Source organism: Sus scrofa, chromosome 6 (assembly GCF_000003025.6).
Source record: "Sus scrofa isolate TJ Tabasco breed Duroc chromosome 6, Sscrofa11.1, whole genome shotgun sequence".
In the NCBI taxonomy this organism is placed as follows: Eukaryota; Metazoa; Chordata; class Mammalia; order Artiodactyla; family Suidae; genus Sus; species Sus scrofa.
Window position 1 is genome coordinate 96,099,528 of NC_010448.4, and position 72,089 is coordinate 96,171,616.

The 72,089-nt window shown below is 43.8% G+C and overlaps 1 long non-coding RNA gene across 9 annotated transcripts; it reads right to left on the bottom strand.

Annotated features, from left to right (window-relative positions):
- LOC106510655 lies at positions 19,076–49,451 on the bottom strand. Of its 9 annotated transcripts, XR_002344983.1 has the most exons (7): positions 49,310–49,450; positions 39,639–39,676; positions 39,463–39,558; positions 38,683–38,851; positions 35,286–35,456; positions 25,088–25,208; positions 19,076–20,258 (listed from the first exon to the last, which is right to left on the bottom strand). It is a non-coding gene; the product is annotated as an uncharacterized LOC106510655 (long non-coding RNA). The 9 variants fall into 9 exon arrangements; XR_002344980.1 differs by having other exon boundaries at positions 39,463–39,676; positions 49,310–49,451; XR_002344979.1 differs by lacking the exon at positions 49,310–49,450 and having other exon boundaries at positions 38,683–38,831; positions 39,463–39,989.

Consider the following 72,089-nt stretch of genomic DNA (forward strand, 5'->3'; position numbering starts at 1 on the left):
GTGTGTGTGTGTGGGGAGGGGTGGTGTTGCTGCAGCTCATGAAGTGCTGCGATGCTCTTTAGGAGATACAAGATTGAAATGTCTTTCTCCTGGCCCTTGATTTTGATTGCTAAATATCTTTTTTGAATTACTGAAGTATAGTTGATTTACAATGTTGTGTTAGTTTCTGGCGTCCAGAAAGTGATTCAGTTATACAGATATATATATATATATACACAGATATATATATATGGTTTATTACAAGATATTGGATATAATTCCTGTGCTATGCAGTAAATTCTTGTTTCTTTAGTCTATTTTATATATGGTGGTGTTATCTGTTAATCTCATACTCCTAATTTATCCCTCCTACTCCCCCCCCCCCCGCGGGGAATCATAGGTTTGTTCTCTATGTTAGTGAATCTGTTTCTGTTTTGTAAATAAGTTCATTTGTATTTTGATTATTTATTTATTTATTTTTGCTCTTTAGGGCTGCACCTGCAGCATGTGAAGGTTCCCAGGCTAGGGGTCGAATTGGAGCTGTAGCTGCTGGCCTACACCACAGCCACAGCAATGCCGGATCCTTAACCTATTGAGCAAGGACGGGGATCGAACCCATAAGCTCATGGCTACTAGTTGGGTTCGTTACTGCTGAGCCACAAGGGGAACTCCCAAATATGCATCTTAAGAGGCTCTTGCTATTATTTTGGTAGGATCCATCTCCAGAAGAGCAGTCCCTTGTTCAGTAGCATATGCATTTAAATACTGCTCTAAAAATGGATCAAACCACTTGCTCAAAAATTTGTAACCCCTTTTGAGTTCTCACCTCTGTTTGTGAGCCTGGCCACTTTTCTACGTGTCACCAGCACCAGGCCTCATCCATCTTTCATCTGTTTGCTACTGTGATAGGAAAAGCACGCACCAGCCCAGTAGCTCCTTTTCTTTTTATTACTAGGGATGTTGTGCCAGACATTTTGATGACACTGCTTTGATCTAGTTTGTGTGTTCACTTTATTTTTATGATTATAAATATATATATATATTTTTTGTCTTTTTGCCTTTTCTAGGGCCGCTCCCGCGGCATATGGAGGTTCCCAGGCAGGGATCGAATCGGAGCTGTAGCCGCCGGCCTACGCCAGAGCCACAGCAACGCGGGATCCGAGCCGCGTCTGCGACCTACACCACAGCTCACAGGCAACGCCGGATCGTTAACCCACTGAGCAAGGGCAGGGACCGAACCCGCAACCTCATGGTTCCTAGTTGGATTCGTTAACCACTGCGCCACGATGGGAACTCCTGATTATAAATATTTTAATCAGAATTGTACCAAATGTTTTACAGACTTAATACTTTCAATACTTCTAGTGTTCCAATGAGTTACCCAAAGCCGTACCACAAGCAGCAGAACTAGGTTTAGAAATCAGCTCTATTAAACTCTAATTTAAAAAGCTACATGCACCCCATGGTCATATATATGTATATATATATATGGGTTTTTTACTCAGGCACGAAAAAAGAATGAAATAATGCCATTTGCAGCAACATGGATGGACCTTGAGATTATCATACTAAGTAAGTCAGGAATAGCAAGACAAATACCATATAATATATAATATCAATTACATAGTGGAATCTAAATTATGATACCAACAAACTTATTTACAAACAGAAATGGATTCATAAACATAGAAAACAAAATTTGGAGTTACCTGGTGGCTCAGTGGGTTAAGGATCTGGTATGGTCACTGCTCTGGCTGTGGCACAAGTTCAATCCCTGGCCCAGGAACATGCTTTGGGTGTGGCCAAAAAAAAAAAAGAAAAGAAAAAAGGAAAAAACTTACGGTTACCAAAAGGAAAGAGGGTGGGGGGAGGGATAAATTAGAAGTTTGGGTTTAACAGATACAAACTGCTATATATAAAAATAATAAACACAAAGTCCTAATATATAGCACAGGGAACTATAGTCAATATCCTGTAAAACCATAACAAAAAAGAATATGACAGAGTATATGTATATCGGGAGTCGTGGCTCAGTAGTAACAAACCTGACAAGTATCCATAAGGACATAAGTTGCAGCCCTAGCCCCATTCAGTGGGTTAAGGATCTGGCATTGCTGTGAGCTGTGGTGTAGGTCAAAGACACGGTTCGGATCCTGTGTTCCTGTGACTGTGGTATAGGCTGGCAGCTGCAGCTCTGAATTGACCCCTAGCCTGGGAACCTTAGTATGCCAAGGGTGTGGCCCTAAAAAATATATATGTGTGTGTGTGTGTGTGTGTGTGTGTGTGTATCTGAATCACTTTGCTGTACACCAACTAATATAACATTGTAAATCAGCTATACTTCAATAAAAAAGAAAGAAAGGAAGGAAGGAAGAAACCAGCTCTCTTGAATCCCATTTCCTCTATGCCACGCCCACCCATCATGGCAGGAAGCAGCTAAGTGAGAACAGAAAGCCCCAGGTCATAAACATGGGCTTATTTCACGGTCTTCTTTCTCAGGTTCAGTTTCCTATTACGCCTCTCCGAAAGAAGCAGTCATGTCACCATTCTAATCCATCACATGCTTTATTCATTTGACAATTTTTTTTTTTTTTTGAGTGCTCAGTCCTGAGACTGCAATGATGAAAGGGATGTTTAGGTAACAAACTGCAGATGAGCAGAAACACCCTAGATGCTCCCTTGAGTGTTTCGGTCAGGACACTACTTTGGCACCCACTTAAGCCAAGAGTCTTTATTTTTATTTTATGGCATATGGAATATTTTATTTTATTTGAAGCATATGGAAGTTCCTGGGCCAGGGACTGAATCTGAGCTGTGGCTACGACCAACATTATGGTTGCAGTAACACTGAATCCTTTAATCCACTGCGCCAGGCCAGGCATTGAACCTGTGCCGCTACAGTGACGCAGGCTGCTGCAGTCAGGTTCTTAACTCACTGCACTACAGCGGGAACTCCCAACAGTCTTTAAATATTTTTTCAAAATGTTTATTTAGCAGAGTGCCGAATACTGCATAGGGAGACCTAATGGAGGAAGGGTTCTCTTACTCTACCATTATCCTAAGCAATTCAGTTCTGGCCCAAACCTGCAAAACAAAAGTCCTACTATTAACCAGATTCAACCAAACTCTCTAAAGGCAGTAGCTGGAGCAAACCCTTGTAGGTTTCAAGCCCTATCTTACCTGACAGTCATACATATCATTCTTGAGAGGAGTTTGGTTTTTTCCTGTTTTTTTTTTTTTTTTTTTTTTTTCTTTTTTCTTTTTAGGGCTGCACCTCCAGCATATGGAAGTTCCCAAGTGAGGGGTTGAATCAGAGCTGCAGCTGCCAGCCTATACCACTGCCACAGCAATACCAGATCCAAGTCACAGCATCTGTGACCTATGCCACAGCTTGCAGCAGCCCCAGATCCTTAACCCACTGAGGGAGGCCAGGGATCAAACCTGCATCCTCATGGATACTAGTCAGTTTCTTAACCCATTGAGCCAGAACAGGGATTCCTTCTTTTGTTGTTTAAATAAGGTAACCAGTCTTTATGTTTCCAGGGTTTCCTCTCATGATTTGAGGTCTGGATCTGTGAGATCAAGCCAAGTGAAGAGGAGGGATGACGTGGGGATGGGGAATGGGGGGTAAGGTGTAGTCTTCCCAGTGTGGAGAATAGCCAGTGGAGGCCCAGAGCAGGGGTCCTGACCTAGAAAAATTAAAATTCCATCAGACTAGAGGGGAAAGGGGTTGGGGGATTCTGCTGTTAGAGTTTTTCCCTTCTCTTTTACCTATTACGTTAGAAAAACATCTTCAGACTGGAGTTTCCGTCATGGTGCAGCGGAAACGAATCCGACTGGGAACCATGAGGTTGCAGGTTTGATCCCTGGCCTCGCTCTGCTTAAGGATCCGGTGTTGCCATGAGCTGTGGTGTAGGTAACAGATGCGGCATTGCTGTGGCTGTGGTGCAGGCCGGTGGCTACAGCTCTGATTAGACCCCTAGCCTGGGAACCTCCATATGCCACGGGTGCAGCCCTCAAAAGACAAAAGACAAAAAAAGGAAAAATATCTTCAGACCTATTATTTCTACCACACGTCATATTGTTCAACTCACTCTCCCAATACACACTGGGTAGCATTTTATTTATTTATCTATTTTTAAATTTTTTTTGTCTTTTTAGGGCTGCACTTTTGGCATATGGAAGTTCCCAGGCTAGGGGTAGAATCAGAGCTGTAACCACCAGCCTCCCCACAGCCAAAGTAACAGCAGATCCAAGCCAGGACTGCGACCTTCACCATAGCTCACGGCAACGCTGGAGCCTTAACCCATGGAGCGATGCCAGGAAACGAACCTGCGTCCTCATGGATACTAGTCAGATTCGTTTCTGCTGAGCCACAATGGGAACTCCTAACATTTTATTTTCTTAGTTCAATGAATTTTATTATATTTATAGTTGTACAATGATCATCACAACCAAATTTTACATTTCTATCACAAACCCCCAGCCCATTCCCCCACCCTCCCAACCTGTCTCCTTTGGTAACCATAAGTATTTCAAAATCTATGAGTCAGTTTCTGTTCTGCAAATAAGTTCATTGTATCCTTTTTTTAGATTCCACATATAAGTGATAGCATATAATGTTTATGTCTCACTGTCTGTCTAACTTCACTTAGCATGATAATTTCTAGGTCCATCCACATCGCTGCAAATGCCATTATTTAATTCTTTTTTATGGATGAGTAATATTCCATTGTGTATATGTACCATATCTTCTTTATCCATTCCTCTATCAATGGACATTTAGGTTGCTTCCATGTCTTGGCTACTGTATACAGTGTTGCAATGAACTTTGGGGTGTACATGTATTTTTCAAGTCATGGTTTTCTCTGGATAGATGCCCAGGAGTGGGATTGCTGGATCAAATGGTAGTTCTATTTTTAGTTTTCTGAGGAAGCTCCATACTGTTTTCCATAGTGGTTGCACCAATTTACAATCCCACCAACAGCGTAAGAGGTTTCCCTCTTCTATACATTCTCTCCAGCATTTACTGTTTGTAGACTTTTTTTTTTTTTTTTTTGTCTTTTTGTCTTTTTGTTGTTGTTGTTGTTGTTGCTATTTCTTGGGCCGCTCCCTCGGCATATGGAGGTTCCCAGGCTAGGGGTCCAATCGGAGCTGCAGCCACCGGCCTACGCCAGAGCCACAGCAACGTGGGATCCGAGCCGCGTCTGCAACCTACACCACAGCTCACGGCAACTCCGGATCGTTAACCCACTGAGCAAGGGCAGGGACCGAACCCGCAACCTCATGGTTCCTAGTCGGATTCGTTAACCACTGCGCCACGACGGGAACTCCCTCTTTGTAGACTTTTTGATGATGGCCATTCTGGCTGATGTAAGCTGGTACATCATAATAGTTTTGATTTGTGTTTCTCTAATATTTAGCGATGTTGAACATCTTTTTATGTGTTTTTTGGCCATCTCTGTGTCTTCTCTGGAGAACTGTCTGTTTAGATCTTCTGCCCATTTTTTGATGGGATTGTTTGTTTTTTTGGTATTGAGCTGCTGCAGGAGGTGTTTATATATTTTAGAGATTAATCCTCTGTCCGTCGCTTCATTTGCACTGCTCCATTCACTCTAATGTTAGTAAATTTTTATATCTATTGTATCATTTCTCTATCAGATCATTTGTATAACTCTCATATCTGCGCTGTCCACTAGAATAGGCATTGGAGCTAGATAATGAGATCAATGCCATTGGTGTCCTTGCCCTCACCCTCTGCCCCTACAGGAATGTGTCACTTGAGCAGTCTCTATATTTTGAGCTGAACTGATAAAGAAGACAATGAATATACATATATATATAAATATAAATATTTGTGTTATATATGTATATTTATTTATTCATACAAAAAACTAAGGAAATGGTTCGGTGAAGTAATCATAAAGGCTCCCTGACCCAATATCTCGGGTGACAGAGGATTTTAAGTGCGAGCCTGGTGATATCCAGCATAGGAATAGATTCATCTCCTGGGCAGAGTGTATCTGCATGCCACACATGGGAGCAGGAAAATAACTGGGGAAGTTACAAAAGAAATAAATAAAAATATTTTTGTAGAAATAAATGCATACATTCCAGGTAAATTGCTCTGGTCTGATGTCGCTAGGCGAGGATATCTGACAGATTCAGTGGTGTCAGTATGTCTGTCTCTTTTCCAACAGGCAGCAGTCTTGACCCTGACACCTTCTCTGGTGAAACATGAACGCATAGTAATTTTTTTTAATCATTTATTATTTGAGATTCTTGCAGATTCTTGGGGCTCAATTTCACTTTAGCGGCAAAGCGATCCAGTCCTCCATGTATATACATGTATCTTTTCTCACACTATCCTCCATTTGCTTCCAAAAAGAATGACTAGATATAAATCCCTGTGTTAAACTGCAGGATCTCTGTGCTTACCCTCTCCATGGGCTTGAGTTTGGATATATTAGCCTGTGCTTTTTTCGCTCAAAGGGCTGAGGGAAATTTCTTTCTTGCCGTTGGAGATGAGCTTCACTTTTCTGGTAAGCGCCAGGGTATGGAGGCCTGCCCAAAACCAGAATTGACGAATTAAGCTGCGTTGATTGGTATCATCCGGCAAGCTGTCAGGGAGTTCCCTCCTGGTCGGCTGGCTTAAGAGTCTCTCTGTGTCACTGCTGTGGCTGTGGCAAGAACTGCATTGGCAGATCAAACTTTGGCCAGATGTCATCCCAGTGTCACCGGGGGTATGCAATAAATTGATAAATACAAACAGATATTTAAAACAATGAGCTTTGTTGATAAAGATGTCAATGAATACATAAATATGTATGAATATAAATGTGTGTATGTGGATATATATATATTTCTACAAAAAACAAAGGAAATATTTCTGGAAAGCAATCAGAAATGCTCCCCTGACCAAATACCTCTGGTGGCATAGGGTTTAATTGCAAGCCTGGGGATGTCCAGAATAGGACAACCCCAATTCATTTAATGGGCAGTGTGTGTCTGCATGCCACACAGGGTGCAGGAAAATAACTGCGGAAGTAAAATATAAATTAAAAAATTTTTAATAGAAATAAATCATACACACTAGGCAATTTGGTCTGGTCCGATGTCGCTAAGCTAGGAAACCTTGACAGGTTCAATGGTGTTAGTGTGCCTGTCTCTTTTCCCAAGAGGCAGCAGATTCAACCATGATACCTTCTTTGGAGGACCTGAGCCACTTGTAATGTTTGTTTTTTTTTTTTAATCATTTATTATTTGTGATTTTCTCTAATTCAGAGGGCTCAATTTCACTTTGCAACAAAGCGATCCATTCCTACCTGTGTATACAGATACTTTTTCTCACACTATCCTCCATTCGCTTCCAAAAAAATGACTAGATATAGATCCCTGTGTTAAACTGCAGGATCTCTTTGCTTACCCCTCCATGGGCTCAAGTTTGGATGTATTACCCTCCAAATCCCAGTCCAATCCAGAGCTTATCCCTCCAATCTGGCAACCCCAAATCTGTTTTCCTGTCCATGTATTTCTTTCCTGTCTGAAGGATCATTGGTGTCCTTTGTCAGATTCCAGATTAAAGGAGTTTCCAGTGTTGATTGTCTTTCCTTTTTGGACATATTTCGTTTAGTATGAGCATTTTTCTAATCATCTCTTTGGCTGCCAATGGCACTTTCTTCACTCTGTTTTATGGCTGAGTGCTCTTCCATTGTGTATGTGGACATCCTCTTCCTAATCCAATCATCTGTCCACGGACATCAAATGTGATTCCATGTGTTGCTATTGTGAATAGGGCTGCATGAACAGTGCGGGGCATTTCACTTTTTGAAAAGAATATTTTCAGGATATATGCCCAAGAGTGGGATTGCTGGGTCAATAGGTCATACTATGTGGTCTCAGATGACCTAGTTCCTGTGTTCTTTAGTTGTCGTACAAATTTACCTACACACCCACACTGTAGGAGGGCACCTACATTTCCACACCCAGTCCAGGAGTTTTTAATTCAAGACATACAAATGATGGCCATTCAGAGAGGGCTGAGGGGGTACCTCAGCTTCGCTTTTTCAGTTCACTCTTAATGAGCGATTTTGTTCATGTCCCCGGTTCTTGTTGCCCTCTGGATATCTGGTTCAGGGAAAGGGCTACTCAGGTCTTTTCCCCATTTTCCAATTGGGTTGTTGGGTTTGCTTTGTTTTTGGGTGGCCTCGGTGGTTGAGCTGTTTATTTTGGAAGGCTAGCCTGACCTGGGTATTGGGATCTGGACACATTGCTTGCACGTTGTGCATGGCAAGTTCATATAGTGTGAGATTATGGAGAGCAGCTGTGCCAGTTGTTGGGCATTGTCTCTCAAGAGGTCCCGAGATACTCTATCCTTTTCTTTTCATGCGAGGCTCTTATTGTCTTTCTATGCACCTGATATGGAGACATGACCTAAAGCCAGTTCAGGCATTTAAGGCTGGTAGATTGATTGATAAAAAGCAATGTCTCACTGAGATCCCTCCTGGCACCCCGGGTCAAAGATCTGCCTTTTCTCTGGGGTGGGTTTGGTAAACACTGTGGCTTGAAAAATATCGATGGGCAAACCACTCATGCACTCTCCAGGTGGGGCCAATAAATTTAGAAGGAAAGAGAGAATGAGAAGAAAAAATAAATAAAACCAAAGAAAGAAACGAGGCCAGACATTATAAAGGAAGGACTCCCAGGTGGAAAATCAAGAAAAAAAATCAATAATTCCATCACTACACACGTATCTTCATAAATACATAAGTGCAGTCTTCTATAATAAAGGAATAAGGCTGGCATGTCATGATGGGTTGAGAGCTGAGGGTTTAAAAAGCAAGGCATGGCCTACGTTGGCCTCAGGGCTCTGAAAGCCTTTGAGAGTGAAATAGTCCACTTGGAAGGGCACTTCTTGGTATTTCATGAAAGCGGGGGAAGGAGACCTAACCCGCATATGGCTCCGTGGCCAGTGCAGCACCTGGGGCTGCTGTGTCAGAGAGAGGAGGAAAAACTGAGAGTGGCTCTTCTAGCACATGTCCACACGAGGGCGCCAGAGTACATTCTGGCTCCAGGTGCAGCTCTGAGGCTCTAACAGGTGAGAGTTTCAAGGTTCTAAAGTGCAGGCTCAGCGTTGGGGGCTGATGGTGTCTTGAGCGGATCCCACGGTAAGCACCCAGAGGATTATAGGTTGTTTCCTGGGCGCCAGGGACTCTGCCCCAAGAAGGCTCCTTTCAGGCAGTGGGCACATGTGTCCCTTGAGCATTTGGAGGTGAATGCTAGCCTGGTTGGGGGGCAGTGTGTTTAGAAGGCTTGAAGCATTTACTGGGTTTTGGCATTCATTGTGTTTCTCAGAGGCAGGAGCCGAGACTTACACAGCATCGCTGTTGTATCGTGAGCTGGCCATTTTCAAGCCCCTGACCTTCTGGCGTTTAGGTAGGTGGAGAAAGAGGGTGGTTCTGATGCATAAATGGGGGACTTCAGTGGCATTAGTGTGCAAAGTTGTCTAATCCCTGTGGTTTTTTTTCGCTCAAGGGGCTGAGGGAAATTTATTTCTTGCCGTTGGAGATGAGTCTCCCTTTTCAGGTCGGCGCCAAGGTATGCAGCCTGCCTGAAACCAGGATTGATGAATTAAGCTGGGTTGATTGGTATCACCCAGCAAGCTGTCAGGGAGTTCCCTCATGGCTGCCTGGCTTAAGAGTCTCTCTGTTACTGCTGTGGCTATGGCAAGAGTGGCGTTGGCAGATCAGACTTTGGCCAGACATCATCCCAATGTCGCAGGGGGCACCCAATAAATTGATAACTACAAACAGATATTTAAAACAATTTGCTGAATTGATAAAGAAGTCAATGAATATATACAAACACATATAAATAAAAATATTTCTTCATATATACATCTATATATCCCTACAGAAAGCTAAGGGAATGCACAGGTTTAGCAATCTTAAAGGCTCCTCTGACCCCGTATCTTGGGTGGCAGAGGGTTTTATGTGCTAGCCTGGGGAGGCCCAGCATAGGAGTGGATTCATTTCCCGGGCAGAGTGTATCTGCATGCCACACATGGGTGCAGGAAAAGAACTGAGGAAGTGAAAAAAAAAGATAAAAATGTTTTTACAGAAATAAATTCATACATGCTAGGTAATTTGGTCTGTCTGATGTCACCAGGCTAGGAATTCTTTCCAGGTTCAACGGAGGCAGTGTGCCTGTCTCTTTCCCTGAGAGGCAGCAGTCTCGACCCTGACACCTTCTCTGATGAACCCTGAGCCACTAATATTGTTGGTTTTTTTTTCATGATTTTTATTTGCAATTATCGCTAAGTCATGGGTCTCAATTTCACTTTATTGACAAAGCGATCCAATTGTACACGGATATACATACACCTTTTCTCACATTATCCTCCTTTTGCTTCCACCAAAGTGACTAGATATAGGTCCCAATGCCAAACAGCAGGATTTCTCTGCTTACCCTCTCCACGGGCTAGAGTTTGGATGTATGACTCTCCAAATCCCAGTCCTCCCCACAGCCTATCCCTCCAACCTGGCAACCCCAAATCTGTCATCTAGTGCATGCATTTCTTTCGTGTAGAAAGGCTCATTGGTGTCATTTGTCAGAGTGCAGGGGGAAGGGGATTCCCATGGTATGTGTCTTACCCTTTTGCACAGATTTTGTTTAGTTTGAAAGTTTTTCTTACCATCTATGTGGCTGCCAATGGGATCTTCTTCTCCCTTTTTTTGTGTATATGGACATCCTCTTCCTAATCCAATCATTCGTCCTTGGACAGCGACTGTGTTTCCATGTGTTGCTAGGGTGAATAGTGCTGCATGACCATAGCGGGGCATAAAACATTTTGAAAAGGACATTTTCAAGATATATACCCAAGAGTGGGATTGCTGGGCCATTCGGTCATACTATGGTTATGTTTTGGATGACCTACTTCCTGGGTTCCTTAATCGTTGTACAAATTTACCTAAACACCCTCACTATAGGAGGGCACCTTCATTCCCACATCCGGTCCAGGATTTTTTATTTGAAGACATCCTAATGATGGCCAATCAGCTTGTTTTGATTTGCAGTTTACTCTTAATGAGTGATGGTGTTCCTTTTCACATTGCTGTTGCCCTCTTTATATCTGGCTTAGGGAAAGGTGTATTCAGGTCTTCTCCCCATTTTTCAATTGGGTCGTTGGTTTGTCTTGCTGTTGGGTGGTATCAGTGGTGGGCTGTTTATTTTGGAAGGCTATCCTGACCTGAGTATTGGGACCCAGATACAGTTCCTTCGTGTTGTGTGTGGCAGGTACATAAATGGTGATATTTTGGGGAGCAGCCGTGCCAATCGCTGGGCATTGTCTCTCACGAGAGGTCTCAGGAAACTCCATCCTTTTCTTTCCATATGAGCCTCTTCTCTTCTTTCTATGCACCTGATATGGAGGCATGACCTAAAGCCAGGTCGGTAATTTAAGGCCAGTCGATTGATGGATATAAAGAAAGCTCTCACTGAGAGCCCTCCCAGGACCATGGGTCAAAGATCTGCCTTTGTCGCTGGGGTGGGTTTGGTAAACACTGTGGATTGAAAATCATCGATGGGCAAACCACTCACACATGCTCCAGGTGAGGTCAATAAATTTAGAAAGAATGAGGGAATGAGAGAAAGAGAAGAAGATGAAGGAAAAAAAAAAAAAAAAAGATAACGAGTCCAGACTTAACGGAGGAAGGAATCCCAGGTGGAAAATTAAGAAAAACATCCATTGTTCCATACCTACACACCTATCTTCATAAATACGTAAGTGCAGTGTTGTATAAAAAAGGCAGAAGGTTGGCATGCCTTGATGGGTAGGGAGCTGAGGGTTTAAACAGCGAGCATTGCACAGGTTGGCCTCAGGGCTCTGAAAGCCTTTGAAGAGTGAAAAATCCGGGAGAGGAGGAAAGTCTGAACGTGGCTTTTAGGGCAGATGTCCACACGAGGGCGCCAGAGTACCTTCCTGCCCCAGGTGCAGCTCTGAGGCTCTAACGGGTTAGAGATCCAAGGCTCTAAGTATGCAGGCTCAGCATTTGGGGTGATGGTGTTATGAGCAGATCCCACAGCAAGCACCCAGAGGTTTATCAGTTGTTTCCAGGGAGACAGGGACTCTCTGCTCCCAGAAGGCTCATGTGAGGCAGTGGGCACAGGTGTCCCTTGAGCATTTGGAGGTGGATGGGTAGCCTGGTTGTGTGGCAGTGTGCTGAGAATGCTTGAAGCATTCACCGGGTTTTGGCATGCCTTGTGTTCCTCAGAGGCAGGAGCCGAGACCCACACAGCATCAGTGTTGTATCCTGATCTGGCCATATCCAAGCCCCTGACTTTCTGGCTTTTAGGTAGGTGGAGAAAGAGGGTGGTGATGATGAATAAATGGGGCACATCAATGGCATTAATGTTGGCTGTTGGATAATGCCTGTGCTTATTTTGCTCAAATGGCTCTGGGAAATTTCTTTCTTGCCTTTCGAGAGGAGCCTCACTTTTCAGGTCGATGCCAGGTTATGGAGTCCTGCCTGAAACCAGGATTGATTAATTACGCTGGGTTGATTGGGCTTATCCAGCAAGTTGTCAGGGAGTTCCCAAGTGGCTGCCTGGCTTATGAGTCTCTCTTTATAAATGTAATAAATTCATTGAGTAATAAAAAATAAATAAAAATTAATTTAAAAAAAGTCTCTCTTTGTCACTGTTGTGGCTGTGGCAAGAACTGTGTTGGCAGATCAGACTTTGGCCAGACATCATCCCAATGCCACAGGGGCACCCAATATAATGATAAATATGAACAGATATTTTAAAAAATGAGCTTAATTCATAAAGAAGGCAATGAATACATACATACATATATAAATGTAAATATATATATTTATTCTTAAATAAACAAAGGAAATTGTTTGTTAAATCAATCATAAAGGCTCCCCTTACCCAATATATCGTGTGGCAGAGGGTTTTAAGTACAAGCCTGGGGATGCCAGCTTAGGAGTGTATTCATCTCCCAGGTAGTGTGTATCTGCATGCCACACATGGGTGCAGGAAAATAAATGGGGAAGTAAAAGAATAAATGAATAAAAATGTTTTTATAGAAATAACACGCGCTATATAATTTGGTCTGGGCCCATTTCACTAGGTAGGCAATCCTGAAAGCTTCAACCGTGTCAGTGTGCCTGTCTCTTCTCCCAAGAGGCAGCAGTCTAGAACCTGACAACCTCTCTAGTGAACCCTGGCCCCCAGTATTTTTGGGTTTTTTTGGAAATCATTTATTATTTGCAATTATCACTAATTCATGGGGTTCAATTTCACTTTAGCAACAAAGCGATCCATTCCTACATGTACATACATATATGTTTTCTCACGTTATCCCCCGCTTACTTCCAAAATGAATGATGAGATATAGGTCCCCTTGCTAAACACAGGATCTCTGTGCTTACCTTCTTCAAGGGCTAGAGTTTGGATGTATTACCCTCTAAATCCCAGGCCTACCCACAGCTTCTCCCTCCAATCTGGCAACCCAAAAACTGTTTTCCAGTCCCTGAGATTCTTTCCTGTCTCAAGGTTCTTTGGTGTCCTTTGTCAGATTATAGGCTGAAGGGTTTCCAATGGGATTTGTCTTTCCCTTTGGACATACTTCGTATTTATAACCAACTCTTTGGCTGCCAATGGCACTATCTTCGCTCTGTTTTATGGCTGAGTACTCTTCCATTGCGTATATGGACATTCTCTTCCTAATCCAATCTTCTGTCCATGGACATCGAATGTGTTTCCATATGTTACTATGGTGAATAGTGCTGCAGGAACATAGTGGGGCATTTCACTATTTGAAAAGAACATTTTCTGGATGTAAGCCCAACAGTATCTATATCTATATCTATATCTATATCTATATCTATATCTATATCTATATCTATATATGCCTACACACCTATCTTCATAAATACATAAGCGCAGGTTTATCTAAAAACGGAAGAAGCCTGGTATGCCATGATGGGTAGTGAGCTGAGGGTTTAAACAGTGACACATGTTGTAGGATGGCCTCAGGGCTCTGAAAGTCGTTGAGAGTGAAATAGCCCACTTCAAAAGGCACTTCTTGGTATTTCCTGAAAGTGGGGAAGGAGTCCTAACCCGCATCTGGTCCCTCCCCCTGCCAGTGCAGCCCCAGGACTGCTGAGCCAGAAAAGAGGAGGAAAGCCTGAGAATGGCATTTAGAGCTGATGTCCACACGAGGGCGCCAGAGTACCTTCTGGCGCCAGGTGCCGCTGCAAAGCTCTACAAGTTAGAGCTCCAAGGCTCTAGAAGTACAGGCTCAGCGTTGGGACTCAGCGTGTCTTGAGCGGATCCCACAGCAAGCACCCAAATATTTATCAGTTGTTTCCTGGAACTAGGGACTCTCTGCTCCCAGAAGGCTCATGTCAGGCAGTGGGCACTGATGTCCCTTGAGCATTTGGATGGGGATGGGTAACCTGGTTGGGTGGCAGAGTATTTAGAATGTTTGAAGCACGCACTGGGTTTTGCCATGCCTTGTGTTCCTCAGAGGCAGGAGCTGAAAATCATATAGCATCAGTGTTGCATCGTTAGCTGGCCATTTCTAAGCCCCTGACCTTTTGGCCTTTAGGTAGGTGGAGAAAGAGGGTGGTGCTGATGAATAAAGGGGGACTTCTGTGGCATTCGTGTGGGCAGTTGGCTAATCCCTGTCTTTTTTCGCGAAAGGGGCTGAGGGAAATTTCTTTCTTGCCGTTGGAGATGAGTCTCCCTTTTCAGGTCGGCGCCAGGGTATGCAGGACTGCCCGAAACCAGCATTGATGAATTAAGCTGGGTTGATTGGTCTCATCCAGCAAGCTGTCAGGGAGTTCCTTCGTGGCTGCCTGACTTAAGAGTCTCTGTTACTGCTGTGGCTATGGCAAGAGTGGCGTTGGCAGATCAGACTTTGGCCAGACGTCATCCCAATGTCGCAGGGGGTAGCCAATAAATTAATAAATACAAATGGATATTTAAAATAAAGAGCTCTTTGATTAAGAATGCAATGAATACATATATAAAAATGTATTCCTACAAAAGCTAAGGAAAATTTTCTGTAAAGCAATCATAAAGACTCTCCTGACCCAATATCTCGGGTGCAGAGCCTGGGGAAGCCCAGCATAGGAGTGGATTCATTGCCAGATAGTGTATATCTGTATGTCATACATGGATGCAGGAAAATAAATGTGGAAGTAAAATAATAAATAAAAATGTTTTTATAGAAATAAATTCATACATGCTAGGTAATTTGGTCTGGTCCAATGTCGCTAGGCCAGGAATTCCTAAGAGGTTCAGCGGTGTCAGTCTGCCTGTCTCTTTTCCCGAGAAGCATCAGTCTCCAACCTGACACCTTCTCTGGTGAATCCTGAGCAGCTTGTAATGTTTGGGTTTTTAAAAATCATTTATTATTTGCGATTATCGCTGATTCATGTGGCTCAATTTCACTTTAGCAACAAAGCGATCCATTTCTACAGGTATATACATATATCTTTTCTCATATTATCCTCTATTTGCTTCCAAAAGAATGACTAGATATAGGTCCCTGTGCTAAACCGAGGAACTCTATGCTTACCCCCTCCATGGGCCATTATTTGGATGTATTACCCTCCAAATCCCAGTCCAACCCACAGCCTCCCCCTCCAATCTGGCAACCCAAAATCTCTTTTCCAGTCCATGAGATTCTTTCCTGTCTAAAGGTTCATTGGTGTCCTTTGCCAGATTCCAGATTGAAGGTGTTTCAATGGGGTTTGTCTTTCCTTTTTGGATATATTATGTTTAGTATGAGAGTTTTTTGTATATCTTTGGCTGCCAATGGCACTATCTTTGCTCGGTTTTATGGCTGAGTACTCTTCCACTGTGTATATGGACATCCTCTTCCTAATCCAACCTTCTGTCCATGGACATCGAATGCGTTTAAATGTGTTGCTATTGTGAAGAGTGCTGCACAAACATGGCGGGGCATTTCACTTTTTGAAAAGAACATTTTCAGGACATATGCCCAAGAGTGGGATTGCTGGGTCATTCAGTCATACTATGTTTATGTTTCAGATGACCTAGTTCCTGTGCTCCTTAGTCGTTGTACAAATTTACCTACACACACACACTGTAGGAGGGCGCCTTCATTTCCACACCCAGTCCAGGAGGTTTTATTTGAAGATGACCTAATTATGGCCGTTCAGAGAGGGGTGAGGGGGTACCTCAGGTTCATTTGATTTGCAATTTGCTCTTAAAGAGTGATGGTGTTCATTTTCCGGGTGCTTGTTGCCCTCTGTACATCTGGTTCGCAGAAAGGGCTATTCAGGTCTTTTCCCCATTTTTCAATTGGGTTGTTTGTTTTGTTATGCTGTTGTGTGGTCTCGGTGGTTGAGCTGTTTATTTTGGAAGGCTAGCCTGACCTGGGTATTGGGATCCGGATATACTGCCTGCACATTGTGCATGGCAGGAGCATAAACTCTGAGATTTTGGAGAGCAGCTCTGCCAATAGCTGGCATTGTCTCTCCAATGTCTAAAGAAACTCCATCCTTTTTTTTCCACATGAGCCTCTTCTATTCTTTCAGTGCACCTGATATGGAGACATGATCTAAAGCCAGTTCAGGCATTTAAGGCTGGTAGATTGATTGATAAAAAGCAATGTCTCACTGAGATCCCTCCGGCAACTTGGGTCAAAGATTTGCCTTTGTCGGGGGATGGGGGGGGGGATTGGTAAACACTGTGGTTTGAAATTCATTGATAGACAAACCACTTACACATGATCCAGGTGGGGTCAATAAATTTAGAAATTAAGAGAGAAAGAAAAGAAGAAAAAAAAAAAAACATAACCAAAGAAAGAAACGAGGCCTGACATTACAAAGGAAGGCATCCCAGTTGGAAAAATAAGTAAAATCAATCATTCCATCCATACACACGTATCTTCATAAATACATAAGTTCAGGGTTCTACAATAAAGGAATAAGGCTGGCGTGACATGATGGGGTAGGGAGCTGAGGGTTTAAAGAGCGAGGCATGGCCTACACTGGACTCAGGGCTCTGAAAGCCTTTGAGAGTGAAATAGCCCAGTTGGAAGGGCCCTACCTGGTATTTCATGAAAGCGGGGGAAGGAGACCTAACCGGCCTATGCCCCCCACCAGTGCAGCCCTAGGGACTGCGGAGTCAGAGAGAGGAAAGCCTGGGAGTGACTTTTAGAGCAGATGTCCACACGAGGGCGCCAGAGTACCTCCTGGCTCCAGGTGCAGCTCTGAGGCTCTATCAGATTAGATCTCCAGGGCTCTAAAGGTGCAGACTCAGCGTTGGGGATGATGGTGTCTAGAGCGGAACCCACAGCAAGCACCCAGAGGTTTATCAGTGGTTTCCTGGGCACCAGGGTCTCTCTGCTCCCAGAAGGCTCATGTCAGGCAGTGGGCACAGGTATCCTTTGAGCATTTGGAGGTGGATGGGTAGCCTGGTTGGGGGGCAGTGTCTTTAGAATGCTTGATGCTGTCACTGGGTTTGGCCTGCCTAGTGTTATTCAGAGGCAGGATCTGAGACTCACGAAGCATCGGTTTTCTATCGTGAGCTGGCCATTTTCAAGCCTCTGACCTTTTGGCGTTTAGGTAGGTGGAGAAAGGGTGGTTCTGATGCATAAATGGGGGACTTCAGTGGCATTAGTGTGGAAAGTTGTCTAATCCCTGTGGTTTTTTTCGCTCAAGGGGCTGAGGGAAATTTCTGTCTTGCCTTTGAGATAAGCCTCACTTTTCAAGTCGGCGCCAGGGTATGGTAGCCTGCCTGAAACCAAGATTGATGAATTATGCTGGGTTGATTGGTATCATCCAGCAAGCTGTCAGGGAATTCCCTCCTGGCTGCCTCGCCTAAGAGTCTCTCTTTGTCACTGCTGTAGCTGTGGCAAGAGCAGTATTAGCAGATCAATATCGTAGAGTGCACCCCATAAATTTATACATACAAACAGATACTTAAACAATGTTCTTAATTGATAAAGAAGTCAATGAATACATATATATACAAACTGTATATATACATATTTATTCCTACAAAAATTAAGGATATGTCTATTTCTTCACTCTGTTTTATGGCTGAGTATGCTTCTATTGTGTATGTGAACATCCTCTTCCTAATCCAATCTTCTGTCCATGGACATCAAATGTTTCCATGTGTTGCTGTTGTGAAGAGTGCTGCACAAACATGGCAGGGCATTTCACTTTGTGAAAAGAATGTTTTTAGGACATATGCCCAAAAGTGGGATTGTGGAGTCATTCGGTCTTACTATGTTTCGGATGACCTAGTTCCTGTGTTCCTTTATCATTGTACAAATTTACCTAAACGCACACACTGTAGGGGGCACCTTCATTTCCACACCCAGTCCAGGAGTTTTTATTTAAAGACATCCTCACCTCATGTGGAAGTTCCCAGGCTGGGGAGTTCCATCGTGGCTCAGTGGTTAACGACCTGGACTAGGATCCATGAGGATGTGGGTTCGGTCCTTGGCATTGATCAGTGGGTTGACGATCTGGTGGTGCCATGAGTTGTGGTGTTGGTCGCAGATGAGGCTTGGCTCTGGCATTGCTGTGGCTGTTGTGTAGGCTGGCAGCTGAAGCTCTGAATCAACCCCTAGCCTGGGATCCTCCATGTGCCCTGGGTTCAGCCCTAAAAAGACAGGAAAAAGAAAAGTTCCCGGGTTGGGGTTGAATTGGAGCTGTGGCTGCCGACCTATACCACAGCCACAGCAAGTGGGAATATGAGGCTGAGTCTGTGGCCTACACCACAGCTCATGGCAACTGCCGGGTCCTTGGCCCACTGGGTGAGGCGGGGATCGAATCTGTGTCCTCATGGATACCAGTCAGATTTGTTTCTGCTTAGCCACGACGGGAAATCCAAGACGTAGGTATGTCTTTTGAAAAGCTAAACCTCTTGCCACTTTCACAGTTGTGTAAAAATGTGCCTTATTTGTGGAGGATTGAAATTTATGGAGGTGACTGAGGAGGGGGAGGCTAATGCCACTGAAGTCCCCGGGGAAATGAGAGGCACGGTAGGCCAGGGAATGCCACACAAAACCTGTCACATGCAGGGGTCAGGAAGCAGAGAGGATGGGATATTGTGCTTTTATGACCACAGTGGCAAGGAACAACTAGGTAGCGATGTCCCCTATTGAGCAGGAGCCAAAACACGTGCACTATAGTTGGAGGCTGAAAGTTTGTGACCTGGGGTCATGCTCAGAGGTGGGCCTGGGTGAGGTCAGGCATCTAGACGGCCTTCGGTGCGCCCTTGCGGGTCCAGAATCATCCATACTGCTCACCTCCCTGCTGTTGTCTTGCGACCACTTTACAGCCTCACTTCTCTCCGGAGCTCCGGAGATCTTAGCAAAGGACGTGATTCGGACGAGATGTGGGAAGAAGAGTTCCGGCAAGCCGGCAGCGCTGGCGAGATCTTCCCGGTCTGCAGGGCGAGTATGCCTCGTGCTCTCACCGGAGATTGTACCTGGAGGTTTGCGGGGGAGGTGGTCAGCGCTGCGGAGCTCCTGTCTCGGGTGTCGAATCGACCAGCACCCACCAGAGCCTTTCTGGGCGCCGCAGGGAAGCAGGAGAGGGTGTCCCAGCACTAGAGGTAGAAGTTAGGCCTGGTGGGTAAGCCCAGAAACGCGTCAGCAGGGTGCCTTTACAGTTTTCCTGAAGTTCAGATCTTGAGGTCGGGCCCCGGGAACTACGGGGAGACAGTGGGGATGACACCCCAGCAGCTCCAGCATCATGGGGGTCCTGGCTGTCTTTGCCTCCAAGGCTCTGGAGTTCGGAAATGGGGGCTGTGCTTTAGACCCAGGAAGCTGCCATTATCTGTGCGTCCTCGCCGGCGCCGCCGTTTTTCTTCCCGGAAAATTGCTGGGTCGGCCTCAATCTCTCTAGCCTGTTTAGGTCGACCCCATTCCTCAATAGGTGAAAGTTTCTTTACTCATAACCGAGAGTTCAAAAAAGAAAACATCAAGGAAGATGTTGATCTGATTGCGGCATCAGGTTTCTCTCTTTCCAGCCAAGCAGAGGTGGACAAGTTCTAAGATTCCTTGAGGGGTGGTGTGTGGTATGTGTCATTCTTTCTGTGTGGCATATGGAAGATCCCAGGCTAGGGGTTTCCCAGGTAAGACGCATCTGCGATTTAGACTGTAGCTCAGAGCAACACAGGGTACTTAACCCACCGATGGAGTTCAAGAATGGAACCCATGTCCTCTTGGATTCTAGTCCTGTTCCTACAACTGAGTCCGGCAGGAGCTCCCAGGATTCCTTTGGATAAAGGCAAGTAGCTGCTCTTAATCATTACACAATTACCAGGCACTGTTAGAGTAAACTACAACAGACGGGGCTCTCACAAGAAGAGAAGTTGGCGCTTTATGAGGAGGATTTGCGTGTGATGGACTCTGCTGTGTAGGGGGTGATGTCGCTTTCTACCCTTACACCTTTAGTGTGTTGTCTGTGATGTGCGGCACAGTTTATTTTCCTGTTCACAGAACAGTAGAACTGTTTTCTCTAAAAATAAAGACGGTCCTAATCATGGCCAGAGAGGGCTGGGAGTGCACCTCAGCTTCACTTTGATTTGCAATTCACTTTTTTTTTTTTGTCTTTTGTTGTTGCTGTTGCTATTTCTTGGGCCGCTTCCGCGGCATATGGAGGTTCCCAGGCTAGGGGTCGAATCGGAGCTGTAGCCACCAGCCTACGCCAGAGGCACAGCAACGCGGGATCCGAGCCGCGTCTGCAACCTACACCACAGCTCACGGCAACGCGGATCGTAACCCACTGAGCAAGGGCAGGGACCGAACCCGCAACCTCATGGTTCCTAGTCGGATTCGTTAACCACTGCGCCACGACGGGAACTCCTGATTTGCAATTCACTCTTGATGAGTGGTGGTGTTCATGTCCCCGGTGCGTGTTGCCCTCTGGATATGTGGTTCAGGGAAAGGGCTATTCAGGTCTTTTCCCCGTTTTCCAATTGTTGGTTTTGTTATGCTGTTGCGTGGACTTGGTGATTGAACTGTTTGTGTTGGAAGGCTAGCCTGGCCTGGGTGTTGAGATCTGGATAAAGTGCCTACACGTTTTGAGTGGCAGGAGCAAAAACGGTGATGGTTTGGAGAGGAGCTGTGGCGATCAATGGGCGCTTGCCTCCCATGGGGGTCTTATGAAATGCCATTCTTTTTTTTTTCCGTGTGAGCCTCTTTGTTCTATCCACCTGATATGGAGACATGACGTAAATTCAGGTCTGGCATTTAAGGCCGAAGGATAAAGAAAGCTCTCTCTCAGATCCCTCCCGTTGTTACCATGTGTCAAAGATCTGCCTTTGTCATTTGTGTGGGTATGCAAACCACTGTGGCTTGAAAATTGATGGGTTAAACCACTCACACATGCCCCATGTGGGGTCAATAAATTTAGAAGGAATGAGAAACGGAAAAAGAAAGGAACGATGCCAGACTTAAGGCAGGCATCCCAGGTCTAAAAAAAAAAAAATCAATCGTTCCATACCTATACATCTACCTTCATATACTTAAGTGGAGGGTTCTATAAAAAGGAAGAATGCTGGGATGCCATGATGGGGTAGGGAGCCGAGGGTTTTAAAAGCGAGGCATGGTGTAGGTTAGCCTGAGGTCTCGCAAAGCTTTTGATAGTGAAATACCCCACTTCGAAATGAACTTGTTGGTATTTCATGAAAGCAGAGGAAAGAGGCCTAACCTGCATCTGCCCTGCCCCCAGTGCACCCTGGCGACTGCTGAGCCTGAGAGTGGCTTTTAGAGCAGCTGTCCACACGAGGGTGCCAGAGTACCTTCCTGCCCCAGGTGCAGTTCCAAGGCTCTAAGGGGTTAGAGCTCAAAGGTCTAAAAAGTGCAAGCTCAGCTGTGGGGCTGAGGGTGTCTTGCGGGGATCCCCACAGCCAACACCCAGAGGATTATTAGTTGTTTCCTGGACACCAGGGACTCTGCTCCAAGAAGGCCCATGTCAGGCAGTAGGCACAGGTGTCCCCTGAGCATTTGGAGGGGGCTGGTTGGGTTGCAGTGTGCTGAGAATGCTTGAGGCCTTCATAGGGTTTTGACCTGCCTTGTGTTCCTCATGATGCAGGAGCCCAGACACACACAGCATTTGTATGGTATTGTGAGCTGGCCATTTCCAAGCCCCTGACCTTCTAGCCTTTAGGTAGGTGGAGAAAGACAAAGGGGGGGGGATGTCGGTGGCATGAGTGTGGCACTTGGCTAGTCCCCTGTGCTTTTTTTGCTCAAGGGGCAGAGGGAAATTTTTGTCTTGCCTTTTGAGATGAGCCTCACTTTTCAGTGTGGTGCCAGGTTATGGCGTCCTGACCAATACCAGGATTGATGAATTATGCTGGGTTGATGGGTATCATCCAACAAGCTGTCAGGGAGTTCCCTCGTGGCTGCCTGGCTTAAGAGTCTCTGTGTCACTGCAGTGGGTGGGGCCAGAGCTGTGCTGGCAGATCATCTTTGGCCAGACATCATCCCATTGTTGCAGGGGACACCCAATAAATTGAAAAATACAAACTGATGTTTAAAACAATGAGCTGAATTTTGATGAAGTCAGTGAACACACATATATAAATATTTCTTTATATAAACACACATATTTCAGTGCAAGCCTGGAGAAGTCCAGCATAGGTAGGAGTGGATTCATTTCCTGAGCACAGTGTATATTAAAAAGTTACACACTATGTAATTTTCTCTGGTCTGATGTTGCTAGGCTAGGAAATCTTGCCAGGTTCAATGGAGTCAGTGTGCCTGTCTCTTTTCCCAAGAGGCTACAATCTCCACCATGACACATTCTCTGATGAACACTGAGCCGCTAACAGTATTGAGTTCATTTTGTCATTTGGGATTATTGTTGATTTATGGGGCTCAAATCACTTTAATGACAAAGTGATATAAAATTGTACATGGGTATACCTACAACTTTTCTTTAGCTTCCAAAAAAAGGAGTGACTAGATATAGGCCCCTGTGCTAAAGAGCAGGATCTCTCTGCTTACCCCCTCCATGGGCCATTATTTGGATGTATGACCCTCCAAGTCCCAGGCCTCCCCACAGCCTCCCCCTCCAAGCTGGCAACTCCAAATCTCTTTTCTAGTCCATGTGTTTCTTCCCTGTCTAAAGGTTCATTGGTGTCATTTGCCAGAGTCCAGAGGGAAGGGGTTTCCCCTGGTTTTTGTATTGCTCTTGCGGACATATTTCATTTGGTATGAGTGTTTTCCTACTTTCTATGTGGCTGACAGTGGCTTTTTCTTTTTGGCTGATTCCTGTTCCATTGGAGACATATGGACATCTTCCTAATCCAATTATCTGTCCATGGACAGTGAATGTGTTTCCATGTGTTGCTAGGGTGAATAGTGCTGCAGGACCATAGGAGGGCATTTAACTTTTTGAAAGAACATTTTCAGGATATATGCCCAAGAGTAGGATTGCTGGGTCATTCTGTCATACCCTACGCTGTGCTCCTCAGTAGTTGTACAAATTTACCTACAACCCACACTGTAGGGGGGTGCCTTCCTTTCCACATCCAGTCAAGGATTTTTAAAAAAATTTTAGACATACTAATGATGGCCATTCAGAGAGGGTGGGTAGGGTACCTCGGCTTCGTTTTGATTTGCAATTCACTCTTCATGAGCGAGATGGTGTTCCTTTTCTTGGTGTGTGTTGTCCTCTACATATCTGGTCTAGGGAAAGGTATATTCAGGTCTTTTCTGCATTTTTCAGTTGGGTGGCATCAGTGGTTGAGCTGTTTATTCTGGAAGGCTAGCCTGACCTAGGTATTGGGATCTGGATACAGTGCCTCTGTGTGTGTGGCAGAAGCATAAACGGTAATATTTTGGGGAGCAGCTGTGCCAATCACTGGGCATTGTCTCTCACGAGGTCTCAGGAAACTCCATCCTTTTCTTTCCATATGTGCCTCTTCTCTTTTTTTCTATGCACCCGATATGGAGGCATGACCCAAAGCCAAGTTGGACATTTAAGGCTGGTAGATTGATGGATATAAAGAGAGCTCTCCCTGATACCCCTCCCAGCACACTGGGTTAGTGATTCTCCTTTGTCCCTGGGGTGGGTTTGGTCAGCACTGTGGCTTGAGAAACATCGATGGTCAAACCACTCAGGCACATGCTGGGGGTGGGGGTTCAATAATTGAGAGAATGAGAGTAAAAGAGAAAGAAGAAAAAGAAATGAGGCCAACTTAAGGAAGGAATCCTAAGTGGAAAATTAAGAAAAAATCCATCGTACCATAATACCCACACAGCTATTTTTATAAATACATAATTGCAGGGTTATATATATAAGTGGAAGAAGGCTGGCATGCCATGATGGGTCCAGAGCTGACAGTTTAAACAGTGTGGCATGGCATAGGTTGGAAACCCTTTGAGAGTGAAATAGCCCACATCAAAATGCACTTCTTGATATTTCATGAAACCAGGCGAAGGAGACCTGACCTGCATCTTGGCCCGGGACTGCTGAGCCAGGGAGAGGAGGAAAGCCTGAGAGTGACTTTTAGAGATGTCCATGTGAGGGTGCCAGAGTACCTTCCTGCCCCAGGTGCAGCTCTAAGGCTCTAACAGATTAGAGCTCCAAGGCTCTAAAAGTGCAGGCTCAGCATTGGGGCTGATGGTGTCTTGAGGGGATCCCACAGCAAACACCCAGAGGATTATTGGTTGTTCCCTGGACACCAGGGACTCTATCTGCTCCCAGAAGGCTCATCTGAGGCAGTGGGCACAGGTGTCCCTTGAGCATTTGGAGGTGGATGGGTAGCCTGGTTCTGTGGCAGTGTGCTGAAAATGCTTGAGGCCTTTCATGGGGTTTTGGCATGCCTTGTGCTCCTCAGGCAGGAGCCCAGACACACACAGCATCAGTGTGGTATTGTGAGCTGTCTATTTCCAAGCCCCTGACCTTCTGGCCATTAGGTAGGTGGAGAAAGAGAGTGGTGCTGATGAATAAAGGGGGGGACATCAGTAGCATAAGTGTGAGCATTTGGTTAATCCCTGTGCTTTTTTTCACACAAGGGGCTGAGGGAAATTTTTGTCTTGCCTTTCGAGATAAGCCTCACTTTTCAGTGCGGCACCAGGGTATGGAGGACTCACCGATACCAGGATTGATGAATTTAGCTGGGCTGATTGGTATCATCCAGCATGCTGGTTGGGAGTTCCCTCATGGATGCCTGGTTAAGGGTCTCTCTGTGTCACTGCTTGGCTGTGGCAAGAGCTGTGGTTGCAGATCAAATTTTGGCCAGACATCATCCCAAAGATGCAGGGGGCACCCAATAAATTGAAAAATACAAATAGATATTTAAAACAGTGAATACATACACATTTCTTCATATATACACAAATATATACACAGATATATTTACTGTTGTAGAAAGCTAAGGGAAATGGATAGGTTCAACGGAGTCAATGTGCCTGTCTCTTTTCCAGTGAGGCAGCAGTCTTGACCCTGACACCTTCTTTGATGAACCCTGAGCTGCTAATATTGTTGGTTTTTTTAATCATTTATTATTTGTGATTATCCCTAAATTGTGGGCTTCAATTTCACTTTGACAAAGCGATCCAGTCGTACATAGATATACATATACACCTTTTCTCACATTATTCTCCTTTTGCTTCCAAAAAAAGGGTGACTAATATAGGTTCCTGTGCTAAACAGCAGGATCTCCATTCTTAACCTCTGCATGGGCAACAGTTTGGATGTATGACCCTCGAAATCCCAGTTCCCCCCAAAGCCTTCACCTCTAATCTGTCAACCCAAAATGTTTTCCAGTCCATGCGTATCTTTCCTGTAGAAAGGTTTATTGGTGTCATTGGTCAGAGTCCAGAGGGAAGGGGTTTCAATGGTATTTGTCTTTCCCTTTTGGACCTATTTCGTTTAGTATTAGAGTTTATCTTATCTATGTAGCTGCCAATGGCCTTTTATTTGCCCACTTTTTTTTGGCTGAGTACTGTTCCCACATGTATATGGACATCCTCTTCCTAATTCCAATCATCTGTCCACGGACACTGAATGTGTTTCCATGTATTGCTATGATGAATAGTGCTGCATAGTGTTGCATGAACATAGTGGGGCATTTAAATTTCCCTCAGCCCCTTGAGTGAAAAGTGCACAAGGATTAGCCAGCTGCCCACACTCATGCCGCTGAAGACCCTCTTTCTCCACCTACCTAAAAGGCAGAAGGTCAAGAGCTTGGAAATGCCCAGCTCACAAACCACACTGATGCTGTGTGGGTCTTCGCTGCTGCCTGAGGAACACAAGGCAGGTTGAAACTCAGTGAATGCTTCAACCATTCTCAGCACACTGTCACCCAACCTGGCTACCACCCACCTCCAAATGCTCAAGGGACATCTGTGCCCACTGCCTCACATGAGCCTTCTGGGAGCAGATAGCGTCCCTGGTGTCCAGGGAACAACCAATAATCCTCTGGGTATTTGCTGTGGGATCCCCTCAAGACACCATCAGCCCCAATGCTGAGCCTGCACTTTTAGAGCCTTGGAGCTCTAACTTGTCAGAGACTTGGAGCTGCACCTGGGGGCCAGAAGGTACTCTAGTGCCCTCATGTGGACAGCTGCTCAGAAAGCCGTTCTCAGGCTTTCCTTCTCTGCCTCCACACTCTCTGGGGCTGCACTGGTGTGGGGAAAGATGTGGGTTAGGTCTCCTTCCCCCACTTTCATGAAATACCAAGAAGTGCCTTTGAAAGGGGGTTATTTCACTCTCAAAGACTTTCAGAGCCCTGAGGCCAACCTACACCATGCCTCGATGTTTAAACACTCCATTCAGTACCCATCATGACATGGCAGTCTTCTTCCTTTTTATATAACCCTGCATTTATGTATTTATGAAGATATGTGTGTAGGCATGGAACAACTGATTTTTTTTTCTTAATTTTCCACCTGTGGTTCCTTCCTTCTTTAAGTCTGGCCTCACTTCTTTTTTTTCCCCTTCTCTATCTCTGATTCATTTTCTCCAAATTTACTGACCGCACATGGATGCATTTCAAGCTACACTGGTTACCAAACCCCGCCCAGTGAATAGGGGAAATATCTGACCAAGGGTACCTGAAGGGATTTCAGTGAGAGCTGGGTTTATGTCAATCAATCTACCAACCTCAATTAATCTACCAACCTTAAATGACTCTACCAACCTTAAATGCCCTGCCTGGCTTTAGATCATGGCTCCATCTCTGGTGGATAGAAAGAAGAGAGGAGGCTCACATAGAAGACAAGAACAGCATTTCATGAGACCTTGTGAGAAACAATGCCCAGCGATTGGCACAGCAGCTCTCCAAAATATCAGCGTTTATGCTTCTGCATCCCAATACCCAGGTCAGGTTAGCCTTCCAAAATAAACAGCTCAACCACTGATGCCACCCAACAGCAAAACAAAAAACCAACAACACAATTGAAAAATGCAGAGAAGATGTGAATAGACCTTTCCCAAAACCAGATATACAGAGTGCAACACGCACTGGGAAAATGAACACCATTGCTCATTAAGAGTGAATTGTAGGAGTTCCCGTCATGGCTCAGTGGTTAATGAATCTGACTGGGAACCATGAGTTCAATCCTTGGCCTCACTCAGTGGGTTAAGTATCCGGCATTGCCATGAAGGTGTGGGGCACAGACATGGCTCAGATCTTGTGTTGCTGTGGCTCTGGTATAGGCTGGTGGCTACAGCTCCAATTAGACCCCTAGCCTGGGAACCTCTATATGCCACGGGTACAGCCCTAGGAAAAAAAAAAAAAAGACACACACAAAGAAGAGTGAATTGCAAATCAAAAGGAAGCTGAGGTACCCCCTTACCCCTCTCTGATAGCCATAATTAGTATGTCTTCAATTAAAAAATCCTGGACTGGATGTGGAAACAAAAGGTGCCCTCCTACAATGAGTATGTGTAGGTAATTTTGTACAATGACTAGCACAGGAACTAGATAATCTAAAGCATAAACATAGTAAGACTGAATGACCCAGGAAGTTCACTCTTGGGCATATACCCTGAAAATGTTCTTTTCAAAATTTAAATGCCCCACTATGGTAATTTAGCACTTTTCACCATAGCAACACATGGAAACACATTCTATGTTGATGGACAGATGATTGGAATTAGGAAGAAAATGTCCATATATCCAAAGGAATAGTGCTCAGCTCCCCCCCCCCAAAAAAAGGCAAAGAAAATGCTGTTGGCAGCCATAGATGGTAAGAAAAACTCTCATACTAAATGAAATGTGTCCAAAAGCTAAACTCCAATACCATGGGAAACCCCTTCCCCTGGACTGTGACAAATGACACCCATGAACCTTTACACAGGAAAGAAACTCATGGACTGGAAAACAGATGTGGTATTGTCAGAGGCATTGTCAGATTGGAGGAGGAAGCTGTGGGGAGGACTGGGAAACCTGACCAAGGAGCTGAAAGGCTTGTATCCTGAGATATCCTGAGAACTATGAAACATTAATCAAGGAAATTTTAAGGTGGACTCAAAGAAAAGGAAAGATATTTCCATGCTCCTGGACTGGAAGAATTGTTAAAATAGCCATACTGCCCAAGCAATCTACAGACTTAATGCAATCTCTATCAAATTACACATGACATTTTTGCCAGAGCTAGAACAAACCAGAACAAACCAAAATTTTATATGCCATAAGAGACCCAGAATTGCCAAAGAAATCCGGAGGGGGGAAAAAAAACAAAGCAGGACACATAACTCCCAGACACATAACTCCCAGACTTATACATGGTATTACAAAGCAACAGTTATTAGAACAGTGTGATATTGGTACAAAAACAGACATACAGATCATGGGAACAGAGCAGAGAGCCCCTAAATAAATCCAGGAAACTACAGTCAATTAATCTTTGACAAAAGAGGGAGTTCCCACTGTGGTGTAATGCGTTTGGTAGCACCTCTGCAGTGCCAGATCCAGGTTCCGTTCCCATCCCAGCACAGTGGATAAGAGGATCTGTTGTTACTGCAGTGTAGGTTGTAACTGAGGCTTAGATTTGATCCCTGGTCCAGGAACTTCCATATGACACAGGGTGGCCAAAAAATGAAAAAAATATATAAATAAATGTTAAAAATATGACCTACAGAATGGGAGAAAATAGCTATAAGCAATACAACTGACAAGGGTTTAATTTCAAAAATAAACAAAAACTCATAACTCAACAAAAATGCAAACCACCTAATCGAAAAATACACCTAATTGAAAAATAGGCAGAAGACCTAAAAAGTTTTTTTTTTTTTTTTTTTTTTTTGCTTTTTAGGGCCACACCCGGGGCATATGGAGGTTCCCAAGCTAGGGTCTAATCAGAGCTACAGCTGCTGGCCTATGCCATAGAAATGCCATATTTGAGCCACGTCTACACCATAGCTCATGGCAAACCCACTGAGTGAACGCAAAGCCAGGGATCAAACCCGCAACCTCATGGTTCATAGTCAGATTGGTTTCTGCTGTACCACAACAGGTACTCCTAAAAAGACATTTCTCCAAAGAAGACACATGAATGGCCAGTAGGCACATGAAAAGATACTCAAAATCACTAATTATTAGAGAAATGCAAATCAAAAACTGCAGTGAGGTACCACTTCACACCAGTCAGAATGGCCATCAAGTCTACAGGAGTTCCAATCATGGCTCAGCAGGTTAGGAACATAACTAGTATACATGAGGATGTGGTTTTGATCTCTGGCCTCACGCCTCACTTCATGGATTGAGGATCTGCCACTGCTGTGACCTGGGCTTAGGTGACCCGGGCTTAGGTGGCAGACATGGTTGAGATCCCCCATTGCTCTGATTCGACCTCCCAGCCTGGGAACTTCCATATGCCGCAGATGCAGCCCTAAGAGGAAAAAAAAAAATCTAAAAAAAATCTACCAATAACAAATGCTGGAGAGGGTATGGAGAAAAAAGAACCCACTACAGTTTTGGTGGGAATGTAAATTGGTACAACCACTATAGAAAACAGTATGGAAGTATGACAAAGGAGGCAAGAACATACAATGGAGAAAAGACAGCCTGTTCAATAAGTGGTGCTGGGAAAACTGGACAGCCACATGGAAAAGAATGAAATTAGAACACTCCCTAACACCATACACAAAAATAAACTCCAAATGGATTAAAGACCTAGATATAAGACCAGACACTATAAAACTCTTAGAGGAAAACATAGGCCAAACACTCTGACATAAATGACAGCAACATCTTCTCAGATCCACCTTCTCAGAGTATTGACAACAAAAACAAAAATAAACAAATGGGACCTAATCAAACCTCGTTTCTGCACAGGAAAGGAAACCCTAAACAACACAAAAAGCCCACAGAATGGGAGAAAATCTTTGCAAATCAATCAACTGACAAGGGATTAATCACCAACATTTATAAGCAACCTCTGCAGCTCCATATCAAAAAAACAAGCCTATCAAAAAATGGGGCAGAAGACAGTTCTCCAAAGAAGACGTACAGATGGCCGAGAAACACATGAAAAGATATTCAACATCATTCATGATTAGACAAATGCAAATCAAAACCACTCTGAGGTGCCATCATCCAAAAATCTACAATCAGTAAGTGCTGGAGAGGGTGTAGAGAAAAAGGAACCCTAGTACACTGTTGGTGGGATTGTAAATTGGTGCAACCACTGTGGAAAGCAGTATGGAGATTCCTCAGAAAACTAAACATAGAACTACGATTTGACCCAGGAATTGCACTGCTGGTCATCTATCCAGAGAAAATCATGGCTCGCAAAGACACGTGTACTCCAAATTGCAGCGCTATTTGCAATAGCCCAGACATGGAAACAACTTAAATGTCCATCAACAGAGGAGTGGATCAAGAAGATGCGGTACATATACACACTGGAATATTACTCAGCCATTAAAAAGGAATGAAATACTGGCATTTTTAGCAACATGGATGGACCTAGAAATTATGCTAAGTGAAGTTAGACAATGAGACACCAACATCCAATGCTTTCACTGACACGTGGAATCTGAAAAAAAGGACACAATGAACTTCTTTGCAGAACAGATGCTGACTCACTGAAAAAACTTATGGTTTCCAAAAGGATTGAGGTTTGGTGTGGGGGGATGCACCAGAGGGATGTGGGATGAAAATCCTATATAACTGGATTGTGATGATCACTGCACAACTATAAATGTAATAAATTCATTGAGTAATAAAAAAACAAAAAATAAACATAAAAGATACCATACATATATACAATGGAATACTACTCAGCCATAAAAAGAACAAAATAATGCCTTTTGCAGCAACATGGATGCAACTACAGATTATCATATTAAGTGAATAAGTCAGAAAGAGAAGGTCAAATACCATATGATATCACTTATATGTGGAATCTAAAATATGGCATAAATGAACCTTTCTATAAAACAGACTCACAGATATAGAGAACAGACTTGTTGTGACAAGGAGGAGAGGGGAAGGAATGGGATGGACTGGAAGTTTGGGGTTATCAGATGAAAACTATTACATTTAGAATGGACAAACAGTAAGATTCTTCTAAGGTATATCCAAATTTCCAATTTCCTGGGATAGACCTTGATAGAAAATGTTAAAAAAAAGAATGTAAAAAAAGAGAGAGACACTATCAAAAGAGTCAAAAGGAAAATTAAAAGAATGGCAGAAAATATTTCCAAATCACTTATGTGAATAAGGGATTAATATCCAGAATATATAGAGAACTCCTAAAACAACAAAAACAATAACAAAATCCTAATTCAAAAATCAGAATTAGGAGTTCCTGTCGCGGTTCACTGGAAAGGAATCTATTATCCATGAGGATGCATGTTTGATCTCTGGTCTTGCTCATGGGTTAAGGATCCCGTGTCAGCTGTGAGCTGTGGTGTAGGTCACAGATGTGGCTAGGATCCTGTGTTGCTGTGCTAGTGGCTGCAGCTCCAATTGATCCCTAGCTTGGGAACTTCCATATGCCACAGGCATGGCTCTAAAAAGACAGAAAAAGGGAGGGGGCATCATATAGAAATACAAAGAAAGAAAAAAAAAGAAATAAAAATATGGGCATCACGTTCATCTCACAGAAATGGGCAAAGAACTTAGACATTTATCCAAAAAGGTGAACTGAATAGTTAATAAGTACATGAAAAGATGCTTAATATCAGTAATCATTAGAGAAATGCAAATAAAAATTACAAGGGTATAAGCTCACACCCATTAAGATGGCTAAGGTTAAAAAAAAAAAACAAAACAGAAAGCAAAGTGTTGAATGAGGATGTTAAGAAACTGGAACACTTGTGTATCATCAGTGGCAGTGTTCAATGGTGAAGTCACTTTGGAAAACAGTATGTAAGCGTCTCAAAAAATTAAAAATAGAATTACCATATGACCCAGCAACTCCACTTTTGAGTATACATCTAAAAGAATTAAAAGCGGGGCCTCAAAGAGATATTTATAAACCTGTGTTCATAGCAGCATTATCCACAAAGCTAAAACATAAAAACAACAAAAGTGCCTGTCAGCCAATGGGCAGATAAACAAAATGTGGTATATACACATACAATGGAATATTGGGTCTAAAAAGGAAGGAAATTCTGCAATACGCTCCACCATGGATGAACTTTGAGGACGTCACGCTAAGTGAAATTATCCCGTCACAAAAAGACAAATATAGTATGATTCCACTTATACGAGGCACTTAGGATATTCAAATCACACAGACAGGCAGAAGGTATAACGGTGGTTGCCAGGGGGTGGGGAGAAAGGAGAACTGGGAGTTACTATTTGGTAGGCATAGATTTTCAGATTTACAAGATGAAAAGAGGCGGGAGTGGATGGTGGTGAATATATTTCATACCATTGAACTGTACAGATAATAAATGAACTGCAGGATACTGTAGATGAATTATACAGTGTTGATGAGAAAACAAGACGTGGAAGAGCATACACAGAATGAGTCCATTTATCTCAAACTCAACAGCAGACATTATATTGCATAAAGATGCATTCGAGGAATGGTTCAATTCAAAATGAGAGTGAATAACAAAAGAAGATGACTTCTGGCAGTTCCTCATCTTGGCACTACCTCAAAATCACCCAGGCTTGGGTCAGGTGGGACAGCTTTCAAATCCGCCTGTGTCTAATTCTGATTTCACTGTGTCTGTGATGTCGGCCTTAGGCATCTGTTGCCAAATCTCCAGGGACTTCTAATGTGAGGACCAAGTTGAGGACGCTGCTCTAACGTGGAACAAGAGGGCTGTGATGGGGAGGGAGGGGCAAAGGCGGGGGCCTCTGGGGAGGGGCCATGGTTTTCTCTGACCTGGGCAGGAGTTTCACAGGTGTTACCTTTCTTATTCTTTACTGTCCATTTATCTCATGCCGCTATTTATATACATTGGCTCTTCTCTTTCTCCACAGTGTGCACATGGGTTCCAGGGCCCACAGTCCTGACTTGGAGTTGCTTATCTACTAAGTACTCCACACAGCAGGGCCAGTCCCATCTGGTCGTGTCCTTGTGGCCAAGCTGTCTTTATTTACCTAAAGGGAAATGAGCCCCCCTTTGCCATCCTCTCCATGGGGCCTTCTCCCCAAGAAAGGAAAACCAGCCTATCCACTTAAGTGCAGGGCTTAAGCCACCACTCTGCTGGTGTCTGCCCTGTGAATTCAGGAGACCAGCAACACAGAGTCCCAGGACCAGGCAATCTCCCAGGTCCCCGAGAGGCAATGCCCCTTCAGGCTCCTCACCCCTAAGCTCAGATGCTCAGAACAAAGCTTTTCCTTTGATCTTTTACTTTACCCATTGCCAGGCAAAAAGAGGTCTCATAAATGCTGGAGAAATATTCCCTTAAGAAATATACTTTTTCAGGAGTAAGGAATTCCTGTTGCGGTGCAGGGAAAATGAATCCGACTAGGAACCATGAGGTGGCAGGTTCGATCCCTGGCCTTGCTCAGTAGCTTAAGGTTATCTAGTGTTGCTGTGGCTATTGGGTAGGCTGGCAGCTGTAGTTCTAATTCGAACCCTAGCCTGGGAACCTACATATGCCATGGGTACGGTCCTAAAGAAAAGGAAAAAAAGGAACATGCATTTCCAGAAGGGTAGGTGGGAAATAATGATATCTCCTTTTTCTCTCTTGTCAGGTCTATGACCTTCTGAGTGTGCCTAGACCCCTTCCAGAGAAGGGAACAGGCAGCTCTTCAGTCCCCATCTTCCCAGTGGTTTGTCAGGCTGAGGGCCTGCTTTCACTTGCCTGCATGGCTCTTGTCACCTGCCCTCTGCTCCTGGGTCTTTCCTCTGCTCCTGGGTCTTTCCTCCCCTTGGTTGAAGCATCACAAAAGCAAGTCCTTTACTTACCCCAGCCCCCAGTGTACAGCTCACCCATTCCTGTAACAAAAAGGACAGTAAGGGGCTGTTGCCCCCACGCTTTGATAAGGCATTTGTCCTGCCCAGCCTGCCACAACCCACAGCCAGCACTTTACAGTTGTCTTGAGGTTTGCTTGGTTTGCTTGGCATAAAACAACACATCCTCTCTCTCTCTCTCTTTTTTTTTGGTCTTTTTAAGGCCGCACCCATGGCATATGGTAGGGGTCAAATCAGAGCTACAGCTGCTGGCCTATACCACAGCCACAGCAATGCAGGATCTGAGCCGCATCTCTGACCTACACCACAGCTCAAGGCAACGCCATATCCTTAACCCATTAAGTGAGGCCAGAAATGGAACCTGAATCCTCATTGATACTAGCTGGGATTGTTACCTTGTAGCTATGATGGGAACTCCTCCTCTCTCTTTTTAACAACTATCTAGTTGCATTTGATGCAGCAGAGGATCCAGACTGAAAAGCTTCACCTTGCTCTACACTGACTAACTTGCCTGTATCTCAGGGCTGCTAAGTTCAGGAGGCTTAGAAGCAGGGCAGGCCCTGCTGTCAGAAGAAAGACTGGCAAACACTAGCCTCCCTCCAGAAAGAAGAACTTTCAAGGACTGATGGGCTGGGGAGCCACTTTTAAAGCCATATGGGGGTGTACTGAGTGAGGCAGCTATTCAGTGCATGTCAAAGACACCTAAAATGGTAGTTTCTTTAGGAAGTTCCCTTGTGGTGCTGCAGGTTAAGGATCTGGCATTGTTGAAGGTAAGGCCCAGGTCCCAACTGTGGGGAAGTTTTGATCCCTGGCCAGGAACTGCCACGTGCTGTGAATGTGGCAGAAAAAAAAAAATGGTATTTTAGGTGATTGCACCCTTTTCTGCAGCTGCCAGCCAGAGAGTTGGTGTGGAGGGACCTCTGGACTATCCTGAGGCAGCCTACCCAGCCCCACTCACTTGTCACCACCGATGTGTGCTGGGATCCACAGCTGGCCTTGATGGCATCTGAGCTGAGGGGGAGATCCAGCAAGGCTGGGAAGGGCTGGACGGCTGTGAAGGGGGCGGGACCTCAATCTTCACCCTCTGCTGCTCTCTTCACTTCAGAACCATCTTCATTCAGTCCTGGGGCTTCAGAGAAGCAGTAAGAGTGATGAGAATAACGATGGTGAACACTCACTGAGCACAGATCTAAACCTCATTCATACACTAACTCCGTGCAACAGCTGAAGCACATGCTCTGGCTCCAAAGCCATTGCTCCCAACCCCACATTTCCTAGGAAGCGCTGGAGTTGACAGGTTTGCGGAGCATGTAGCGCCGGCACTGGCATTAGCCTTGCCATGATCCCTCTCATAAGGGGCTCAGAGTCCTTCAGTGTGTCCTGGGGTCCCAAGGAGGCCACACACCCTTCCAAGCACTGTGTAGTTCTCAAGCCAGCAAATGGCCAGGAATCAGGAACAACAGATACATGTGTGACCCTTGGAGTTCCCATTGTGGCAGAGCAGAAATGAATCCGACTAATATTCATGAGGATGTGGATTTCATACCTGGCCTCCCTCAGTGGGTCAGGGATCTGGCATTGCTGTGAGATGTGGTATAGAGTGAAGATGCGGCTCGGATCTTATGTTGCTGTGGCACCGGCTGGCAGCTGCAGCTCTGATTCTACCCCTAGCCTGGGAACTTACATATACTTCAGGTGTGGCCTTAAAAAGCAAAAAAAAAAAAAAAAAAAAAAAAGCAAAAAAAAATAGTGGAATCATAACCTTATACTGTCTTACCATGTAAGGAGTAAGAAGAAAGAACCAATGAACTTACTTTGAAGATCATTTGAAGATTAATTACACAATCTTACAGCTATTTATCCTCTTTAGAAATACACATATTTCAGGTATAACATTATTACTAGGGCAGGAAAATTATGACCTAAAATAACTAATCAGGAATTCTCATTGTAGCTCAGAGGTATAAAACCCCACTAGTAACCACGAGGACACAGGTTCGATCCATGGCCTTGATCAGTGGGTTAAGTGTCTGGCTTTGCTGTGGCTGTTCTGTAGGCTGGCACTGCAGCTCCAATTTGCCCCCTACCCTGGGAACTTCTCTATGCCACATGTGTATCCCTAAAAAGCAACAAAACAAAAAATAAAAACAAAAACAGAATTGTAGGTTACTGGAGTTCCCTTGAGCCTCAGTGGGCTGAAGATCTGACATTACTGTTGTGGCTTGGTTTGCTGCTGTGGCATGGATGGATTCCTTGGCCCCAGGAACTTCCACATGCCATGGATGCAGCTGAAAAGAAAAAAAAATTGCAAGTGACTTTTGTATATTATTAGAGGAGCTATAGCAGTAATTTCTAGTTTTTGGAGTCTTACAAAGCCCCCCCACCTTTTTTTTTTTCCCAAATTGTACTGCCAAGGACAGATTTATTTAAACATGGAATAGAACAAGTTGTAGCAGTTTCAAATAATCCTGCAAGCCTCCATATCACACAGATAAAACAAAATGGATATTTTTATGATTTCTTTCTAAACCCTATCTAACCAAATTCTTTGACCTCGTTTTCCATCACAGGACCATCTCTCCCTTAGTGGTCGAATGGGAGAGGGAATCTGTGTCTTCCTGAGCCTCCCTTAACTAGGAAGATTGGAAGGTTTCAAATTGGACTCTGCGAGTCCATTAGTTAGCATTAAAAGTAAGCCTACAGGATTTCAGTTTTAGTGATACAAATGAATGACGGATGACTCGGACTCTTCTGTGCAAGTGTAAAATAAAGAGCATAAAGCATTAATCTTCCACACCTCACAGGGGTATGATGAGGCTCAAGAGAAGTAATCCTTCTAAAACACTGCCTAGTACCTGTGAAATGTATAAAACACATCCACTCTTATTGTCATGGTCATTGTCAAACAGGAGTGTCCTCAACTTTCTTCCTCATTACCTCTAAATATTTCATCCTTTTCCTATCCAAGGTTGGCGGCTCACCTGTGTTCATGGCCTCGTCCCTGCCTTTCTTCTCCACTCTCTTGCTTCATCACATGGACTCATATCTTTAGCCATCATTCTAAACAATTCTCACTCCATCTTTTGTCTCTATCAGGGACTTTTCATTTATAGGCAGACTTCTGTGAAGAATTTTCTGCTGCCACCGCTTCAGCTTCCTCATCTCCACCATATTTTTTATTTTATTTTTGTCTTTTTGCCTTGTTTAGGGCCACTCCCGTGGCATATGGAGGTTCCCAGGCTAGGGGTCGAATCGGAGCTGTAGCCACCAGCCTACGCCAGAGCCACAGCAACGCGGGATCCGAGCTGCGTCTGCGACCTACACCACAGCTCACGGCAACGCCGGATCGTTAACCCACTGAGCAAGGGCAGGGACCGAACCTGCAACCTCATGGTTCCTAGTCGGATTCGTTAACCACTGCGCCACGACGGGAACTCCAGAAAATTTTCTTTTAAACAGAGATCAAATCCAAGTTCAAGTTTTGCACTAGCTTACTTTTAAAATTAGCTGACTGAAATTTTAAACTTAGCCCCAACCATGCACAAAATTCTTTTCTCATTGTCCACTTCCCACAAACCTTCCATCACTTTCTGTCTGTATCTCTATTACTCTGTCCCCCATCCATTCAAAATAGCAAGCTGTAAGACAGCCTCTATTCTCTTCACAAAATGCAGTTACATTCCTCCATTCAGCTTAAGTGCAATAAGGTATTCTTAATATTGATGACTCTAGAGACATGTCTATATTAGTTAGACCAATAAACTTTAATATTAACATCTAATGAATATCAAATATTGAAATTTTGCAGTTCACGTGAACCAAAAATTAATTTAGGTATTTTGAGAATTTAGGTAAGCGCTTAATTTCCTTTAAGCTAAATAAGTAGTAGAGCTCTTTTATGAATTCATTTTGGCAATGCCATGCATGGACCATACACACAAGGACACACACAAACAAGCAAAACAGAGACCTCATATTTCTCATTTCAAAGTATTAGGTATATCTGTGTCAAACCTGTCAGTTATGAGAGAGATTGGATTCAAATTTATGCTCCTGCAAGGATTCCAATATATGCCCCATGTGGAAAAAACAAACAGAAAGAGCAGCCCCAGACTGATGGGTGCACTTTAAATTTTCTCCTACGTGATGCCAACACTCCAGGTCCATGGTACCCTCACCTGGAAACCAAGGGTTATATTTGACCACGGCTTCTAACAATTCCTCTCATTACACTCTGTTACCTGAGCCCCTGACTGGTTTACCACACATTTAAGTAACTGAATATAAAGTTTAGTTTCTTGTGATTGATTCCTCCCCATTGTTATCCTGGTTTAAAGTTTCTACGGGCCACTCACGGTCACGACTCCTTCGTATGCAAGGCTACTGTTTCCGCTGTCTGTAGTTCCATTTTTCCTGCTCCTGGCAGATCTTCCTTTTTTTTCTCCCCTCACAGCAAACCTTCTCTTCCAGGCCCATGGTGGGGGCTACTCTGCCGCATCCAGTGCTGCAGGGCAACGAGAGATCCTGAAAGAGGGAGAGCACGGCACAACCAAACACACAAGACTCCTTTACATCTAGAAAGTGGGGGCCAGGAGGCACTCTGTTCCACAGAACAAAGGCGCCTAGGCTTTAGCCCACATGACTTTTATTAGGGAAGGTGAGGTAGGGTCATGAGCAAAATCAGGTGCAGGCAATGATAAAGCTCTCTTTGTGGTTGTGCTTTTGCACGTGTGCCAAATTTGTTTACTGCAGAAATCAGCAGTTTCAGGGTCTCCAACAGTTGGGGACTGTGTTTAGAGGTGGGGCTCAAGCAAAAGGAAGAAGAACGTGTGTTATAAAACTTGAATTCTTGGGAGTGCCTGTCCTGGCTCAGTGGTAACGAACTGATCAGTATCCATGAGGATGAGGGTTTGATCCCTGGCCTCACTCACTGGGTTAAGGATCTGGTGTTGCCATGAGCTGTGGTGTAGGTCACAGATGTGGCTCAGATCTGGTGTTGCTGTGGCTGTGAAACAGGCTGTCCGCTGTAGCTCCAGTTGGACCCCTGGCCTGGGAACTTCCATATGCCACAGATATGGTGCTAAAAAAAGACAAAAAAAAAAAAAAAAGAAAGAAAAACAAACAAACAAAAAAACCATTGCATTCTCCTTGACTCTTTCTTCCTGAGCAGGTGTCACCCATTGAAAGCCTTCGCCTCATGTGCCTTTTTCCATCACTGAGAATGGTGAGATCTAGGGACCAAAGATGCCAGATTGAAAAGATTTACCTTAGGGATAAATAAATCATTTTGAAAATGAGAGAAATGTCCTACCAGACAATGTTTCCCTGTCATCTCATGGATTCTTTCCTCTGAAAAATAAAGCAGTTTTGTTTGGAGTGAAACATCCCCAGGTCATAGGGTAATTTGTTGTCCAGCCCAAGCAGGACCACATCCAGGCCCCCTAGGACAAGTCCTGTTCCACCATCCCGTCATAGGACTGCGAAGGGGCAGAGCTGAGTGGCATTTCTGTCATCCTTCTATCTGGGTTCCTACCCTCAACAAGATGTCAACATCAAGGTACGTACAGTACAGGAGTTTCCTGGTAGCCTACTGGTTAAGGACCCAACATTGTCGCTGCTGTGGCTTGGGTAACTGCTGTGGTGCGGGTTTGATCCTAGGCCAAAGAATTTCTGAATGCCTTGTCCAAAAAAAAAAAAAAAAGAGTCCAGGGAAAACAAATTTCACAAACAGATTCTGCTACCTTTCATAGAAACTTGTTTTGACTGTTGAAGTCTTCCAGTTGGTGAATATTATTTTATTTTGTTTATTTTTTATCTTTTTAGGGCAGCACCCACAGCATATGGGGTTCCCCAACCCTAACCCTAACGCTGACTGGAACCCTTAGCCTAACAGAAAACTTCAACCTAAAACAAAACCTAAACATAGCAAGAACTCAAACACCAACATGAACCGTTAACACTAACACTAAGCCCTAAACCAACCAAAACCAACCCCAACCCCTAACACTAACACAACTTCGAACCCTAAAACTAACACTAATCCTAAAACTAACTGCCAACCTAACCCTAATCGAAACCCTAATCCTAAAATGAATCCTAAACCTAACCGGAATTGGAGCCCCAACATGAACCCTAACACTAACCCTAACACATAAACCAAACTGAACCCTAAGCCTAATCCTAACTCAAACCCTAACACTAAACCTAACCTGAACCCTAACCCTAAAAGGAACTGGAATCAGAACAATAACCCTAAATGAAATCATAACCCTAAATCGAACCCTAAACTTAACCTGAAACCAGGACCCAACATGACCAATAACATTAACCCTAACTCCAAAACTAAAGTGAATCATAAGCCTAACCCTAACTTGAACTCAAACACTAACTGTAACCCTAAACAGAACACCTACCCTAAGAAAAACCTAACCCTAAAATGAACCCTAATCAGATCCTAAACACCCACAAGGAACCCTAACACTACCCCTCAACCCTATGCTGCAATGAGCACTAACATAACCCTAAACCTAAGCAGAACCCTAAACCTAACTGGAATTTACCCTAACAGAAACGCTCAATCTAAAATAAAACCTAACCCTAACATGAACCCAAAACCAATGTGAACCCTAACACTAACACCTAAACCGAAACAAAACCTAAGCCTAATCCTAATTTGAACCCTAAATCTAACCCTAACTGGCAACCTAACCCTAACCAAAACCCTAACCCTAAAACGGACCCTAAACCTAACCCAAACCCGAGCCCCAACGTGAAACCTAACACTAAACCTAACACCTTAACAAAACTGAAACCTAAGCCTAATCCTAACTCGAACCCTAACATTAACATTAACCCTAACCTAAACCCTAACCCTAAAATGAACCGTAAACAGAACCCAAGAACCTATATGAACACCAACACTACCCTTAACCCCTAAAGTGAACCAAATCCTAACAATAACTGTTGCCCTAACCCTAACCGGAACTGGAACCAGAACCAGAACCCTAATGAATCCCTAACCCTAAAATGAACCCTAACCTTAACCTGACCCCGAGCCAAAACATGAACCCTAACATACAACCTCAACCCTAAATCGATCAGAAACCTAACCCTAGACCTTAACTGAACCCTAACCCTAACCCTACACCTAAGCCTAACCCTAACAGAAACCCTCAACCTAAAATGAAACCTAACCCTAACAAGAACCCAAACACCAACATGAAACCTAATACCAACACTAACCCCTAAACCGAACCGAACCTTAACCCTAACCCTAACCCTAATTCGAATCTCAGTACTAACTCTAACCCTAACTTCAACCTAAACCTAACTGGAACCCTAAACCTAACTGGAACATTATCCTAACAGAAACCCTCAATCTAAAATAAAACCTAACCCTAACATGAAACCAAAAACCAAAGTACACCCTAACACTAACACCAAAACCGAACCAAAACCTAGCCCTAACCCTAATTCAAATCCTAACCCTAAACCTAAATCTAAACCTAACAGGCAACCTAACCCTAACCAAAACCCTAAACCTAAAATGAACCCTAAACCTATCCCAAACCCGAGCCACAACATGAATCCTAACACTAAACCTAACACTTCAAACTAAAAACTAAGCCTAATCCTAACTCGAAACCTAAATCTAACCATAACCCTAAACAAACCCAAGAACCTACATGAACACTAACACTACCCGTAACCCCTAAAGTGAACTGAACCCTAACCATAACCCTTGCCCTGAACCCTAACCTTAAGCCTAACCCTAAGCAGAACTGGAATGGAACCCTAACCCTAATGAATCCCTACCCCTAAAATGAACCTAACCTTAACCTGACCCCGAGCCCCAACATGAACCCTAACACACAACCTAAACCACAAACCGATCAGAAACCTAACCCTAGACCTTACCCGAACCCTAACACTAACCCTACACCTAAGCCTAACCTGAACACTACCAGCTCCAGGCTCTGCACTGGCCTTGGGCACCTGTCATCCTCCCCCTCAAAGTGAAATCAAGTTCCCCACATAGGGGGTTACTTCTCTCTCCATGCCTCTTAGGGCACTGACCCTGTCCTACCCCACCCCACTACTTGAAATCAATCAGCCCTCCCCCACTTAATCCATGTGACCTGGCTCTAGGAGAGGTTCCCCCAGCAGGGGTCAACGTCAGAAGGACAGATGGAAAAAGAAGGATCTTTGGGGAGAACTCTCAAAAGAAAGGGCACACAGTTGAACACAGCCCACCCACCAAATACCCCTGGATCGTACACACTCCATTTCACACCAGCAGCCCAGCTTTCCAGATGCCAAACCCCATGTAAGCCGGATTCAAGAAATCTACAAGCTCAAGATTTAAGCCAGGTGTTTCTGGTTCAGAATCCAGCCAGGGCAGAAACAAAGGACACTCAGACCCTGGCTAGACTCTCAAACTGTCTGGTGACTGTGCCACCGGACCAGGCTAGAAGTGCCCCCATCAAATGCTGATGGCACACACATGTCCCCTGGGTGAAGTCAGGCAATCTGAGCTAGAAAGTCAGAGGCACACTGTAGCCAACTCCTCCTCTCTTGGGACCTCATTATGGTTCCGCCATCCACACTTGAAACCCCACCTCTCAGCCTCTTTGGGGAGCTGCAGGTGTGTTCTACCGGCCCTCTGCTGCCCTCTAGCGGCCGTCCGCTCTCACACCAACTTTCAACCCTTCCTGCCTCCCTCCTCCACCCCAGAGACTGAATTGACCTTGGGTACCTGCCATGCTTACTTCCTTCCTCCTCAACTACTAAACACAGTGAGATGCCATACAGAGTGGGTATTTTTCATTCAGTGTCTCCCAGGGCACTCACCCCTCCCTACCCACCCCACTATTTTAAGACAAAACACTCATACACGTCACAAGACTGGCTTTAAATCAATCAGTCCCCCTCTTGATTCACGTGATTTGGCGATCGGTCAGGATCCCCCGGCAGGGGCTGAGGACAGATGGAAAAAGATAATTTGGTGGGGAACCCTCGAGGGAAAGGGCACAGGGATGAGCACAGCTTCTTCACAATCCACAGGCAATACCACCACGGCATTTTTTCCAAAGCCCATACAAACCTGAAGCTTGAAAACTGCGAGGACAAGAGTCAAGTCAGGTATTTCCGGACCTAGAGTCCTGCCTCTGGAGAATCAAAGGGCAATGAGACCCCAGAAAGACTGTCAAACTGTCAGGCCCCAGGGACACTTGATGTGGCTGGAAGTCCCATAAGATGCTGAAGGCATCTATCCCCTTTGTGACGTGAGGAAATTTGGGCCAGAGATTCAGAGGTGCCCTGTAACCAAACCAGGTACTCTGAGCATGTCCTGGGAGTTCCACCAACCCATCCTCAACCCCATCTCTGAGTTTGGAGGTGCAGCCAGGGGCTCTGCAAGAAGAAGACAATTTGGGGGAGAACTGTCTAGAGAAAGGGCACAGAGATGAGCACAGCCCATCCACCAAAATACGACTGCACTTCCACCAGCCATTCATGACCACCAGCCTCTGCGTTGTCCCTCACAGAGGGCCAGAATGGTCTATAACTAAGGCCTTGCACTGTCCCTAACTAGACTTAAGTGTCTCTAGTAATGCCCTGAGCTATCTGTAACTAAATCCTCAGGCTGTCCCTAAGTAGACCTATGCTATCTCTCTATCTAAGACCCTGTACTGTCCCTAGCTAGACCTAGGTGGCCCTGTGATGGTCCTGAATTTCAACAAGCACAGCCCCCCCCCCCCCCGCAGGCTAGGTATGTGTTTCCTGCAGCCCCCGCCACAAAATACCAGGGAAGGGGTTGGAATAGGAGATGCTCACTCTCAGTCCTGGAGCCTGAGGTCAAGGTGTTGGCAGCCCACTTCCGTGGGTTTTGTGGACAGTCAGTCTCAGGTGTTTCTGACCTGCTGGGGTTATATCTGGGCGGTCCTGTGGTTGCATCACCCCATCTCTGTCATCACATTGCTTTCTCCTTCATGCATCTGTGTCCAAACTTCCCCTCATGAAACCCCCTCCATCACAGTCCATCACAGTCCATCAAGTGGCCTCATCTCAACTCAGGAAGCTCCGCAGTGACCGATCTCATACTTAGTCCCATTCTGAAGTCCTGGGGAGTCCATGCATTTTCCTGGGGGCCTCTCAGAGTGACAATGTTTGTGGGGGGGATGGGAGTGATCCAAGGCTGGAATCCAGGAGCCTCCTGGAGGAAGTGGTGTCCTGACCCTGGGAGGATGGACCGGCAGAGGAGGGAGGGATCTCTCGAGGGCCAGGAAGGAGATGTCAGGACAGGATATGGGAGGCAGGCAGCCTTCTCATTAATGTGTGGGGCCATTCAGGGGCAGATGCAGAGTGACCTAGGGGACATCCTCTGTTTGTTCCCAGGAAGGCGGCCAGCCATGGGCTCCCTGCCAGGTTGGGGCAAATGTGGTCAGGTTTGAAGATGGGTCCCCAGGCCACCTTTGAGGAGAAGTGCCTTGGTCATGTCTGGGGACTTGGAGCCACCAGCCTGCCAGAGAGTAGGCAGGCTGGCAGCACGTGAGGCTGCATGCAGGACTCCAGAGAGCTGAACATGCTTCCTCCGGGCCAGGCCCCATCCGGGACAGAGGGCAGCTGCCGCTGCAGGCATTCCAGCCTCAGAGGTCACTGCAGGGATCTCTCAAGGGGAAAGCAGCAGATTCCGCTTCACTGACAGGACAGCCCACTGCCCAGCTATGGATCTGAAACCCAAGGAAGGAAGGGGTTCATCTAGGGTCAGGGCTGAGGCCACCACCCCACCCAGTGCTCTTGCTGTCCTTCCAGGATGGCAAGAATCACTTCCACTTGCTGTTGGGGGGTAAACACAGGGCTCCTGCCTTGGGCATCAAGTCCTCACATCTCAGACACTGGCCCAGAATAGCCTGGGAGCCCTCAGAAGGCACAGAGACCTCATTCCTATCCTGCGTGGTGGGAGCCCAGGAGTCGAGCCTGCCCTCAGCCACTTTAATCACCCACCCATAAGGAATTTCACAGTCTCTTCTCTCTACAAAGAGTGATAAAGAAACTGTTACTCCATGAGGCAGTGGGAGTCCTTAGGATCATGCTACATCACACACCACAGTTGGTTTCCGGAGACCACAGCGTATGGGCCAGGGATGCACATGTCTCCCCAAGGCTACATGGCCTCAATGTGAAACTGCCTGTTAGGGACCCAGATGCTTCTGTACCTTTGATTCTCAATGAATATGAAGGTCGGTTACAACCAGAAGGTCAAAGGACTGCAAGGCCATGGTCTCTGTGTAGTTGATGTGACCAGGGCCACACTCAACATTTGGAGGGTTATTCCCTCTCTTGGAAGGTTAAGAGGATATGAAGGAGGAGGCATTTGCTCAAGGACATGGATGTTGGGAAGTGAAGAACCCCAAGGGACTGTGTAGGCTGTCCAGGTAGCTATGCATTACCCAGGAGCACAATCAGCTCAGTAATTGGCCATGGGGGCTTGAGTAGCCAAGGCTGACCTCAGCTAGAAGGCCAGGGATGCCTGCCTGGATGGTTAAAGGCCAAAGATTGTTCTGAGACATATTTCTAGATCCATGCAGATGGAACAAAGGATCCATCCAGCCCCAGGAGGGCCCCACTAGCCCTCAAGAAGGCAGCACCTGGGGGTTGGCAGCTCAGTGCATAAACCCACACATGTCTACTGAATACCCTGCATGTTAGGGCTGTGCTAAACCTGGGGCTGCCCAGACAGAGTCAGGCTTGTATTCCCCTTCCCAGGAGGGAAAACCTGCATACCTCTGAGGCCCTAAGAACCGGTGCCTGAGGTTGAGTTCAATTTGAAAAATGAGTGACCAGAGTATACATTTTATCTTCTATTAGAGCCCAGACTGGAGGGGCAGAAAGACAATAGCCTAGCTCAACAATGACCCTCACCCTGACCCTAAACCCTGACCTAACTGTAGCCCTAGCCTGTACCCTAAGCCTGTACCTTACCCATTCTCAAACCCATATCCTACCTGTACCCTAATTCTAACCCCTACTCTAACACATGACTCAAACACTCTGAGACCAAAACAATAAATCTTAATCAATAACCATAACCATAAGCCATAAAATGTATTCATTAACTACATGCATAAATAAGTCATAACCATTAACCATAACCACAACCATAAACCATAACTCAGCCCCAGATCCCACACCCTAATGCCCTAATGCCCAACCCTCCAAACCACTAACACCAAGCCAAATCTAATCAAATCACACAAATTCATCATAAAAGAGAAAACTATGCCAATATACTTTATAAGCAGGAATATAAGACTGTTCCACAAAATAAGAGCAACATGAAACCAACAGAACAGTACACGGACGATGCCATAAACAAGTGTCTCTACACCAGAAATTTCAGGTTGTTCAACAAACTAAAACCAAGCAATAGGAGTTCCGGCTGTGGTGCAATAAGACTGGCGGCATCTTGGGAGTACTGGGATGCAGGTTCAATCCCTGGCCTGGCAGAGTGGGCTTAGGATCTGGCATTGCTGCAGCTGCAGCTTAGGTACTGACTAAAGCCTGGATCTGATCTCTGGCCAAGGAACTCCATATATGGGGCAGCCCCAAAACAACAACCAAAAAAACCCCAAGCAATATGTTAAACCATAATAATGATGTGAATTAAAAACACTATGATCATATCAATTATTGTAGAAAAAGCTATAATCCAAATAAAGTGCTATTTCATAATACAAACTCTCAAGAAATTAGGAATAAAAGGACATTTGTTCAATATGGAAAAGAATAGCATACATACAAAGCTACAGCAAACACCATGCTCAGTGTTGAAGACTGAAACATTTACTCCTGAAGTCAGGAACAATGCCAGGAAGCACCTTCACCACTGCTACTCAGTAGTGTACCAGAAGTTCTACCCAGAGTCTTGAGGAAAGAAAGAAAAGGCATCCATGTATGAATGGAAAAATTAAAACTGTCTATGCATAAAACACAGATCACATCATCTTATATATAAAACTTCCTACGTCAAAAAATTATATGAGCTAGTCAACTAATTCAGCAAGTTATAGGACAAAACCTCAGTTCACAAAAATGTACTTGAGGTGTTCCTGCAGTAGCACAGTGGGTTAAGAATCCGACTGCAGGGAGTTCCCCTCGTGGCTCAGCTGAAATGAATCTGACTAGTATCCATGAGGATGTGGGACCCATCCCTGGCCTCGCTCAGTGGGTTAAGGCTCTGGCGTTGCTGTGAGCTGTGGTATAGGCCAGTGGCTGTAGCTCCAATTTCCAATTTGACATCTAGCCTGGGAACTTCCATATGCCGCGGGTGTAGCCCTAAAAAAAAAAAAAAAAAAAAAAAAAAAGAATCCCAACTGCAGCAGCTCAGGTCGCTGCAGAGGTGCAAATTCAATCCCTGGCTCGGGAACTTCCATATGCCACAGATGCGGCCATTAAAAAAAAAAAAAGAAAAAGAAAAAGGAAAATCTATTTGATATGTATACACATGCAATAAATAATCTGAAAAAAAGATTTATGAAAATATAAATAATGTCAACATTAATATATAGGAATATATTAATCAAGATAAAAGACTTGTTTTTATGTATGTAAAGCTGTCTGTACTTTCAAAATTACTGAAAAGTAAATTACTTTTCAAAACAGCATGTCAGAAGTCCCTGTTGTGGCTCAGCAGTAACGAACCCGACTAGTATCCATGAGGATGTAGGTTCGATCCCTGGCCTCACTCAGTGGGTTAAGAATCTGGCATTTCCATGAGCTATGGTGTAGGCTGCACACTCAGCTCAGATCTGGCATGCCTGTGGCTGTGGCATAGGCCAGAAGCTGCAGCTCCGATTTGACCCCTAGACTGGGAACTTCCATATACTGAGGGTGCGGCTCTAAAAAGAAAAACAAAAACACCAAGTCAATACCATGCTGGAAAAGCAAAGAAAACATCAAACTTCCATAAAGAGGCCAAGCCCTGTACAGATCCAGTTCACCCAAAGTCCACATGTAATTCAGAGGCACTGTGGGAGAATCACATCAGGAGCCACTTGCTTCTGTGTTGTGGATGATCTGGATGTGGCAGAAACCGTGGGATTTTCATGTTCCAATTTTCCACATTATTCTTAAAAAAAACAAAACAAAACAAAAAAACAAAACCTACTAGAGATTACAAATGAATTCAGTAAAGTTACAAAATCAAAACACAGAAATCAAATGTATTTCCAAACACTAATAATGGACCATTGGAAAGAGAAATAAAACAACTCTATTTCCAATTGCATCAGAAAGAACAAAATACCTAGAAATAAATTTAATCAAGGACATGAAAGACCTGATCACTGATCACTTGAAGACACTGAAAAAGACACAAATCAATGGAAAAATACCCCATGCTCATGGAACGGTAGAGTTCATACCGTTAAATGTCCATCTAATGGAAAAATTGGCGTTCGTCCCCAATCCCAGGGGCGTTTTTCCCAGAAACAAAGCAAACCCTCGCACCCGTTCGTGTGGAGCCACAAAGGGCCCCAAGTGGCCAAAGCGGCCCTGAGAGGGGAGAACAGGCTGGGGGCGTCTCCGCCCCGACCTCACACTTATTGTGAAGCTTCAGGCACCAAAACTGTGGAATCGCCTCCAACAGGCGCCCACAGCAGAGAGCCCAGAACTAAACCCACACGACGGGGTCGGTTAACTTAGGACAAAGGGGCTAAGGACACACCGCGGGGAAGGGCAGTCCCCACAGGCAAGGTGCTGCAAACACGACCCCGCATGCCTGCCGTCTACACCGCACACAAAACTGAGTAGATCCCAGCTTTCCCATCGAGCCCTTCCTGCGTCTTCTGAAGAGGGACCGCCCTCAGCCGCACGCGGGAAGCTTCTCCCCACTTTCCCTCACGTCTCCTCGCCTTTTCCTCCCTCGTCGCCTGGTCAGCATGGAACCCGGCTCCCGTCGGCGTGGATGCATGTGGTCCTGACCTAGTCCCCCGTGGGTCCCCAGGAGACGGAGGCCCCTCTGCAGAAACACCGCCGCGGGTCCCAGCGCACTGAGCAGACACGACTGCCCTCAGCTGCGTGGAGGGGAGCCCAGCCCGCCAGGACCTCGCTGTGGGTCCGTGAGGAGCTCGCCCCCTGTGGTCAGGGCGGGAAGTGCAGGCCTCGCCTCCCTCACGATCACTCGACACGGCGCCCCTGCTGGCCGAACTGCTGAATCCACTAGACGGTGGAAATCAGACTGAAATGGAAACGATATTCCCAAGCTTGTCTAAAAAGCGTTAAAAAACAATCAATTGAAAACTATTTGGCATGAAATAAATGCAGACGCAAACTTCACAGCTTACACCAAATTAGTTCAAAATTATGGCCAGATCCTTTGCCAGGGCCTCCTGCTATTTTTCAAAACGTGGCCCAGTTGGAGGCTGATATTGAGGGCCTCAGAGGAGCTCTTCCGGAGGTCCTTTCTGCTAAGACCCCACCTGGGCTAAGATGCAACTACATGCTTGAGGAAGAGAGTATATGGAGCCTTCGTGGAAGGATCTAGGAAAACACCCCCAAAGGCACACAGCTCTAAATCTGCACATAGGAATCTTCTGATTTACATCTTAGTTGGAAAGCTTCTCTTTGATAGAAAGCAAATTTAAGATAGTGAAGTTGGATGGGCAGGCTAGCCTCTTGAAGTATCATTAAGTAGGATACACAAGTCTTCCAAGAACTAAAAACAACCATCTTCGCTAATCCCATCCATACACAACATAAACGTGGCTCTAGGAAGAATTTAAATCCCACCCACCCTTCTTATTGATATCAAAGTCTCCATTTTCTTCTCATGTCTGGGCTTTGGAAAAAGAACTGTCCTACCTACACTCAGGAAAGAAGAGGAGTTCCCGTTGTGGCTCAGTGGTTAACGAATCCGACTAGGAACCATGAGGTTGCAGGTTCGATCCCTGGCCTCGCTCAGTGGGTTAATGATCCGGTGTTGCCATGACCTGTGGTCTAGGTCGCCGATGCGGCTCGGATCCCGCGTTGCTGTGGCTCTGGAGTAGGCCGGTGGCTACAGCTCCTATTCAACTCCTGGCCTGGGAATCTCCATATGCCTCGGGAGTGGCCCAAGAAATGGCAAAAAGACAAAAAGACAAAAAAAAAAAAAAAAAAGAAAAACTTAACTAGTAACTGCCCTACACCTCTGATCATAGGAAATCTTCCCAGAAGTTCTTTAAAATGCTTACATCTTTCCTTGGGCCCTTCTGCCAGCAAGAGCCATGTCCTCCAGGTCCTGAGAACCAAGTGTTTAAATGCGAACATCCAAGGAAATAACCCTGACTGGGGGTGTGCTGCTTTTAATTGTGTTTCTTGCCTCCTGTCATAAAATATGAAGAATTTATTTCTTCACCCAATAAGTGCAATTAAAACCTCCTCCTGCCCAAAAAAGAAAATCTCAATGCTTTCTTCCTTTGTGTGTCCAATCATTGAAAGTAACTTAGTCCACTAAAGTCACTCTCTGAGATTGGAAAGGAAAATGCTAATTGTAGGCAAACTGGGTATTTTATCCACTCTGATTGACTTTAAAAACACCAAGACAAAACAAAACAAAACAAAACAACAACAAAAAAAGGAGTTCCTGTCGTGGCTCAGTGATTAACGAATCCAACTAGGAACCATGAGGTTGCGAGTTTGATCCCTGGCTTTGCTCAGTGAACTGTGCAAGGATCTGGCGTTGCCGTGAACTGTGGTGTAGGTCACAGACGCAGCTCGGATCTGGCATTGCTGTGGCTGTGGTGTAGGCTGGCAGCAGCTCCGATTAGACCCCCTAGCCTGGGAACCTCCATATGCCACAGGTGGGGACCTAGAAAAGGCATAAAGACAAAAAACAAAAACAAAAAACACCAAGACAGGAGTTCCCGTCGTGGCGCAGTGGTTAACGAATCCAATTAGGAACCATAAGGTTGAGGGTTCGGTCCTGGCCTCGTTCAGTGGGTTAAGGATCCAGTGTTGCTGTGAGCTGTGGTGTAGGTCGCAGACGCGGCTCGGATCCCGAGTTGCTGTGGCTCTGGCATAGGCTGGTGGCTACAGCTCGGATTAGACCCCTAGCCTGGGAACCTCCATATGCCACAGAAGCGGCCCAAGAAAATGGCAAAAAGACCAACAAAACAAAACCACACCAAGACAGCCACAAATTATTTCCAAAAATTCCTTTGTCCAGATTTTAGTCCATGGCATCCGTAAGATTACATACCAGGACAAGTCCAAATCTCAAATGTTTTCCCTACAAATATTAGGTAAAACCCTTAGCTCTTCTTAGTCAGTAACCTTTCTTGTTCCATCTACCAGAAACACAATTCAGAGCCAACTATTTTATATAGATTTTTAAATTACTCAGTTTTACTGACTCATGGATAAAATTTTGGTAAAAAAAAGATATATCTACTTGCATTTGTCTCTATGATTATATGTCTATGTACATCTGTATGTTCTATATGTCACATTTTCTACCTTCAGTTGGTATTGCCAATATTAATTCACAAAATTCCAGAAAAAAAGGTCTATTTGAAATGGCTTAAGTTCTTATAATAAATAATATTTATAAAATCCTCAGAAACATAGGAACTAACCCCAATGCTTTTCAAATTGAGTAATCTTAGTATAGATGGTGAGATGCACGTTACCAGGGGGAAATTAAGACATGCCCACTGCTGCTGTGTGTCTTCACCACTGGCTCCTGCCACGGAATGGACAGGTCCTCCTGTAGAAATGTATAATCTGGAGTTCTCATTGTGGCACAGTGGAAACAAATTCAACTAGGAACCATGAGGTTTCAGGTTCAATCCCTTGCCTTGCTCAGTGGGTTAAGGATCCAGCGTTGCTGTGAGCTGTGGTGTAGTTCACAGATGCGGCTCGGATCTGGCATTGCTGTGGCTCTGGCATAGATTGGCAGCTATAGCTTCAATTAGACCCCTAGCCTGGAAACTTCCATATGCCATGGGTACGGCCCTAAAAAGCAAGAAATAAAAAAATAAATAAATGTATAATCCAGTGAGCTACAGGTCAACACTTGGGTGAAGGCAGCCTTGAAAGAACTGACTAGCAAAAGAAGTCTACCTGGGAACTAGAAAGGCACACAGTTCAATTTTGCAAATGTTTTATGCATCATAAAATATTCACTAGCAAGAAAGGAGATTGGCAGCACCCACATGAAGGAGAAAGAAAACTGATGATTCCATAAGCCTGCAGTCTCAGAACTTTGAAATAGAAGATCTCCTTGACATCATAATCACCCCTCTAAATGGGGCACCACCTCCTTCTGGCCACATGAGACCCTATAAAATTGTATTTACTATTTTTTTGGGGGGGGAGCAATGTTTGCTCTTAGTTTATTTTATAGATATGTTATTAATATGTGTTTCCAAAGTTGTATGAAATTCCTAGAAATTTGCCTTTGTCTTTACTACCCACAATATAATCTGTTATAATGTAATCACTCATAATTCCAGTTATTACCTTAAAAGGTTACAACCAAATTTCCTTGTCAATTTCATTAAAGAGCCGTCTTACCAGGTCTTTAACCCCAACCATTTTAAGCCTTTTTGATTCATAGTTATATATATATATATATTTTTTTTTTTGTCTTTTTTGTTGTTGTTGCTATTTCTTGGGCCGCTCCCGCGGCATATGGAGGTTCCCAGGCTAGGGGTCCAATCGGAGCTGTAGCCACCGGCCTACGCCAGAGCCACAGCAACGTGGGATCCAAGCCGCGTCTGCAACCTACACCACAGCTCACGGCAACTCCGGATCATTAACCCACTGAGCAAGGGCAGGGACCGAACCCGCAACCTCATGGTTCCTAGTCGGATTCGTTAACCACTGCGCCACGACGGGAACTCCCCATAGTTATATTTTTACTCTGATGCTTTTTGAAAGCTATCACATTCATCTACAAACCAATAGGCTTCATCATCAACAAAAAAGGAAGGATTTAGTTGAGAAGTTGATGGGTTCCTAAAACTGCTGACTTCACATCAAGGAAAATAAGAGTTAATTACATGAGACTAAAGGAACTGATGAAGATATTTATAATTTTATAATGTTTTATTGGAAATATGCTAGTGTTGCAGGACTTACTTACAGGGAGACAGGACACCGAGGCCTTTTTGCCAGGAAGCAGCATTTATTCATGCTGGCACTGGCTCACCAGATTCATATCCAAAGGCTGAGCCTGGAATGCAATGGGCCACTGTCTTATACACCCTCTGTTATTTTTTACTTTTACACTTTGATCTCTTTTTCCCCCATATAAGGTAACATATATTCTGTAATCTGAGTGGATGGTTATAGATATGCTTGTGCCCATGGATTCAGGTTATGTTACATTGTTACAGAACTGCACATGCGCTATAGGTGCTGCTGTTGCCTTCCCTTTGTCCTGGGAGGGCCCTTCCCCTCCTCACCACACTAGTGCTTTAGTGATCTATTTTCCAGATTAAGAAACCCCTTTTATCCTTTTCAACAGGCTATCTATAACTTGCAACAGTTTAATACATTATACCTTTGTAAATGAAAATGAAATATTTATCTCTTTTTCTCTTCCCGAATAAAGCTTCTGGAATTCAGAAACTCTTATTGAGGACAGTTGACCTTTGAACAACATAGATTTGACTGCACAGGTCCACTTATATGCAGAATTTTTTTTCACTAGTAAATACTACAGTACCACACCATCCTGGGCTGGTTGAATCTGAGGGTGCAGGACCACAGGTAGGAGGGGTCTAAGTTATATGTGTGATTTTTGACTGCACAGAGGGTTGATGCCCCACATTGTTCAAGGGTCAACTGTATTATTTTCATGGCAATCAAATTATCTGCCTAAGTTTTATAATAATCTTTCTTCCTTGTAACAGGACACATTAGAAAGGTTGATTTTATTACCAAGGCTTTTCCTGAAATGTCTTATTCCAAAAGATGTGTATAGAACCAGGTAGAACCAGACAGTTTTCAGTAACTATGTTGGTTTTGTGGAGTCAGTGTTTACAAAAGCCCTTGACAATAACTTGTCTGGCACTTGGTTGACAGGGTTCCCAGGCTTACAAGTGAGTAAAGGAAGTTTACTTCATGACAGGTCCAGGAACCTTAGGGTATCTGGGAGACATTGAGAAGAGAGAAATTTACTCATATCTAAGTATTGCAGGGGAAATATGGTGGTGAGTCTATGGTTTGGCTTCCTAGCCTTGAGAGGCTTTTAAAAATTGAATCTGAATTTCCCGTTGTGGCTCAGTGGTTATGAATCTGATTAGGAACCATGAGGTTTGGGGTTCGATCACTGGCCTTGCTCAGTGGGTTAAGGATCTGGTGTTGCTGTGAGCTGTGGTGTAGGTTGCAGACGAGGCTCGGATCTGGTGTTCTGTGGCTCTGGCATGGGCCAGCGGCTGCGGCTCCGGTTAGACCCCTAGACTGGGAACCTCCATATGCTGTGGGAGCAGCCCTAGAAAAAGGCAAAAAGACAAAAAAAAAAAAAATTGAATCTGAAGTTCCTTATTAATAGTTCCAGTAATAAAAACTGCTGTGCTCTGAGAAATACCATGACTGTGACATGAATGTCTGTGCTTCACTAAAGGCATTCAAGCTGCCAACCAGGAAAATTGTTGGATTGCCAGTGCTGTCCTTGATTTGCCATCTGGAGAGTATTTATCTAGTTCTTGCTGTATATAAGTAAGGATTTGATCCTCTCAATAACTGAGAAGGAGATATAACAATCAACCCATTTTACTGATGAAGAAACTGACATCCTAAGAGTTAGATACTTGGCCAAGGTTTTGAGAGAGAAACGGATTAGATACAGGATATTAATCTCTAATCTATAGCCTGTACTTCAGCGTCTTGTACCAATCCCTATGCTATCTTGCCCTGAGAATAACCAGAAAATAAGATTATAATCATCTGAATGGATTTTCAAGTTGAAGCATAGCCTATCTATCAAAAAGTCTGGAAATCATGGATGTTGCTTCATGAATTATCCAAAGAGAACACAACTGGTAACCAGTACATACAGGAAATAGAACATTACCAAGCCTCTGGGTACCCCCTAATGTACCCATCCCAGGTTACAGTCCTCTTTACCCCAAGGAAAGCCAATTTTTAAATTCTGAGTTAATTTTTTTTTTAATTTTTGATTTTTGGCTGCACCTGTGGGATGTGGAAGTTCCCAGGTCAAGGAATTGAACCTGTACCACAGAAGCAACCTGAGCCACTGCAATGACAACCCTGGATCCTTAACCCATTGTGCCACAAAGGAAATCCAATTTTGCTTGTTTTTGAAATTAATTAATTTTTTTTTTCTTTTTTGGCTGCCTGGCGGCATATGGAGTTCCCAGGTTAAGGATTGGATTCAAGCCACAACTGCTACCTACACCACAGCTGTGGCAACACTAGGTCCTTAACCCTCTGCACCAGGCTGAGGATCAAACCCACATCCCTGCTGCTTCAGAGACACTGTCAAACCTGTTGTATCACAGAGGGAACTCCTTGAAGTTGATTTCAATAGGGTCGTACAAAATGTTCTCCTTTATGTCTGGCTTCTTTCATTATGCTTTTTAGGATCATATCTAGTCTTCACAGTGGCTATAGCTCAGTTTTATTTCTTACAATATTTTATTATAAAAATATACACCTATGCAAAAATCAAGTCAAAATGGATCAAAGATCTAAATGTGAGACATAAAAACTCCCAAGAACAAAACACAGGAGGAAATCTTCATGACACTGCATTTAGCAAGGACTTCCTGGATATGAAAATATAAGCACAGGCAATAACAATTAAAATAGGCAAACTAGACTATATCAAAATGTAAAACTTCTGACCATCAAAGCACACAATAGGCAGAGTGAGAAAAGCAACCTATGGAGTTAGAAAAAATATTTGCCCATTTCATATCTGATAGAAGTTAATGACTAATCCTAAGCCCCCACCCCCTCCCTGCATGCAGACCTGGGACCCAGCCCTGCCCACCAGTGGCAGCAGCCTCTTCAGGAGGCACAAACTGGCAGTCAGGCAGGTGGTTGGGGGCAGGGTGGGCAGCCCCGCCTACCAACATACCCACAGAGGTCAGCCTCACCACACCAGGAAGGCCCATATAGGCGGCAACTCTAAAGCATACAACTCTAGTGTATAGCACATAGCAGCATGCGTGCGTTGCCGGGCTTCCCAGGAGAAAGCAGGGACTTAGAGAAAATTTAGCAGACACAGACTGTCAAACCAAAGCCAGGCAAGTACTCAGGGAACAACATCAGATGAATTGCTTTTGATTCTATCATTTCCAGTGGAGAATGTCTTCCCCAAAAAGGCTGTATGACGCAGAGCAGGCAAAAAAAGAAAAAAAAAAAAAAAAAGAAAAAAAGAAAAAAAAAGATGACACAAAAATCCCAGAAGCCAGAAAGGAAATAATGGATACATTTGACCACATGCAAGTAGAAACAATACTCTGTCTCTGCACAGACCACAACAAAGTCCAAAGACAACAAATAGGTGCGTGTGGAACACAAGGGCAATTAGAATATCAATTTCAGCATGACTGACCAGAATAGCACAAAAACAAGGAAAGGAATTAATAGCCACTTATGAAACAAGGCAAGTCCAGTACATCTGTACAATGTAATACTATGCACGTGTGTGTGTGTGTGTGTGTGTGTGTGTGTGTATGTGTGTGTTTGAAATGAGGTAAATGTTGATGATGAATGATGAACTTCTATTTTTAAAAAACTGGTTGTAGAACTTCCTTTGGCATTAAAATAAATAAAAATGAAAAAAGTATACATATTTCTCTTTAAAAAGATATACAGATAGGGGTTCCCATCATGGCACAGCGGAAACAAATCTGACTAGTATCCATGAGGATGTGGGTTCAATCCCTGGCCTCACTCAGTGAGTTGGGGAATCCGGCATTGCTGTGGCTGTGGTGTAGGCCAGGGGCTGTAGATCCGATTCGACCCTAGCCTGGGAACTTCCATGTGCCATGGGTGCTTTCCTAAAATAAATAAATAAATAAATAAAAGATATACAGATAAACAAAGGGACCATAATCATGACAATAATTTCAAAGAACTGGAGTTCCCTTCGTGGCTCAGCAGTTAATGAATCCAACTAGGAACCGTGAGGTTGCGGGTTCGATCCCTGGCCTTGTTCAGTGGGTTAAGGATCTGGCATTGCCGTGAGTTGTGGTGTAGGTCGCAGATGTGGCTCAGATCCCGTGTTGCTGTGGCTCTGGCGTAGCCGGTGGCTACAGCTCCGATTCGACCCCTACCCTGGGAACTTCCATATGCCACAGCAGTGGCCCAAAAAATGGCAAAAAGACAAAAAAAAATAATAATAATTTCAAAGAATAGAGTACCCTGATATAACAATTACTTATCCAGAGACCACTGTGTGATGTTGACAGAAAGACAACATCAACTGATGGAAAAAACAGAGACCCAAACAATATGCTCAACCTCAGCTGAATTTTGGCAAACATAGAAAAGCAAAAAGATGGCCTTTCTCTTCCAAGGGAGTAGGGCAATTGGACAGCCACAGGCAAAACATGCAAATGAGCAAACAAGCAAGCAAACAAAAGACATTTGCTCTTGACACTTAGACCCCCGCCAAACATGGAAATACATCGTACACTTCCATGCAAAACAGGGGATTTCTAAGGGGAAAATTAGGGATCTAGGGCCAGGCAAGAGACTTGAAGATGACACCAGAAACGTTATCTCTAAAAAGAGATGGATACGTTGGAAGTCGTCAACATTAAAAACCTAGGCTCTGTTGAATGCCCTCGGAAGAGATGGTAAGAGCAAGGAATAGAGGCCGGGAGAAAACATGCACAAACCACACACTCTGTTGGGATTTCGATAGTGTTCACCTGCCTAACAGATTTTACCAAGTGAGTTTGGTACTTGCCTCTTTAGAAGAATGAGTTTGTGAGAGATGATGTCAAGACTTTATTTTTTGATCCTTAGGGTTTGAGTATACGCTTAGCAAATGTTCAAATTTGCTAGAGCCTCTAGAGTCTACTGAATCCATGATATGTTTATATTCTACTAAAGATCTCACTTAATGTTTTCTGCTTCCAACCTTAAGTAAGGTTATGTATAAACTCTTCCACCTAGGTTCCAAGAAATCGCCTAAATGGCCTCGCCCTACTTGTTGAAATGTCTGTCCCTAGAAGCCCACATGTTTGCATGTCCCTTCCAGCCTGAACAGTTTTTTTTCCCACCCTTCTGTGCCATGTCTGTTTCTAGCTCGCATCACAGAGCCCACCATCTGTCCCTGAAGTGTCTTCGCCTGTGTCAGCCATGTGCCTCTTTGCCAGGTAAAGCCCTCGCCAAGCCGTTCCTCTACCCCTGGCTTCCGTGTCTCCAGATTTGGCTGATGGGCAGCACCAGCCAGGAACTGCAAGAAGTCAGAATCCATCTGTGCATCTTCTCCATATCAGCACTTGCTGACTCACCATCATGTCTCCTCCTGCCACACACCCTCCCTCTGTGGTCACACCTCACCATAGGCAGCCCTGCCCCCTTAGGGCTGGGCATATTATGGCAGCTCCAGCAGCAGCAGCCCTGTGGCTGCAGTGCCTCAGCTCCAGCAGCTCTTTCTACCCATTGAGAAACCACGTGAGCACTCGGAGAGTTGGAGAACTCAGGTTTATTACACCAGCTGTCTCAGAGGAGAACACTCTCCAGAGTCTTAGCCCCGAGGAAGGGTTTCACAAGACTTTTATGGGCCAGCTCTTCCGGGTCTGTGGACGGCAGGACGGACTGGAGTGGGTATAGGCAGGATTAGGATTGCCGAGCAGGTACAAGCAGGACTGCTGATGCAGAAGCAAATTTACAGAAGCAGACTCGTGGGTGGGGTGGTTAGGGTCTGTTGGGAGGATCTTGCTTAGTCATCACGACCAGGGTGTTCCCCCCTCCTGTTCATCGCAGGACGTTTTCTCCTTCGGGAATATCACTATTCCTCAGGCTGACCCAGCTTTCTGCTGACATTAACCTGCAGTTGCCTCTCTGTTCCTGGTTTGGGGGGAGCAGAACTGGGTTTCCTCACCCAACCCCTATCTTGGTCAATTAACTATTTGCTAGGCTGTTTACTTTCTGGTTATTCTGGACAACCATCCCTCTCCCATTTTATTATTCAGCAGCACTAAACTATGTGCTAATGAGAACACAGCCCTTCAGTGAGTTTCCCCGTGGACAAATTACCCTACTAGTACAGGCTTTGAGAACAAAAAGAGAAACAAAGGAAAACATGCATTACTGAGCAATTTAAGTATTCTTGTCCATAATTTCCATGCAGTAGAATTAACATTTCCTCTCTGATGGAATAGAACTTGACTTTTTAAATATTTATTTATTTATTTTTTTGTCTTTTTGTCTTTTTGCCTTTCTAAGGCCGCACCCGTGGCACATGGAGGTTCCCAGGCTAGGGGTCGAATCGGAGCCGTCGCCACCAGCCTATGCCAGAGCCACAGCAATGCTGAATCCGAGCCGCGTCTGCAACCTATACCACAGCTCATGGCAACACCGGATCATTAACCCACTGAGCAAGGCCAGGGATCAAACCCACAACCTCATGGTTCCTAGTTGGATTCGTTAACCACTGAGCCACGACAGGAACTCCTAAAACTTGACTTTTTAATGTTCCATTGTGTTCAGTGTTCAGATGACTCGAAGTAATTCTGAGTTTGATTTTCCTCCATGTCTTTATATTTTCTGGGATAAGAGGGTCCTAGAAGCACTTTATCTCTTTACTAGAGTGTTTATGAAATGGCAGCAGTGTACAAGAGACTTGTGCAATGGCCTAAGAAGGATCGGGTCTATTTAGACGCCTTACCACCAAGAATACCTTAGACATTGGAAAAAATGGGACACAGAGAGTTAAATATTGGTATACCAGTGCCTGTGCAGGCAAACAAAATAGCAGTGGTGCTTAAAGCAGAGGTAGAAGAGTTCTCTTGTTGCACAGTAGGTTAAGAATCCAGTGTCACTGCAACAGCTCATGTCACTGCTGTAGTGCAGGTTCAATCCCTGGCCTGAGAACTTGTACATGCCATGGGCACTGTTAGAAGCATGGGGAATAAGGAGACAGAGGCTGGAGCCCTGAGCTCTCAAGCAGGTTTATCCACTAACAGAGCCCCCGGGAACAAGATATAAATTATGTTGTTACAATTTAACAGTTCCTCCAGCTATTTTTGTCTTGAAGCTTTGTGTTTCATGATGTTAATTTTTGTTCCAAGGCCCTCTGGCTTTTGCCACATTTTAGTTCTTTTCCAGTCTACAGTTACCCTCTAACAGGCACCAGTCACAACAAACAAACAGGGGAAGACACTAGCACATTTTGTTTAAAAATGAAATATTGGCCAAGATCCTAGAGCTCTGACTTTGTGGAATTAATCTTATAAGCCTTGATTTTTGAAAAAGGAAAAAAAGAACCCACTGTTCTTATCAACAACAACAGTAAATATTTTGTGCACTTTGAGTCTGCATTTTGGTCCTTTATTTGTTGCTTAAATATCTAGCTTACATTCAGAGGTTTCCTTCCAAGACTTCTGCAGCTTGTTCTCCCTATTGAAATCTCTATTGAACTGCCTGGTGTGGGCTTTGTTTTCCCGATTGGATCCTGACGCATACACCACCTTCAAGGTACACGTTCTCCAAAGTTACTAAAGTCATTGTTAATCATCCGAGGGCACAACACCGAGGACGTAAAGATGGATAAGATGCAGTCCTGTTGCTGCCTGCGGAAGCTAGCCTCACAGAAGACAAATTCGTGATTACGGAATGGCCTTTTGGATAAGCATGTGGACTTTGGAGGTGAACCTCAGAGCAGGAGGTGGCTCTGGAATGACTTGCTTTGTGAATGTGAGCCGGTCAGTCACCAGTCGAGAAGGACCTTGTGCATTAGGCCAAGGAACTAATACGTAAGTGTGGGATGCTCTCTGCATAGGGAGATATTTGGGGATAGTGCCCCTCAGGAGCACTTAGGATGGACTAAGTAGGTCTGACCAGATTCGAAGCTACCATTAGAAAGATACTGAGTGGTGTGGGAATTGGGGGGGGGGATGCTGAGAAGAAGGGTCACTTGGCTGTAGAATCATGTAGGATTACTGGTGGATTGGAGAGGGAAGGGGGAGTTAAAGATACAAATGACAAACTTTCTTTTTTTGTGTTTTTGTTTTGTTTTGTTTTATTACCAACATTTAAAAAAATTGTTATTTCCCCAATACAGTTTTTCCTACAGTACAGCATGGTGACCCAGTTACACATACATGTATACATTCTTTTTCTCACATTGTCATGCTCCACAAATGAAAAACTTTCTGCTCTCCCTTGTTGACTCTAGGACAGCTGATTTGTCTTCTCTTTGAATTTTGGCTGAGCCACATCCCCAAACAGTAACCCATTTCATTATCTGTAATCATTAAAATGTTCATTTCTGTCCTTCTCCCCACCCAGATTGAAGGATTAAAGAAGAGAAAACCAATGACAATATTTTCACATCCCCCAAAATGTTCCACATACTTCACATATACTGGTATGTAACATATTTCTTTGATGAATCCAGATCTATTTTTAAGTTGTATGTATTATATATACAATAATATATATTATGTATATATATTATATATATACTATACACACACGTATCCACAAGTAATTTAAGTAATAACTAACAATTTAATAAGGTAATTCTAAATTATGCACCTTTCCAAAATATCAACTTAACAAATGCTATTTATTTATTTTGCTTTTTAGGGCCACACCAGTGGCATATAGAATTTCCCAGGCTAGGGGTCGAATCGGAGCTACAGCTGCTGGCCTATGCCACTGCAATATGGGATCCAAGCCACATCCGTGACCTACAACACAGCTCACGGCAGCACTGGATCCTTAACCCACTGAGAGACGAGGGATCAAACCCACATCCTCATGGATACCAGTCGGAATTGTTTCCACAGCACCACAATGGGAACTCCCTAAAGGCTAGTTATTAAGTGGAATAAAAATACAAGCTTACTTTCAGGAATTTGGTCTTCGGCAATTGTGGTAAAGTAACTGCCTTAGTAACCATCTTTAATGATAAAGAGCTAGTAATACCTTGATGATTGGAATTTAAAGACTCTATTGGACTTTTTACTAAATAAACTAAGGTTAAATATGCAATATAATGCACGAAAGTATATCAAACTCCATTGGGTTTGTTTCTCTTTTAATGGAGGGTTTAGTGCATGATTAGAAAATGAAAAATTCAGTTTTTAGGGTCCACTTACTGTAAACTAACTGAAATTGAGTGGAAGAAAACCCTCACATACCTGCCTTATTAATGCTATTTCAGTGTACATAGTACTGATTTCTGGACATCAACTTGAGAGATATGCTTTTTCGTTTAACCAATGGAAAGTAATCTTTGAATTAGAATCCTTTTTGTGTAATAACATAATTACCACATACAAGTATTCTGTTTCCGCTCTCTTACTAGTGATTTTTGGTTTCTGTTTCCAAATGTTTACCCTGTTTGGAATTCATGCAACATTTTATATGGAAAGAAGTGTGAAATATTGCACAATAACCCCAAACCCTGACACTGACTCCAACTCCAGACCTAAACCCTAGCCTTAGTCTATCCCTGACACCATACCCATACCCTAACTCATATCCTAGATGGTACCATAACCCAAACCCTAACCTTAAGTTTTAACCCTAATTGGTAAAAGAATTTGTAACTGAACCTGTAACCAAACTCAGACTTGAATACCAAAACTCTGAATCCTGAAACTGAACCTTGAACTCCTAACCCCAATCCCAGACACAAATCCCTGTACCCAGCAAGGGCCCTAACCCAAATCCTCAAGCCATATTCCAAGGCCCAGCCTGAGCTGGGACTCTAGCCACTAGCCTTTACCTTTTAACCCTGAGCCCTGGCCCAAACCTGAGACCTGAAACTGACAAGAACCAAAACCTGGAAACCAGACCAGAAACTATAAACTATAAACAATAAACCATAACTACAGCCTAAATCCCAGCCATAACCCATAACCCTAACGCAACCCCAACCATAGTCCCAATGCCAGCCTCAGCCCTTGCCCTGACCCCCTAAGCTACTAACACTTGCACCAAGCTAACAAATCACACATATACATCTTCTAAAAAGAAAATCTATAGACCACCATCTAAAGTATCTCTCTTAAATATGGGCAACCTGAAGGGCTTAGCATCTGAAGGATGTCCAATATGGCTAGAAAATAGAACTTGAGAGAAAGCCTGGGATAAACTGAGGCTTGTGGAGGTGGCCAGGTCCCGATAAACTGTGTAGGACATAAGGGAAAACCAAATCTAATTATGTACAAATGGGAGCCCCATAAGAACAGGAGGGCCAAGGATGAGTTAGGCAATCGAGGCTTGTATGGGACTTCAGAGGGCAGTTCACATAGAGGGGGAAAAGCAATTATTTGGTAAAAAAAAAAAAAAAAAAAAGGACACAAAGAGGGTTTTGGTCTCCAGTTCCTGCCAGGTCTCCCCCACACCCCACCCAGCCCACATTTTGTGATGATGGTGCCCTTCTGGACCAAGTCCTTTATCTAAAATTTTTTAGGCAGTAAGGGGGGAGATTAAAAGAAAGACTTCCTGAGGCTTCTGTTTCTTAAAAATAACCAGCCTAAAACAATCCTCTTGCCAAAGAGACACATTTTGGGGTTGAAAATGTTGTTCCCCTTTGATACTTAACAATAATTTTTTTTTTTGTCTTTTGTCCTTTGTCTTTTTAGGGCTGCACCCGCAGCATATGGAGGTTCCCAGGCTAGGGGTCGAATTGGAGCTCCAGCTGCCGGCCTACATCACAGCCACAGCAACTCGGGATCCGAGCCATGTCTGCAACCTACACCATGGCTCACAGCAACGCTGAATCCTTAACCCGCTGAGCAAGGCCAGGGATTGAACCCACATCCTCATGGATACTGGTTAGGTTTGTTAACCACTGAGCCATGACTGGAACTCCAAATATTTTTTAATAAGTGACTGAAGAAGCAGGCCGTCATCCCCACCCAGCCTGAGATGCTGTGTTGGCTTCCTGTTCTGACCTGCTCCTCTGGCTCTAGTCTTGACCAGCCTATTTACCATGTGCCAGTTCCTGACCAGCCACTCCATCACTAAGGCTATGCTCTGTGCCCAACCCATCTCTGTTCTTACTGCCTTTTAGTAGAGCCCCACCCCATCCCCCAGTAAAAACAGGCTATCTATTGGTGCCCCCTGAGGTGTCTGCTACCCTCTCTCCCCAGAAAGCCCTCCACGTTGACAATTACCTCTGCCCTATGGTGTCTGGGCATCAGCTCCTGAACATTTGTGCCCACCCTATTCCTAATCCAACTTTCCCCAGAGGCCATAAGGGTTACATAGAGTTAAGTGACACTGGGAACACTACATCAGCTATCACTGACCCAAAAGAGCCTTGTGGTTGCTGGGAGGGTTTGAGAGAGACCCATTCTAATTTGAGCCCACGGGCTGTGTGTGTGTGTGTGTGTGTGTGTGTGTGTGTGGACATGGAATGCTCACCACTCATTGGGTGAGTGTTTCTCAACTCTAAATCTTTATCAGAAAAACCTGTATGTGTGTGTGTGTACACATACATACATACATACATACAGATAGATAGATAGAGATATTCAGAACCTAGCATGGTGGCCTGGCACATGAAGTGCATAGGAAATGATTGCCATGTGACTACTGACCAAACAAGGGAGAGGGTGAGAACCAGACAGCTGAAGGGACTGTGTCGTGTCAAAGAATACTCTGCTACTCAGAACTGCTCACACATCTAAATTCCCCCCATGGCCATCTACACTCTTTCAGCAGTACCTGCTATCTTATCCCCAATCACCCAGGCCATTGGTGATATCCCTTTTGTATTTATTCTGCTCTTAACAAGAACTGCCAATGGGTGAATGGCTCTGACACATTTACGCCAAGTCATAAGGGGCATTGATCTACCCAGGTCATTTTGGCCACAGAGACTTTTTGGCCTTTTTTTTCATGACATTGTTAAAGTCCTGGGACATTGTATTACTATGTTAGGCTTTCTAGCCTACCTTCATTTTACCAAGAAAAAGTGAGGAATGAATAGCATAACTTTTTATGAATCTGCCATTGACATAGTCACCATGGAAGAACAGTTGACCCAGACTTTAACAAAGCTCAGATCAGTCTATACTCAATTTTTTCAGACAAATTTCATGCTTCACAGCTCCATGACAACTGCCCAGGGTGAAGGTGCAAGTGACCTTCAGAAACTCTGATTCAGTACTGCCTGCCTCAATCCAGACTCCAAGCCTGTAACTCCATCAGAATAAAGGGGAGGACAGCTAGGCTGGAAAAGTTTCTTCTGAGTATTTCTCCGGCTCCACAGGCCTCATAATTGCTGAATAGTAAGTGAAACAATGAAGGTGTGAGTGCCCTCCAAAAAAATGCCTTGAAAAGAAAGTCTATTTTACTTTTTTACAATGCATTACTTGGAAATCGAGGACACCAAAATAAGGCAAGTTTCAGTAACAAAACTTCTAAACATCTAGTCGCTGTCACATAAGAAGTGAAGCTTAGAGACATTTTCAATATATGAACACACAGATACTTCTGATGGCTTTTCAGAATTGGAAGAAGTGAAATTGTCTCAAAGGAATTATTTAACTTCTTTGAATGATCTCTGACTTTGTTTCTTATTATTTGGTTTCCAATGGTTAAATAGAAAAATATCACTTCCAAAGTTTTCATCATTCCTTCCTTCCTTCCTTCCATTTAAGAAATATTTATTGTCTTACATGGGGCTTTCCACTGGACATGGAATGCTCAGAACTCACTAGGTGAGTGTTTATCAACTCTAAATCATTATCAGAAAAACCTGTTCCAAATAAAAAATTCTGATGAGATGTGTCTGTAGTGGGTTCTGACCTGTTTTTACAGAGCTTCATAGATAACTCTGATACATGGTTAAGATGAGAGTCTCTGACCCAGGGACTCTCCTGGGTGGGACAGACATGCATAAATAGTGAAAGTGTGGCAAGGCCAAGTAGGCAATAAGTGCCATTAAATAGATAAACTGAAACACTGGGCAAGAGCAAACATATGCCACCAAAATGTTGACAATTTTATCTCTGAGAAAAGGACCAAAGGTGAGAGTCAAGACTGAATGGAAGAAGAGTAGCTGAAATGCCATTCAGATATAAGAATGAAAAATGCAAAAAAACCCACTGCAGATAAAATGACATAAAAGTTTCTTTTTCTCTCATAGCATTACACTTAGGCAATTCAGATCTGCTATGATGACTCAGAGTCCTTTAACGTCATTGCTCCAGTATGCATACTCTCCATTCTCAAATTCATCTCATGGTCCAAGATGATTGCTTCAACTCCAGTCATCACCTCTACATACTAGACAACAGGGAGAAGAAAGGGAGAGAAAGACATTCTCCTCCCCATTCTGATAACTTCCTAGAGGTTTCACATACTACTTCCTCTTAAACCTCATGGGCAGAAATCAAAAGCTTTGCAGACAAGCAAAATCTAAAAGAATTCAGCACCAATAAACCAACTTTATAACAATTATTAAAGGAACTTCTCTAAGTGAAAAAGAAAATGCCACAACTATAAACAAGAAAATTACAAAATGAAAAATTCACTGGTAAAGGCAAAAATACATAAAGGTAGGAAATCATTCACATATGAATCTACTAGGGAAGTTGAAAGACAAAAGTAGTAAAATCACCTGTATCCACAATAAATAGTTAAGGGATATACAAAACACTTACATGTAAAATATGATACCAAAAATAGTACTCATAAGTGGAAAAGAATACAGAGTTTTTAAAGTGCATTTGAGGAGTTATCTTGTGGAACAGAGGGTTAAAGATCTGGTGTTGTCACTACAGTGGCCTGGGTCACTTGTTGTGTGGGTTCAATCCCTGGCCTAGGAACTTCCACATACCATGGCCAAAAAATGAAAAATAAATAAATAAACAAAATCTCTTTTGAAATTAAGAGTTCAGAAGCTTAATACAATCATACACACACACACACAGACACACACACACACACACACACACACACACACAGACTGCTATACAAAAACCTCATGGTAACCACAAACCAAAAATCTATAATAGACGCATAGGCAAAAAATAAAAAAGGAACCCCAACGTAACACTAAAGATAGTCATCAAATCACAAGAGATGAGAACAAAAAGAGGAAAGGAAAAAAAAGACCTACAAAAATCCAAAATAATTAACAAAATAGCAATAAGAACAAACGTATAAATACTTACCTTAAATGTAAATGCACTAAATGCTCCAACTAAAAGACATAGACTGGATGAATGGATACAAAAACAAGACCCATAAATACGTTGCCAAGAAACTCATCTCAGATCTAGTGATACATACAGACTGAAAGTGAGAGGGATGGAAAAAGGCATGCCACACAAATGGAAATCAAAAGAAAGCCAGGGTAGCAATACTCACATCAGACAAAATAGCGTTTAAAATAAAGACTGTTACAAGAGAAAAATAAGGACACTAAATAATAATCAAGGGATTGATCCAAGAAAAAGAAATAACAACTAGAAAATATATGCACCAAACATAGGAGCATCCTAATATATAAGACAAATATTCACAGACATAAAGGAAAAATTGACAGTAACACAATAATAGTAGGGGACTTTAATACCCCACTTACATCAATGGACCGATCAAATGACACATTGGACCAAATGGACTTAATTGATGTATATAGAGCATTCCATCCAAATTCAGCAGAATTCACATCCTTTTGCAGTGCACATGAAACATTCTTAAGGATAGATCATAGGCTAAGCCAAGCCTCTGTAAATTTATGAAAACTGAAATCATATCAAGCATCTTTTCTGACCACAATGCTATGAGACTAGAAATCAACTACAAGAAAAAAAAAACAAACTGCAAGAACCACAAATACATGGTGGCTAAACAATATGCTACTAAACAACCAATGGATCACTGAAGAAATCAAGGAGGAAATTTAAAAAATATTTAGAGACAAATGACAATGAAAACACAGTAATCCAAAACCTATGGGATGCATCAAGAATAGTCCTAAGAGGGAAGTTTACAGCAATACTCTAACTGCATGAAGCAAGAGAAATCTCAAATAAATAACTGAACCTACATCTAAGGGGACTAGAGAAAGAAAAACAAACAAAAAACACAAATTAGCAGAAGGAAAGAAATCATAAAGACCAGAGTGGAAATAAATGAAATATGGACTAAAAACAAAAGAAAGAAAAAGAAAAATCAATGAAACCAAAAGCTGGGTCTTTGAGGAGTTCTCTGTGGTACAGTGGGTTAAGGAGCCAGCGTTGTTACTACAGTGGCTCTGGTCACTGCCATGGCTTGAGTTCAATGCCTGGTCCAGGAACTTCCACATGCAGCAGCCATGGCCAAAAAACCCCCCAAAATACAAAAACTGGTTCTTTGAAAAGATAAAAATTTTATAAACCTTTAGCCAGACTTAACAAGAAAAAAAGAAAGAGGGCCCAAATCAATAAAATCAGAGATGAAAAAGAAGTTACAACCAACACCATGGAAAAACACAGGATCATAAGAGATCACGACACGCAACTATATGCCAATAAAATGGACAACCTAGAAGAAATGGAAAAGTTCTTTGAAAGGTACAACCTCTCAATATTGAACCAGGAAGAAATGGAAAATATGAACAGATCAATTACCAATACTGAAACTGAATCAGTAATGTTAAAATTCTCAAAAAAACTAAAGCGCAAGACCAGTTGGCTTAGCAGGTAAATTTTCACCATATATTTAGAGACAAGTTATCACCTATCCTCCTGAAAAATTTCCAAAAATCTGCAGAGGAAGGAACACTTCTGAACTTACTCTATAAGTTCACCATCACCCTTATACCAAAACCAGACAAAGATATCACAGAAAAAGAAAACTACAGGCCAATATCATTGATGAGCATACATGCAAAAATCATCAACAAAATACTAGTAAACTGAATCCAGCAATACATTAAAAGAATCATACACCATAATCATGTAGGATTTATCTCAGGCAAGGATTCTTTAATATCTGCAAATCAATCAGTGTGTAGAGCACATTAACAAATTGAAGGCTAGGGAGTCCCTGTTGTGGCTCAGTGGAAACAAGTCTGACTAGTATCCATGCGGGTTCGATTCCTGGCTTCACTCAGTGGGTTAAGGATCTGGCATCACCATGAGCTGTGGTGTAGGTTGCAGATCTGGCTTGGATCTGCCATTGCTATGGCTGTGGTATAGGTTGGTAGCTACAGCTCTGATTCGACCCCTAGCCTGGGAACTTCCATATGCCATGGGTGCGGCCCTAAAAAGACAATAAAACAAAACAAATTAAAGATAAAAAATCATATGATCATCTCAATAGATGCAGGAGAAGCTTTTGATAAAATTCAATATCCATTTATGATTAAGAAAAAAAAACCTCTCCAGAAAGTCAGCATAGAGGGAAAATATCTAATCATAATAAAGGCCACATAAGACAAACCCAGAGCTAACATAATTAACAGTGAAAAGCTGAAAGTATTCCCTATAAGATCAAGAACAAGAGGAGTTCCCATTGTGGCACAGTGGAAGTGAATCTGACTAGGAACCATGAGGTCGAGTGTTCGATCCCTGGTCTCGCTCAGTGGGTTAAGGATCTGGTGTTGCCATGAGCTATGGTGTAGGTTGCAGATGTGGCTCGGATCTGGCATTGCTATGGCTGTGGCATAGGCCACCAGCTGTAGCTCTGATTTGACCCCTAGCCTTGGAACCTCCATATGCCATGGGTGTGGCCCTAAAAAGACAAAAGACAAAAAAAAAAAAAAAAAAAAACAAGAAAAAGAAAAAGAAGCCCACTCTCACCATTTTTAATTCACCATAGATAGCCATAGCAATCAAAGAAAAGGAAATAAAAGGCATCCAATTGGAAATAAAGAATTGAAACTGGCATTCCCATCGTGGCTCAGTGGTTAACAAACCTGACTAGTAAACTTGAGGTTGTGGGTTCAATCCCTGGCCTCACTCAGTGGGTTAAGGATCCAGCGTTGCCTTGAGCTGTGGTGTAGGTCACAGACACAGCTCTGATCCTGTGTTGCTGTACTGTAGCATAGGCTGGCAGCTACAGCTCTGATTCGACCCCTGGCCTGGGAACCTCCATCTGCTATGGGTGCTTCCCTAAAAAAAATAATAATAAAAAAAAAAGAATTGAAACTGTCACTGTTTCCTGATGACATGATATTATACACGGAAAAACGTAAAGATGCCAAGAGAAAAGTACTAGAGCTCATTAGAGAATTTGGCAAAGTTGCAGGGTACAAAATTAATATACAGAAATCTGTTGCATTTGTAGTCACTAACAACAAAACATCAGAAAGAGAAATTAAGGAAATGATCTCATTTACTACCACAATAAAAAGAACAAAATATCTAGGAATAAAAGTACTCTGAAAACTATAAGACATTGATGAAAGAAACTGAGGATGACACAGATGGAAATATGTACTGAGTTCTTAGATTGGAATAATAAATACTGTTAAAATGACCATACTACTGGGGAATTACCATCATGGCTCAGTGGAAATCTGACTAGTATCCATGAGGATGCAGGCTCGATCCCTGACCTCACTCAGTGAGCTAAGAATCCGGTGTTACCATGAGTTGTGGTGTAGGTTGCAGATATGGCTTGGATCCTGCATTGCTTCGGCTGTGTTGTAGGCCAGCAGCTATAGCTCTGATTTGACACCTAGCCTGGGAACCTCCATATGCTTCAGGTGAGGCCCTAAAAACACAAAAAGAAAAAAGACCATACTACCCAAGGCAATCTACAGATTCAATGCAATCTCTATCAAATTACCAATGGCATTTTCCACAGAACTAAAATAATTTTAAAAGGTATAAGAAACACAAAAGACTGTGAATAGCAAAAACAACTTGGGGAGTTCCCATTGTGGCGCAGCAGAAACGAATCCGACTAGGAACCATGAGGTTGCGGGTTCGGTCCCTGCCCTTGCTCAGTGGGTTAAGGATCCAGCGTTACCATGAGCTGTGGTGTAGGTCGCAGACACGGCTCGGATCCTGCATTGCTGTGGCTCTGGCGTAGGCCGGTGGCAACAGCTCCGATTAGACCCCTAGCCTGGGAACCTCCATATGCCACGGGAGCGGCCCAAGAAATGGCAAAAAGACAGAAAAAAAAAACAACAAAAAACAACCCAACCAACCAAACAAACAAAAAACAACTTGGGAAAATAATAAATCCATGCACATACAAGTCAATTAATCTATGACAAAGGAGACAAAATTATATAATAGAGAAAAGACACTCTCTTCGATAAGTTCTGGGAAAACTGGACAGCTCCATGTAAAAGAATGAAGTTAGAACATTCTCTAACATCATATACAAAAATATACTAAAAAAAAATGACTTAAATGTAAGACTGGATACTCTAAAACTCCTAGAGGAAAACATAGGCAGAATACTCTTGACATAAATTACAGCAACATTTTTTTGGATCCGTCTTTTAGAGTAATGGAAACAGAAGCAAAAATAAACAAATAGGACCTCATTGAACTTAAGATATTTTGTACAGCAAAAGAAACCATCAACAAAATGAAAAGACAACCTATGGAATATTTGCAACCTGACAAGGGGTTAAATATCCAAAGTATAAAACAGCTCA